This window comes from Lithobates pipiens, unplaced genomic scaffold, assembly GCF_037356315.1.
Source record: "Lithobates pipiens isolate NorthernLeopardFrog02 unplaced genomic scaffold, aLitPip1_a1.2 Scaffold_16, whole genome shotgun sequence".
NCBI classification, from domain to species: domain Eukaryota; kingdom Metazoa; phylum Chordata; class Amphibia; order Anura; family Ranidae; genus Lithobates; species Lithobates pipiens.
Window position 1 is genome coordinate 200984154 of NW_027507748.1, and position 72089 is coordinate 201056242.

The window sequence follows — 72089 nt, forward strand, 5'->3', positions numbered from 1 at the left end:
TCGCACTTACTCCATATAGCGAGCTTCTCTTCCCCCCTGTTCCCCAGTGTCTCCTCCCTCCTCCTCCTGTCGGCCGATCGGATCTCATCTTCATTCGGCCAATCGAGTGACGGGTCTCATGGCCTGCTTCCTGATTGCCCGGGAGGACAACTGGGTGGGCTTGGAGCGCAATGCTCTGCACCCCAACATCACCTTTTTTTTTAAGCCTATTAGAGCCTCCAGCTCTAATCATGGGAATCCATTCTTTCAGGGCCCTGTATGTGGATCAGGGGGCCGGGCACATAGATAGGGAGGGCGGTACCCATGAGCGCAGAGACAGTCTTCCACTGTCTACGATCCTACAGTACAACACTGCCCACCTATCCTAATTATCACGTCAGCCCCTCCCCCTCTTCTCCTTCTACCTACCCTCCCCTCTATCCCCCCTCCCTGTGCCCTCTAACCCTCCTATCCCCCCTTCCCCCCCATTATTTCCATCACCCCTCACTTTCTCTTCTCTCCTCCCTCCCCCCTCCTCTCTCTCCCCCTCCCTCTCTTTATCATTCCCCCTATGTCTTCTCTCCTCCCTCCCCATTTTCTTCCCCTCTGTCCTTTCTGCCTCCCTCCCCCTGTCCACTCTCTCCTCTCCTCTCCCCCTCCCTCTCTTATCTCCCCCCTCCCTCTCTCCGCTCTCCTCTCCCCCTCTCCTCTCCCCTCTCCTCCCCCCCTCCTCTCTCTTCTCCCCCCCTCCTCTCTCTCTATCTATACCCTCCCCCTCCCCTCCATCTGTCCACACTCTCCTCTACCCCCTCCTTCCTCTCTCCCTTCCCTCCCTCTCTTTGTCCCCCCCATTCTCTCTTTGCCCTTTCTCACTCCCTCCCCCTCTCTTTCCTTCCCCTTTGTCCTCCCCCACCTTCTCTCTATCCTCTCGCCCTCCCTCTGTCCGCTCTCTTCTCCCCCCTCTCTCTATCCTGTCCCCCCTCTCTCTCTCTCTCCTCTCCCCCTTCCCTCTCTGTCCTCTCTCCCTCCCTTTCCTGCCCCCTCGCTCTCCCCCGTCCTTTCTCCCCATTCCCTCACTATGTTCTCTCTCCCCCTCCTTTTGTCTTCTTTTCCCTACCCATATCCTCTCTACACCCCTTCCTCTGTCCTCTCCCCCCTCCCTCCTCCTCCTCCTCCAGGGTCATGTACTGTGTAAAGACCACTGCCCTCTACACCAGAAGCCTGGGGTCTCATGGGCACTATGAACAGTGAGATCCAGAGGAGTGGCCAGGATACTTAGAGTTAGTTCAACTTTTAATTTTTTGGGAAAAGGTGAACTTGCCCTTTAAGCCGTCCAAACTATCTCAGGGCATAAAAAAGGCCCTATAGGTGTTTCATTCCTGTTACCTACCTGGGGGAACATTCAGGAGACATGAGCCCCCAAAAACTCTATCATATACAGATCTAGACTAGCCAGAGGAAGTGGTAAGGCTCCAAAGGTTGTTATTGGCTTATCACTTTGATGGATGGCCTCCTTTACCAGTAGGGTGGAGAGGGCAGGCCCAAGCATTCTACAACAGTGGCTGGTAAAGATTTGCATAATGTCACCGCTCCAGGCTTTACCATCCATTGCCAAGCGCTCTCTCCTCTCCCCTGCAGCCACTAATGACTGACACGGGGGATCATGTGACCAGACCAGAGCTAAAAGTCCATGGGTTAGGGGGGCGTAAATTACTTGCCTTGCCCCAGGCGCTGACAACCCATGCTATGCCACTGGTGGAGAGAGCCCAGCATTGGGAAGAAGGATGGCGCTGCCACCTTGAGCTGTCAATGTTATCTTTGTGCCACTCACAAATGGTGGTCTGCTGACAAGACACACCCAGCTGAGAGCAGAGCACAGCCTGGGAAAGGGAAGGACGGTCTGAGTGAGCTCGCCGGTGTGATATGATCCAATACCATACTGGAATCCTTGAGGACTGGCCATGGATGGATTGCCATCAGTTAATTTTACACTGTACATTGCAATGTAGTATTACATTTTTATTGCTTTAATTATTCTTCCCTTTATGGGCGTGAGTGGGGCCTCATGTCTAAGGCCTCACAAAGCCTAGAGCCGCCTCTGGGTGTAGTTTAGAGATGGGCAGAACAACCCCGAAAAAAGTTAATTTTAGGTCACTTGATTTTTATTCACTGTTTTTCATGGAAGATCTCTATAGAGCTATTGTGGACCAAAGCAATTTGCATGCTGGTCAATTCATCCGCTAATCCCCAGTTGACCCTTGCCAGAGATTGGAAACCTATTACGGTTTCCGAATTTAAGACCTTTCTGGGTACATAAGAGATTTCAGTGAGAACCTCTACTCCCTCAATAACTATCCCCAAGGTGGTACTTGTTTCATCAGTAACTTTGTGGATAACAAAAATATTCAGGATCAAGGTAAATAGGTCTTCTTGGATCTGTGAGGCATCCTCATCATCCAGGTCCTGTAGAGACAAAAAACAGTGTAATAAGATAAAGACCAGAAAAGAATGTCACAGAGGACATAACAAGGTCTTTTAGGTGCACCAGCAATTTTATAGATTTATTTAATAAAATCCCAAAGTCAGTTAAACAAATAATTATTACATTCTTACAACATATAATTTCTTTGATATATATTTATATATATAAATATTTAGAAAAATGCATCCACTTCTGTGAATTCAGAGGGATTTAAATCTTGGGTACAACTGCCATTTTCAACAGAAAGGTTAACCACTTACAGACTGCCCGCCGCAGTTTTACGTTGGTACTTTGAAGAGAAATATGGTTGTTATGGCAGAAGCTAGTTGTCATAATTCTGGTATACTCAGTCCGCTTTCAGATAAAATCTGAGGGTCTGGTATGGATTTTAAGGGGAACCCTGCACAAAAATAAAAAAAAGGCGCAGGGGTCCCCCCAAAATCCATACCAGACTCTTATCCGAGCACACAACCTAGCCACAGGAAAAGAGGGGGGATGAGAGAGGGCCCCCTCCTTAACCTTACCAGGCCACATGGCCTCAACATGGGGAAGATGCTTTGGGGTAGCCCCCCCAAAGCACCTTGTCCCCATGTTGTTGGGTACAAGGGCCTCATCCGCACAACCCTTGTCCGGTGGATGTGACCGGGGGGGCTTATCGGAATCTGTAAGCCCCATTTAACAAGGGGACCCCCAGATCCTGGCCTCTTCCCCATGTGAATTGGTAACGGGTACATTGTACCCCTACCATTTCACAATAAATAGTGTCAAAAATGGTAAAAAAGACAAGAGACAGCTTGGAACAAGTCCTTTATTAAAAAATAAAAAAATAAAAATGTCCCGTGATGTAAATCAGCCCTGCCCCCTCTGACACCATGGGGAAGCCATGGGGAAGCCCCTGTGATGTCAGAGGGGGCGGGGTCACCCATTTACGCCACCGGGTGGCCCGCCCTCAGCTATATAAGAACTGTCACCCAGAAGAAGCGTCATTCGGTGGGAGCCTCCCATGGTGGTGGAACGGTTGCGGCTTTTATTTTTATTTTATCTTTCGGTCCGTCGGGCGGCATGAACTTACATTGTGGGATATTTATATATATATTTTTTAATAAAGGACTTGTCCCAAGCTGTCGCTTGTCTTTTTTACCATTCTTGACACATTTTTTTGTGAAATGGTAGGGGTAAAACGTACCTTTTACCAATTCACATAGAGGGGAGGCCGGATCTGGGGGTCCCCTTGTTAACGGGGGCTACCAGATTCCAATAAGCCCCTCACCCTCATACCCCACAACCACCGGGCAAAGGTTATGGGGATGAGGCCCTTGTCCTCCTCAACATGGGGACAATGTACTTTGGGGGGCTAGCCCAAAGTACTCTCCTGATGTTGAGGGCATGTGGCCTGGTACGGTTTAGGAGGGGGGACGAGAAAGCGTACTTTTCCTGTAGCCTGCCAGGTTGCGTGCTCGGATAAGGGTCTGGTATGGATTTTGGGGGGCCCCTACACCATTTTTTTACATTTTGGTGCAGGGTTTCCCTTAAAATCCATACCAGTTTGGTGTAGATTCTTGGTGGGCCAATACGCATTTTGATTTTGGCTCAGGGTTGCCCTTAATTTACACACCAGACTCAAAGGGCCTGATAATGGCCTGGGGGGGACCCATGCCCTTTTTTTCAATGAGTTTTATCAATATTGCTGAGACCCAACAATTCATTATAGCCTCGATCAGTTTTAAATGACAATTTTTCTTTTAGAAATGTAATTTTGCTGCGGTACACTTTCAATAAAGGGTAGAGGGTTATGAGTAAGTTCAAGTACTTTAGACTGCAAAAAATACTGGAAGTCCTTATAGAAAATCCAGTGAATAAAAACTGTTTCACAGCTGGATTTAACAACCCCCGCATAGACCTCCTCTCACTAGGCCTAGCAGCCGGTAGGGTGTTCAACAAAGTCTCTGCCACAGACTTGTGATGTACACTTGAGCGTTACTGAGGCCGATCAGCCGATCCGGCAATACCATATGTGTTTTGATCCAGGTTGCGTCCTTCAACTAAGCGTCCAAGCTCCTTCAGAGAAGCCAGGCTTATGCACGGCCTTCTCCTGAAGAGTCCTCCCCTGGGGCTCCTCAGTTGCTGGGCCTCTCCCTTCAGATGAGACGGCACCGGACCACCCTTGAATCAGTAAGCCCCGAAATCCAGTCAGGCCTGACCCTGTAGTTGGGTTGCCTCGGGCCAGCCGGCCCCGAGACTTGGGATGCATGGTTCCACACCCCAGGCCAGGAGGGCCATGGGGCTGGGTCAGGAGGACCGCCAGAACCGAACAGACAGAAAATAAAGATGGAACCCCGAACCACATGGCGTCGGTACCTTAAATACCACCCCCCAGAATACACAGCAGGAGAACACTCCCACTGGGCTGGTTCCGAGAGAACAGTGGCATTCAATGCACCCAGCTAGTGATGGCTGTGACAGTGACACCTGCAGTCAAGGAGAACCCAGTGCAACCCAGCTGGACTGGTACTGAAACCAGAAATATTTAGAAATAGCCCCAAAACCCAATTGTGGTTTCAGGCAAATTAACTTTAGAAAAAAACATAGCGCCTACTCTTCAGATGCCAGCGCTACATACTCCCCCCTCTCATTTAGACAATGTCATCATCGTCTGGGGAAGGAAAAAACAAAGTCAAGTATCTGAACTTGAAATTTGGGATTAAGGATGGAAAGGAAAAGGAAAATATTGAACATGTATTACATTAAACAGTTGACATAAAACAAGTCACATAATACACAAACCCCAATACCTGACTATCTACACCACCCACTCTCCGGTAGCTTGATAGGCGATCTCGGTGATTCCTGAAAAGAAAATACACAAAACAACAAAACACATACTATGTGTACAATTATAATAGGCAAAGTCCCATCCCAACATAGGGGAACTCCAAACCATATTCTGTAGCCACCCGCTTATTCAGCAGCCGCTGGGATCGTGCGAGCCTAGGCAGAGCTCGGGCACTTCCATCCCCGGGAGGCAGACAAGAATTTAGTGATTTACGTAACATAGAAAAATACATTCTCTTGGACTTTGACAAACTGACATTTTTGGGTAAAGTCAAGTCAATGGTTGTAGGGGTTCCTGCCCGAGGCGATGCACCCCCCGAATTCAAAGCCAACCAGCCAGATACATTGCAGGTTGCAGCCACATCATCTGCATTGGCCCAAAACATTTCCTAGGACAAAGTCTGCAACAGCTCGTCACCCCCTGACAAATCAGAGAATCTATTTCTGAGTCCCGCAACACCTCTGCTGGCAAATGTTTACATAAAGTCCCACTCATTACAACTTTCTCAGAGCTCTCACCCGTATCTGCAGTGGATTCCCTGGGAGCGATCGCTTTACCCCAATCCGATCCAGGCAAATTCTGAGTTAGACCTCTACCATGGACGCAGGAGGCTTTCACATACCCCATCCTCCTCTGAGCAGGCGTAGGGATTGTGGTAATGGTGGATGAAGCAGTGTCCATGATGTCCGGAGTGGCTCCTCCGGTGACGGTGGTGACAGCATCTCCCTCCGGGAGACTTGTTATAGTGGTCGGTATACAAGATGCAGGCCTAGCCACAGGAGCATATACAGCAGACTCCTCGGTGGCGATGCCTGTGGCCCAGTCCATACGGTATGCACGAGGCGGCCATGGTGGGTTGCTCCACTTTAAGTAGGCACTCTCCACATTTCAGGCATCGGAAAAACGGCCGGAGACTAGCGACCAGTCCCTCACACTTGTTGCAGAGCATTCCCAGTACATCTCCCGTCGTATACGGTACAAAACGCCCTTGCGGTTTCAGGCGAATTCCTGCAACTGTGAGTAAAGTCCCAGGCAGTCTCACACTTGTGGGGTTTCCCACTGAAGGCATCCTGGGTCCCATGATGGACGATGTTCCTGGCATCCGGAACATTTTTTTTCTCCTTAGCACAGAAAAAACAGACTCTTTTCCTCTTTCTCCTACGACACACTCACGCGGTGCCTCGTGCAGGAAAAGAAACAGGCAAGACTCCTCCCACTGGTTCCTCCGGCCACGCAACTCGCAGGGTTTTTCCAACTCCGCCCACAGTCTGTGCACCAGGCAGTGGCCGTCAATCACTCCTTGCAAATATGGCGCAGTCCAAAAAAAAAACCCTCTTCCGTATAAATTCCACACAGACAATTCTCTTTAGTTGCGAGAGGTAACGCCAAATCCCGGACTCGAGCACCCACATGTAGCACTGACCCCCGAAGGAGCTGCTGGTTTTATTGGGCTTACCATTACCTCCTTGTTTGCTTCTCCATCTAGGGATTCCTGTGATAGATGGCCCAAAGAATGTGGAAACTGACACTGAATCTTCTTTTGGATTATTTATTTGGAACAGAAACAGAGTCTTTCAATAAAGGGTAGAGGGTTATGAGTAAGTTCAGGTACTTTAGACTGCAAAAAATATTGGAAGTCCTTATAGAAAATCCAGTGAATGAAAACTGTTTCACAGCTGGATTTAACAACCCCCGCATAGACCTCCTCTCACTAGGCCTAGCAGCCGGTAGAGTGTTCAACAAAGTCTCTGCCACAGACTTGTGATGTACACTTAAGCATTACTGAGGGACGTAGATAAATTTAAAGAGCTAACATACGGTACCAGGTTCTCTCAGCCGATCCGGTGATACCATATGTGTTTTGATCCAGGTTGCGTCCTTCAACTAAGCCTCCAGGCTGCTTCAGAGAAGCCAGCCTTATGCACAGCCTTCTCCTGAAGAGTCCTCCCCTGGGGCTCCTCAGTTGCTGGGCCAGCCAGCCTGAGACTCTTAATGCATGGTTCCACACCCCAGGCCAGGAGGCCAATGGGGCTGGGTCAGGAGGAACACCAGAACTGATTACCGTATATACTCGAGTATAGGCCGACCCGAATATAAGCCGAGGCCCCCAATTTACCCCCAAAAAACTGGAAAACTTATTGACTCGTGTATAAGCCGAGGGTGAGACATGGCTGTCCATCCCTGTGTGTCCGTCCATCCCTGTGTGTGTGTCCGTCCATCCATCCCTGTGTGTGTGTCCATCCATCCCTGTGTGTGTGTCCGTCCATCCATCCCTGTGTGTGTATCCATCCATCCATCCATCCATCCCTGTGTGTGTGTGTGTGTGTGTGTGTATCCATCCATCCATCCCTGTGTGTGTGTGTGTGTGTGTGTGTGTATCCATCCATCCATCCATCCATCCCTGTGTGTGTGTGTGTGTGTCCATCCATCCATCCATCCCTGTGTGTGTGTCCGTGCAGCCTTGTGTGTGTGTCCAGCCTACCTGTGTCCCGAGCCTCCGTCCCGAGCCGCCGTCGTCCCGAGCCTCCTCCGTCCCGAGCCTCCTCCGTCCCGTGCCTCCTCCGTCCCGTGCCTCCTCCGTCCCGTGCCTCCTCCGTCCCGTGTCGTGCCGATGGATCGCCGCTCCAGGATCGCCGCTCTTCTCGGCGGCCATTCTACAATTCAAAAGCCGCGCCTCCGCCTCCGCCTGTGATAGGCGGAACACTCAATTTCCCAGCAGCCTGTGTTCCGCCTATCACGGACATCGTCTCATCCTCGTCCGTAGTACGAGGATGAGCGGATGTCCGTGATAGGCGGAACACTGACTGCTGGGAAATTCAGTGTTCCGCCTATCACAGGCGGAGGCGGAGAAGGAGGCGCGGCTTTTGAATTTTAATGTCCGCCGTCTGTCTGCTCGATACACTGATCGAGCAGTCAGACAGCGGTGACTCGAGTATAAGCCGAGGGGGCACTTTCAGCCTCAAAAAAGAGGCTGAAAATCTCGGCTTATACTCGAGTATATACGGTAGACAGAAAATAAAGATGGAACCCCAAACCACGTGGCGTCGGTACCTTAATTACCACCCCCCAGAATGCAAAACAGGAGAACACTCCCACTGGGCTGGTTTCGAGAGAACAGTGGAATTCAATTCACCCAGCTATACTGCATTTCTACTCTTGGCGGCGGTGACAGTGACACCTGCAGTCAAGGAGAACCCAGTGCAACCCAGCTGGACTGGTACTGAAACCAAACATTTTGAGAAATAGCCCCAAAACCCAACTGTGGTTTCAGGCAAATTAACTTTAGAAAAAAAACATAGCGCCTGCTCGTCAGGAGCCAGCACTACACATATAAAACAATACCTGTTGCTGCCGCGCTAAATAAATAGTGATATAACATATGAAATGAAATAAAGTGACAATAATCAGTATATAGGATTTCAATATAAGTCCATACAGAAATAAAGTGATATATTGTTGCAACATGCATCCAAAGATAGTAAGCGACTATCCTCATGCGCCTTCCACTGTATAGATACAAGATGTGCCCTTACCAGAGAGCTAGACTCCACATTATAGGAGTCTAATCATGCATAGAATCACACATCATGAAGGATCCATTCACTTGAAGTAGAGAAGGATAGCGTTACGGCCACAAACCGGTGCTGGTTTATCACAGATAGCTAGACTCCACGTTATAGGAGTCTAATCCCACATGGAATCACACATCAAATGAAAAGCCAAGCCTTGGTTTGGACCAGAGGGAGAGATCTGATAGATGTTTAATCATTTTTGAAGCAATCACCGATATACAGATCAAGTTGGGAGGGACATTGGGGACAATAACATCTTGTGTCTCTTCTAGCTCCTCCACTTGCACATACACAACATCTCTTTTGGCATCTTCTTCCAGATTCTGTGGTGGGAATGTTATAAGGAAAATGTTGCTCATGAAGTTGACTCACACTATCAGAGCGAATGCTTCCTGGGGTGGGTCCTTGCTGGTAAATAAGGGCAGTGACAATGTTTTCAATATATTTGAGGTAGGTGATGGGTTGGTTTTCGGGGGATTTTTGATGGCAGACAAATGAATTGAACACGGCCATATGAAACAGATGAAATGCACCTTTTTTATACCAATAATTGGACTTGCGGGTTGACAAATATGGTTGTAGCATCTGATCATTTAAATCCACCCCCCACCCCCCTATACAGATTGTAGTCATGAACACATTCAGGCTTTACGATGGGCCATGTCTTCTCTGAACTTCCACCAAGGTGTCATTATGAATGATAGTCATCATGTGAACATCCTTCTTGTCCCGCCACTTTATGGCCAACACCTCCTCATTCCTCATGAATGTGGCTTCCCCCTTTGTAACCGTTTTGATAGTAAATTCTGTGGAAGTCCTTCCTATTTTTTTGGAAGGTACCGCAGCCCAGGGTTTTTTCATGATACAGGTGACTGAAAAGGGGCAAGCTGCTGTAGTAATTATCTACATATAAGTGGTAACCTTTTTTAAACAGGGGGTATGCAAGGTCCCCCACAATTTTACCACTGGTTCCTATATATGTGGGGCACTCACGGGGATGGAGCTGTGAGTCTTTGCCTCATAAATGCGAAAGCCGCACATGATCCAGTGGCTTGATCAAATAATTTAGTCAATTTCAACCCATACTTGTCTCTCTTACTTGGGATATACTGCTTGAACTGCAGCCGGCCAGTAAAGTGGATAAGGGATTCATCTACACAAATATTTTGGTCGGAGATAAACACTTCAGAAAATCGTTTGGTAAAATAATTTATTAGGGAGCGAAGCTTATATAATTTTTCATGGTTGGGATGATCTTGGGGAGGGCACTGTGAATTGTCATTGAAATGTAGGAAACGCATAATCATATCATACCGTGTCCTGGACATGACAGAAGAATATATGGGCATGTGGTGGATGGGGTGGGTGGACCAGTAGGCATGCATTTTGTTTTTCTTTGTAAGCCCCAAAGAAAAAAAAAAAGTAAAAGTAAAAGTAAGGCCCAAAAACAATTTAACCACCTCAGCCCTGGACTATTTTGCTGGTCAAAGACCAGACCATTTTTTGCGATTCGGCACTGCGCCGCTTTAACTGACAATTGCGCGGTCATGCGACATGGCTCCCAAACAAAATTGGTGTCTTTTTTTCCCCATAAATAGAGCTTTCTTTTGGTGATATTTGATCACCCCTGCGGTTTTTATTTTTTGCGCTATAAACAAAAATAGAGCGACAATTTTGAAAAAAACGCATTATTTTTTACTTTTTGTTATAATAAATATCCCCAAAAATATATATATATATACAATTTTTCCCTCAGTTTAGGCCGATACATATTCTTCTTCATATTTTTGGTAAAAAAAATTGCAATAAGCGATTATTGATTGGTTTGCGCAAAAGTTATAGCGTTTACAAAATAGGGGATAGTTTTATGGCATTTTTATTAATAATTTTCTTTTACTAGTAATGGCGTCAGTCAGCGATTTTTATTGTGACTGCGACATTATGGAAGACACATCGGACATTTTTGACACATTTTTGGGACCATTGTCATTTATACAGCAATCACTGCTGTATAAATGCAGTGATTCCTCTGTAAATGACACTGGCAGTGAAGGGGTTAACCAGTGGGTGGCAGTGTAGGGGTTAAGTGTTCCTAGGGGTGTGTTACTAACTGTGGGGGGCTGGGCTTTCATTTAGGGAACACTGATCTCTGCTCCAATCACATGGAGCAGAGATCAGCGTCACTAGTTGCTAGGCAGAATGGGGAAATGCTGTTTACAACGGCATTTCTCCGTTCAGCCGCCCCGTGAGACCTGATCAAGGTCCTGATCCCCTTACTCTTTTAGGAGGGGCGGTTTCCTCCAGTGACTCAGACTCCAATCCACTACCCTCCACTGGCTCGTATTCCAAACCAGAATCGGATAATGAGAGCTCCCCGCTGCTCTTATTATCCAACATGGTAAGAATGTTATATGCCTCCTCAGCTGTATAAACTCTTCTAGACATGATAGCGGTACTTTTTGTGGGCCTGTGTGACCGAACTGGTGGTGCTACTGACAGCTCATTGATGGCGGGCATTTGTGATGGTACTGACAGGTTACTGATGGCTTGAGTGAAGGTACTTATGGCGGGACTGTGCAATGGTAGTGATGGTGGCCTTTGTGACAGATGGGCTGTGACAGATGGGCTGTCAGATCCAGATGGTACTGATGGCGCTACTGATGGCGGTACTGATAGCGGTACAGTTAGTGGTACTGATGGTGGCCTGTGTGACAAATGGGCTGTCAGATCCAGATGGTACCGATGGTGGTGCTGATGGCGGTGGCTGTGCTGATGGCGGTACCGATGGCGGTGCTGATGATGGGCTGTGACAGATCCAGATCGGCTGTGACAGATTCTGTTGGGCTGTGACAGATTCTGTTGGGCTGTGACAGATCTCTCCTTCTCTCTCCTTACACGATCGGTGTGTTAGGCAAGAGAAGGAGAAATCCGTGGAAACTGACACAATGTTTATACATTTGATTGAACACAGTCGATCATGTCAGTAAACAGCCATTTCATTGACTGTTTACCCTGATCGGGATAGGGCCAAGTCCAGGGGACATGCACCATCTTCTGATCGGCACTTTGCCACTGTCATTTTGTAATAGGGTGGGCGGCAAGTGGTTAATATGCTCAATAGCTCTGATGGAGAATGTCCTAATTGTTTGTCCCCACATGGGCACGTGATGAGATAAACTACATTTTTAGTAATTAAATGTTAATTTGGATACGTTTTACTAGTGACGGTGGAGGAAAATGAACATGTTTTATTCCTCCTACTTTTATTAATTCAGCACACCGCAAACCTTTTGTAAGGTTGACCAGTTCCGGACCAGCATTTTTACTGCGGCAGGTTGGCTTGGCTGGGCAAAGCGACGCTACCTTACACTCTATCGGATTCGCTTAGAGAATTCGCTTTAAGAACCGATCAGTCCCCAGGCCCAGGCCAATGATTTCTGGCCTGGACCCGGTGATCGGTTCTGGCGAATGAAATCCTTCCCCTGCCTTTGTAAGTGTAAACACAGGCAGAGGAAGTGATGTCATCTCCCCTCGTGGAATTCTTTTCCTTCCAGAGAGAGGAGAGAAGACATCTCAGAGTAAGTTGCACCAACACTACACTGACACAGTACACATAGGCATTTCACTTCCCCATTGCCCCCCCCCCCCCAGTTAACTCCTTCACTCCCTGTCACTGTGTCACCCAGTGTCACCCAGTGCAGTGTTTATATTTGTGACACTAATCGGCATTAGGGTACTTAGTAGTAGCCCCAGATAGGTCTAGGGACCCTCCTAACCCCTCCTAATAAAGGTTTAACCCCTTGATCACCCCTGTCACCAGTGATCACTGTATACAGTGATCACTGTATTAGTGTCATGGGTGACGCTGGTTAGTTAGTTATTTTTTGTAGCGTCAGGGCACCTAATAAACCTAATAAAGAGTTCCTTTTTGTATTTACAAGTGGAATTATTTCTGATCAGCCCATACATTTCCTGGTCTCCGAGGATCCTGGACATCTCCTGAAGATAGTTGGCCTTGTCCAAAATGACTATGCCATCCCCTTTATCGGCCAGACGAATGATAAGATTTTTGTTCTCACTAAGTCTTTTTAAGCCTATGTCAAAGACTGGGTTAGGGGGAAGGTCGCCTTAAATTCAATTTGTCTAGATCACTAAGGACAAGTTCCCTAAAAATATTAATTAAGGGAGATAGAACTCCTGGGGGGGTTAAAAATGGAGGCATTAGAAAGGCCAGAATGTTTTATATGTCTTACCTCAGTGGCCATTTTGACAGGAATGGGGTTGGACAGGATATACCTTTGTATGTTAATTTTATGGATAAATTTATGGACATTTGTGAAGGTGTTGAAACGATTCATCTGTTTAGGTGGTACAAATTTTAAACCTTTATCTAACACTAAGATTTCCTCCGGGGTTAGAATGGTTCCACTCAAATTAAGGATGCCTTTCCCTTTTATGTCCTTCTCCTTTTTCTTTCGTAATTGTTTCCCCCCTCTAGTGCCTCTACTTGTTCGAGACACCTTTTTCTTCCACCCATTCTGTAAAGGGAAGTCCTGGTTGTAATTGTAAGGGGGTTCATTATATGTGTCTCTATCGTGAGTCATATAGAGATAAGAACCATGTCATCCCTTAAAGGGGACTATCTATTAGATGTAGATACATATCTATCATGTAGATACATATCTATCATGAGGAGTTCCACATGCATCCCTAGGGTACTGGTTGTATGGTCTCTCAAAAGGGGTAGAGGGGGACAGTGGAGGGGGGACAATGACCTCACCCCACCAACCTGATTACCTCCTCTTCCCCTAGTCAGGCATGTGGGACGGCCTCCACTATGTAAATGGTGATCTTTCTGAGATGGATTCCAATAGGAAGAATAATTTGATGCATATTGATTATAATCCTTAGGGTTGTGTCCATAAGGTTTAGTTTGATTATTTCCAGGAGTTCTTTGATAGTTAGACCTAGAAGGTTGTGATCCTCTTTCTGGGAATCTCCCTTCCCTATAAATAGATCTACGTACTGTATCTGTTAAGAAACTCCAAAACTTTAAACCAGCCTCGTTATAATACTTGAACCAAGACTTAAGTTCATATTCGCCTTTGTTTCAGATTGACTTCCAAATGAAGGCTTCGAGGTACCATCTGTTCTCCTCTGTACTCCTCTAAATAAGCCACATCCCATTTGATGTGCAATTCAGAAATAATCAGGTTTTTAAGCCTGAGAAATAATCCTTCTAATTGAGAATTGGTCTATACTTAAAAATGATTGCGCTTAGGGTCCCATACTTCCTGATAGACCAGGGGTTATACTTAGGGGGTTACCCTCTTTGCAGGCTAGTGTGGCACCCAATGTATTAGACTATCCCAAATGGGCAACTTTTTTCCAACAGTTATTGGTCTTTTAACCTTGAAAAAGGTATGTGGTGTGCCAAGTCAATACAAGTGGGAGGAGTAAAACATGCTCGTTTTCCTCCGCCATCACTGGTAAAACATACCCAATGAAACATTTCATTACTTGCCATACTAAAAACATAGTTTATCTCAACACATGCCCATGTGCTAAACAAATACGTGGTATGAACCATTAGGACATTCTCCATCAGAGCTAATGAGCATATTAATAATATTTGAAAAATTAGAAACATACAGTCCCCAAACACTTTGCACGGTGTCACAACAGAGACCCTATGAGTACCTATTTTGTGGCAATAGATAAGTACACACCACCTTGGAGAGGAGGGTCCCTCAAAAGGGGTATTTCTCAGATGGAGGTCAGATGGATTTATGAGTTAAAATCCTACACCCCTTTTGGTATGAATGTCGATTGGGAAATCTACGCATTAATTAATAATACTTGATGTCCCTTTTGGTATTAGGTGCAGTTGGTCTTTTTACTGACAGTTTGATTATTGCTGTATGTGGTATTATTCATTTACTTCTTATTTAGTGTTTTGTGTTGGCCCTTTGTGGAAAGAGGACAGCATCATATATATATTTTTTAATAAAGATTTTTTATTAGCGACCCTCCTTGTTTTATTTAAATTGTTTATTTATAACAGGAAAGAGGCCCATATGGACCAACATAATACAGAATAATGTACAGGGCAATATATTGTCACATAAAATGAATTTGTGATACAATCAGAGGTTGGGGCTTTATGCTGTGTTATGTTTATTCACTCATCCGCTGTGGGCCCTCGTAGAGCCTGGCCCTCAGCCAAGTATATGAATATATTTCACAGCTGCCAGGTTTTGGAGAATTTCTCTTGTCTGTGTTGTGCTGTGTGGATGAGGTCTTCCATTTTTTGATTTCCTCTACTTTTTAGAGCCATAAAGCAATGGTTGGTGGAAGTGGGGATTTCCAGTGTAATGGGATACAGGCTTTGGCTGCATCTAACAGGTGACGGATCACAGATTTCTTGTATATTTTTGTGGGTATGTTTGACGCATGTAGGAGAAAGAAAGCTGGGTCTTCTGTAATGTTATGGTCTGTGAATTGTTGTACCATCTCCCGGACTATTCGCCAGAAGTTTGCTAGTTTAGGGCATGACCAAAAAATAGTCATCCCGGGATATCTGAGAGTGGGCAGACTGGTTGGATCTTCCCGTGGTCAGGCCCGAGCGGGATCTTTAGCAACCAGTTTGGTACTTGGACCGTTTCAGCTTCCAAAAAAGTAAAGAATGCTGGGAGGTCTGCCGGTGTACGCAGTGTGAAGGAGGCTTGGTCAGTGCGGAATATAACCGCCAAGGGGTATCCCCATCTGTATGTGCAGCCGTGTCGCCTTGCCACTTCCAGCACCGGTTTTAGTATGGCACGGCGTTGCAGTGTGGCTCTGGAAATATCTGGGGGGATCTGGTTGAGTGCTCCATCAAAATCAATGTCACCATGTTATGAGGCTCTCCGTAGAATGACCTTCTTTTGAGCATAGCGGTGTAGGCGGCACAATAAGTTGCGGGGTCTTGCGAGGTCCATAGGTTTTGGGCCTAAGGTACGATGTACTCAGTCTATTCCAAGTGTAGGTGCTGGGGTCTCCATAATCCTGTGGAACAAGGCCGTAATGGTCTCCGCCAGGTCCTCAGGGCCTGTTGCTTCTGGGAGTCCCCGTAACCGCAAGTTGTTACGGCGGCTATGGTCCACCATTTCTTCTAGGTGGAGCTGCATCTCCTGGGTCTCCATTATGTGTGAGTCGTGTGCCCGTTCTAGTGCTAGCATTCGGGTTTCCAGTGAGGCAGTCAAAGTCTCTCTGGTGTTCACACGATTGGTAATTGTGTGGAGCTCTGATCTTACCTCCTGGATGTCCTTGCTGTGCGCCTCTTCTACTCGCTGGATCAGGGCCTCTATGTCTGCCCTCGTGTGGAGGGCCTCATCCAGGCGACTTTGGCTTTGTGAAGGGCCAGCCATCTCTGATCTGAATGGGATGGTTGGGGTCTGATGAGAGTGCAGGGGTGTTTGCCTCTGACATGGTGAAGTCTAACTCCATGAAGGCTACACGTGGAGCGGCCACAATGGTGCCTGGTGACGGACCTTGCCTGTCTGAAAAAGTGCTGAATCCCGGATTGAGAGGTCTGATTTTGGGTCCCTCGGGTCGCCGATCTTGTCCTGTAGCTTTTAGGAGTGCTCATGCTGTGCCCACATGAGGTGAAAAAAACTGTCTATTGGCCGGGTCAGGTTAGGCCGGGAGCTCCTCCAGTGCATGCCTTTACCTGGCCATTGCTAAGCCATGTCCCGACCCTCCTTTTTTTAATATACTTTCATATCCTACTTTTTTGTATCTGGCTTTCACAGGTTTATATTGCTAGTTTATGTTTGCCTCTGTCACTCCATTTTTTGTTGGTGGCTGTCATGTGTGTGGTGCGGGATGGCATGTCTCTGTGCCTTTTGGCTTCATACATGTTAGCTCCGGGGTGACGCCTTTCCTCTGATTCAGATCGAGGCTTGGTTTCCCTTTTATTTTTGTTTCAGCCATGTTGGTTTGGAAAGGAAGTTTGGTCTCTCCCTCTGATCCAAACCGAGGCTTGGCTTTTCATTTGACTCCCACGGCCATGTCAATTCGAAAGGGAGGCTTGGCTAATCCATTTGATAAAGGGGTTTTGCTTCCTGTATAGCGGCCATTTTACTTCCTCTTTTTCAGAAAGAGGCTTGGCTATCTTCTTTCAAACTGTGGTGGCCATTCCGAGTAAACGACTTTGTTTTGAACAGCTGTGCTCTTTCCGTCATGGACCCTAAAAAAGCGTGTTTTTTGGCATAGACTCCATGCCCCCGATGATGTCATGTATGATGAAACTAGTAGGGCGGAGTTTATGTCCAGCTATACCATGCTACCTTGATCTACAGATTTTTTATGAAGGAACCTTTTATCCATTTGTTACATTGTATTGGACCTGTGGTCCCTTTTAATGGAATTTTTCAATAAAACCACCCTGGTTTTATGCTATGTGGTGACCTTTTGCCTTTTTTACATAAACCTCCATGGGGAAGAGTGACAAACCAGCACCAGTGGCCGTGACGCTATCCTTCTCTACCTTTGGTGGATGGATCCTTCATGATGTGTGATTCCTTGCGTGATTAGACTCCTACAACATAGAGTCTAACTATATGGTAAGGGCACAGTCATGGTTATGCAGTGATCTTCCTGTGTTTGCTTACCTCCCCTCATGTGTTCAGACTAAGAGGCCAGCCACTTCCACCTGGTGGTTTTTATAACCTCTCCTCTAAGCATGGCTCCACCCCAGGCCCTATTAGGGAGCCCTATATTAACCTGTGCACTGCAGGCCATCAGTGCTGATCAACTATTGTGTATTCCTTTGTGTGTTCAGCTTCCTGCTTCCTGCCGTGTGCTCTTCTGTTGTTCCGTTACCGACTTTGGCGTGTCTTTGACTATCCCTGTTTGCCTGTGATCCTGACCTTTTGGGGTGTCCCTGTCTATTTCTGTCTGCTTGTGGCCCCGACCTTGGCTTTGTCCCTCACCATCTCTATCCTCCTGTTGCCTACTGTGGGTGTGAGCTGGGGGACCCTGGGGGTCGCGACCTGGAGCCAGTTGCAGCCAAGTCCATCCTCACCACTCGAGGCTCTGGTGAACACCTGCTGGCTCTTAGACTCCGCGCCCCAGGGAATCTTACGCTCTAACCCCGGTGGGACCTGTCTCCCGTCCGCAGCAGTCAGCCGTAGGGTCCACAACCTTGCGGTGCACTCCTGATCCCTACGGTGTGCATCTGTCACCTTGCCTCAAGGTGACCTGACAGGCACATCTTGTATCAATAGGTTGAAAGCCGCACTTGGGTGTATGGTCGCTCACTATCTTTGGACAAGTGTTGCAACAATATATCACTTTATTTCTGTATGGAAATTGTAATGGAAATTTGTAATTCTGTATATAATTGTATTCTATTTTATATGTATTACACACTGCCCTCACTGTGCACACGGCACTAATAATGTTTTCAGTACATGTTTTGCTTTCTTTTGAGTCCTGATTAGAATTAGCCTGCCTATGCAATGCCCTTTGTTAACATAAACATACAATTGTAATATTAATGTGATACCTACGTAATCATTTGTATAAAAACCTTCAAATGAGTCATAATAAAGGAGAATGGTTATTTGGGAAGATGCTGAGCGTATCTTTTGTCTGTTCCCTACTGCAGTAGTTATTATTAATTTGGAACCACTAATCAATATGAGGATAGGAGTTGCCTATCTATAAAATATCTATTTCAGGTGGCGAGCTTTGCCGAGGAGGGTTCCCAAGTGACCCTGAGTATCCAAAACGAGAGGCTTGAGAAGATCCGTGAATTTCTGATAATCAGCCGGCTGAGGTAAGCCTTCACAGGTATATGTAGTACATCTGCTAGATAAAGTAGTTTAGAGGCAAGAGGGTATAGGCACATGTAGAGAAGACTGGCCAGTCATTATGGGCATTAAATTAAGTAAGGGAATGAAGGGTAAGAGACCATCAAAAATGCCCAGCGCAAGAGGAGCGCTATATATGAACCAAAGGTTCGCTTCCACCTATACTGAGCCCCTAGATTAATGGTTAAAGTGGACAGGGATTCACAATGGGTAACTGGGTTACCACCAAAGTCCACAGGGGAAGTATGATATTAAAATACATTGGATGCAAACAATATCAGAACAAAATAAGGAAAGCATTAGTTAAGCAAGGAAATATTAAAAGCGTTAAAAGAAGGTGAGAGAATGATATGAATGTGTTGTGTACAAATGGGAAAAATGAAAGTGATTTTAGAGAGATATTGGTGTATGTTTGTGAATGTAGTGCTAAAAAAGTGGTGTAGTAGAAAGTGAAATATATAACCCTAAAAAGAAATGGAACAAATAAAGTCCAAATCATGAGTGTGTAAATTAGTCCTTAGAGTCCACGTAGGACACAAAAATGTGGTGTTTCACACGGTGTATGAACCAATAAATAATCCCGGAGACATCTCACATCAGTGACATCTAGTTAGGTAAAAAAGATAGGTACTCTTACCGGAACCACTGTACCTGTGTATGTACACTAGGTCATGCATGCGTGTATGAATCGATGAATCCCCGCAAGTCTATCCTCCACTGAAAGGGCTGTGGGTCCTCTGGTCGATGGATGAGTGGTCTGTCCACGAAGTTCCAATTCATCAAGGATCCAGATGAGATAGAAAGGAAGGAAAGACTCCAACCAAAAATTCGGTAATGAACGAGGCCAAACTCATAAAGGGGATCATATATGAGACAAGAAAGAAAAACAGCTTCCCATAGATGTAGATGAAAATATAAAGGTAGCTGTTTATTGGCATAAAATCAGCATATACAAATAAAAAGGTTCGGATAAAAACGTGATCACATAATGAAAAAAGGCAATACAGGGAACTTGACAACCTCGTCCTACCTCGGGTGGTACAATCACCATGATCAATATGATTACAACACATATAGATACGATCAGGCCCCAAGAACACCGATATATACTCAAAATCGATTCCTTCCGCTACAAGGAAGGGGCCAGAGGACACCATATGAAAATACACATGGTTACGTAGATAGGGAGGAGGATTATTATATTCATTCTCCTTATAGGTACAATCAAAGCCAACCTGGACCCTCCTATCAGTCAGGTTTTCCCGGGTCAACACAAGAATACCTGGGAAGTCCCGGAAGAAGAGAAGGACCAGAGGCGGGTGGAGGATCCAAAGCAAAAAGGAAAAGGACCTGACTTGCCCAGGTATTTTCAATCTGAGTACAGTTACTCTGACTCAGGAAGAAAAAATGGTGCTAGATAAGGGACTGAAATATGTTCCCCCCAAGACATTAAATAAATTTGCCACTTGTATTGATGTTCAAAAGTTTATCTGCAAATTAAATATTCAAAGACACTTTTTGACCTTTCCTTCCAACACAGCCCCTAGTGTAGGGGATGGATATACACATACTGGCTTTTCAAACCCATCTTTGTTTAACCCCCCAGGGACCATTGCCCCAGCTATTAGTGTATTTTGCAATTTAGTACTTAAAGACCTTGAAAAATTACCACCTAAATAGACTTATCTCGATCCTAATTTCAAGAAAGGATTGGAATCTTTGTGCGAGCAGATTTGATTATACGCCCAGCGGATAAAGGCGGAGCTATAGTCATACTTGATAAGGTGAAATATGTAGCTAAGATGGATGAGATTCTGAGTGACTTGGACACTTACACTCCCATCCATTCTGACCCCACTACTAATTATAAGAGAGCCTTATCAGATCTGGTTAATGAAGGCTATGCTTTGGGGATACTTGATAAGAAAGAACAGAGTTTGTTAATTCCACTTGCACCCCGCATTCCAGCTATATATTATCTTCCCAAAGTTCACAAGAACCCCACTGACCCACCTGGATGACCTATAATTAGTGGGATCGATTCTGTTACATCCCGTATTGGAAAATATGTTGATTTTCACCTTCAACCATTGGTACGTCGCATGCCTTCATTTTTGAAGACACGGGTGATACCATTAGGTTGCTACAATCTTTTGAATATGTCGAAGGTACGCTACTGGTCACAGCAGATGTATCTGCATTGTATACTTGCATCCCCCATGAGTTAGGATTTCAGGTGGTGGAGTATTATTTATCTAAAGATACTTCACTTCTTCTGTTACAACGTAATTTTATCATGGAGCTCCTTAGATTTGCTACTCAGCATAATTATTTTTGGTTTCAGAACAAATTTTTCTTACAGACTACCGGTGTAGCCATGGGGGCTAAGTTCACCCCCAGTTTGGCTAACCTTTTTATGGCCAAATGGGAGGAGGATGTCGTCTATGCTCTTCAGAGACCTGAATTGGTCCTATGGCCGAGGTATATAGACGACATCCTCCTCCTATGGAAAGGCGATCTGACATCTCTTGATCAATTTATGTCTCTGCTCAATATGAATAATAGAGGCATACACCTTAGTTATGAGGCTAGCCTCACTTCCATTCATTTTTTGGATTTGGAGACCCACGTCGTAGAGAAACAATTTGAATTTAAAACATACTTCAAACCTATCGACTGGAATGGTTACCTTCCGGCCAATAGCTGTCATCATCCACAGTGGGTGAAGTTGGTCTCTCGGAGTCAGTTTCTTCGATTAAGAAGGAGCTGTACCCGACTGGAAGACTTCCATGCACAGTCAATTACCTTAAAAAATAGATTTTTGGAAAAAGGTTATCAGCCCGCTCTATTGGATATGGAGATAGAGGGGATTTCTGGGTTAGATAGAGACAATTTGTTACAACCTGTACCCAAGAAGGATCCTGGAGATAAAGGTAGATGGTCCTTTTTTACTTCCTATTCGATCCAATCTAGAACAATTAAAAACATCATCCAAAAACATTGGGGAGTACTTCACAGTGATAGACTTTTGAGTGCTAATATTCCTACTAAGGCTGGGGTTATCTTTAGGGGAGCACACTCCATACAAGGTAGAATAGCACCTAATGTTATAGATCCACCCAAACGCACACCTTTCTTCCAGGAATGTAAGGGGTACTATCCGTGCCGTAGGTGTAATGTCTGCCTCAATAACATCTGTGGCAGACGTAAGAGTGAGTCTTTTACATCTACAACTACACATTGTTCATACCAAAAAGAACATTTTACAACATGTGCTACTAAGTTTGCAGTTTACATGTTGACTTGTCCATGTGGCAAACAGTATGTGGGACACACAATTAGAGCATTCTCTATTCGAGCTAATGAACATTTGACCAATATTAAAACCGATAAGACGAATCACAGTGTCCCTCGACACTACTTGGAACATTATAACCGAGATCCCAAGGGAACACAGTTTGTCATCATTGACAGATTTGTTCCCCATTGGAGAGGTGAATCTCGGTTACATGGTGTTTCCCATCTAGAAACTTGATGGATTTATCATTTAAAAATGTACTCACCGTTTGGCTTAAAAGTTGAGTGGGACATCAATTCATTTATCAATAAAGCTTAGGTCACCATAAAAAAATGTTTGTGCTTGAAAACCAATCTGAGATTTATATGTAAATATATTTTGCTGAGGGCTTCTAATGGGGATGCGGAGATCTGGTGTGCACATGGTACAACTTTTCTCTGTGTGTAGTTTTTAATGTATAGGAATCCTGGTTCCAATTGGACCTAACATTGGGTGTATTTTTTATTTTTTGTCTAATCATATTTTTGACGTGAGACTCTATTAGTGATGTCATCTCATTTTTGAGATGCTAGTGAGATAGTGGAGGTAATTCAGATGAGAGGCTTGAAATCCACTATACTGTCTACTACACTACACTGACCACTACACTATACTGTCCACTACACTACACTAACCACTATACTATACTATCCACTACACTATACTGTCCACTACACTACAATAACCACTATACTGATCAAAATACTGACTACTATACTACACTGTACACTACACTACACTGACCAATACTGTCCTGCCTACAGTCTTCCTATACTGATACTACATATATGGCACCTCTCTCTCTCTCCCCCCAGTCTGTGTCCATCCATTAGTCACCTTCTTGTCCTGCATCAATCCAGACTCCGGAGCATAGGAAGAGGAGGAGAAGACTGCAGACCTGGCGGCTCACACTTTCCAGTGCTTGTCTCCCCTGCGCTCCGGCTGCCATGTTTAGTGTTTCCGGGTGCCCTGTGATTGGGCGTATGGGGATCATGTGCGGAGGCAGGACTTTAGAAGCAACCGCGATCATGGACAGGCCAGCCCCATGCCGCACATGACCCCCATATGCACAATCACAGGGCTCCGGACACTGAACATGGCTGCTGGAGTGCAGGGGACACAGGAGATTATAATTAGGAGGACTAGAGACTTCCGGTTTCGGCGCCACATGGATTGACTGCTCTGCCTTCCAGCTCCTGCAGCACGATCGCAAAACAGCCTATTAATCCCACTGCGCGGCCGTGCAGTCACACAGCCTCCCCCTGCCCATGGACCGGTTTGTGGAGAAAACCAGAGCCCGCACTCACACGGCTCGGACGGCGTCCGCAGCCCAGCCGCAAATTTAGACCCCTGCTTCGGCCTACATGGAGCCATCCACAGAACCAAGCACGGTGGCCATGGAGGTAAGCTGTGACTCTGCCTGTCCTCTCCCTCCACAATCCTCAGCCTCACACCATGCCTCCCCATCACAGGGCATTGCCTCCACACAGCCAGCTGGGGACAACACCACTGAGCGCTGTGGCTGCTCTCTTGTCACCCATGATAGCAGCATCTGTGGAAAAGGCCGTGAATGCTGGCATGAAACAACTAAAGGCCCAAATAGGGGAACACACTACCAGATTAAATGACTTATGGAAGAGGAGCTTTACCAGGCTCAGGACACGGAGCAATCTCAGGACAGGACAAATCAGTACATCTTACAGAAACTCGACGATTTGGAAAATAGGGTCAGACGGAGCAACCTACGATTCGTAGGCATCTCCGACATGCTACAAACCTCCACTTTGACTGACTTGTGCACTGTGCATATCCCAGAAGCACTCGGCCTCCCAGGTCCCTGCACGGTAGAAAGGGCCCATCGCATGGGATCTGCTGTACCTGAACGCAAATCCCCTAGGTCTATAATCGCAAAATATCTCAACTAATCTGACAAGGCCCTTATCCTGCAAAAGTTCAGGCAAACCCGCTCCCTTCAAATTGATGGAATTAGGGTCCTGGTATTCGCTGATTATTCCATTGAGGTCTCAAAGAAAAGATAAGCATTCCAGGAAGTATGCACGGAACTTTTCAAACAACTCAAGTTTACCCTGGCCTTCTCGGCTGTTCTCTGCCTCAAGGTTCCGAATGGCGATCAACTCTCTTTCCAAGATCCCTCTGAGGCGGAGGCTTTCCTTCATTCTCTTCAGGCGGGCACGCATCTCCACACCCCATCTAAAGCCACCCCGCTCAACTGCTCCCTGGATCAAGGGAGCCCACAAAAAGACTCTCCAAAACGCTTCAGGCCTTCCGCACTGGACTATCACCACCGAGTCACTCCTCGCTGAGGAGACGACAGACATCTCTGTCCTTGTCCACTTTACGACTTTGGAGCTCTCTCCCACCAGTACTTCACTAGATCCTTAAAAATCGTCCACAGGGCATATATACCCTTCCTCACATTCAAGACCGACCAGCACAGTGCCAAATGCCCCCAGTGTCTACAACACAAGCTTTCCTTGGCCCACCGTTTTTGGTCATGCTTTTATATCTCCACATTTTGGGATCGAGTCTTATCCTACATTTTCGAGATAACATTGCTAAAATTACCAAAGGACCCCCTCCTCCTCATCTTTGGCTATTGGGACCCTCTACTGCTACCGTGGTCTCTTAACATGAGCCCCGTGCCCATGAAATACTCAATAGCCCGCCCAGCACACTCGGACTGGTCATTGATATGCCTGCTTATCGCTAGGAGAACCATCCTAAAGAATTGGACTTCATCTCTTTGCCCCACTGTCACTCAAATCCAAAGAGAGCTCCTCTGTCTCCTATATAGGGACCGCTTCAATGCAAACTTCCATGACGCAAGATCGAAAGCTCGCTTCTATGCTTTGGGGCAACCCTTCATGTTCTCAACACTTCCTCCAGAAGACATAGCCAATATTGGCCAATTCACCTTCTCATACTATGCTACGCACCCAACAGACCTAGGGGTCTCCAACACCCCATCTATGGACTAACCTATCACCAGCAACCAAGCCCGGGGCCACAGCACCCCCAAACCCCCCACACTACATTACTGTGGACTGATTATTGTCACTTTATTTAATTTCATATGTTATATAACTATTTATTTAACATGGCTTGTTATTTTATAAATGTTTACAATGCGCATGTGAGAGAGACATATCTCTTAAATTACTTGTTTAAAAAAGTATTGTCTTCAAAAAGTTTCAATGACTCCAAATATTAACTTAGACTATACTCCTTGAAACTTAGTTGAGCTGTCCTATAGAGTTTACTACCACTTCAATTGCTTTGCCTGTTTGTGTTTCTGTCAGATCATTACAGTTTAGCTCTCACCTGCAGAGCACTAGACTCAGTGATACAGGGCTTGTGGAAAATGTTGTTTTTTCACTGGAGGTGTCAGTTATTTTACAACAGACAGAGTTTATGCATTAAACCTGTGTCATGCCACATGCCTCATATTTCAATACAAACAGAAGCTGCTCACATGGAAATGTGAAGATTTACTATAGGCTGTGAATACAGGCCAACAAATGCCACCGAGAATCTACATTATCAATTTTGCAATTATGATGAAGAAATAATACATTTTATAAACTTCAGGTGGAGATGTAAAGTCGGTTAGGCCTTAAGGAAGGAGCCTTACCAGAATCAATGAGTCATGCTCATATAGTTTTAATTTATAAGTACCCAAAATGTCTATCTTTTTGTGCTTCATACAGGCCTATGGCTCTTTTGAATGTAGACTTTAAGATTTTGACAAAGCTCATCACCAGACGATTACAAGCAGATGACCTCTTATTATTTTTGAATGATGCTGGACCCTCTTTCCAAGGGGCTTTAAAGATATTGCACTCTTTTTCAACAGTCACAGAGTTGAAGGTAAATTAACTAAATCCTTGCTGTTCCCAATAGATATGGAGGCCTGTAGTACAGCTTTGAATGATATTCCATTACAGTGGGTGAAGAATTTAAAAAACATAGGAGTTGTAATTTCCTGCCAAGCTTCTTAATTTATTTCCCTGAATTTGACTCAGATTCTGGGAGATATTGGGTCAAAATTGAAAGTATGGACGTCTCTATCATTGTCTTTATTGAGATGTATTAATCTTTTAAAAATGAAAATTATACCAAAATGTATGTATCTATTTAGACACCCTCCCCAGTGGCTTCCTATGTCCTTTTTTTACAAGATTAACCCAACTTTTTTCATCTTTTTTATGGGGATCGAAGAACCCCAGATTCAAATTAAGCACCCTGATGCACCCCTGTGAACAGGGAGGACTAGCCTTTCCAGATTTATACAAATACTTTTTAGCCACTCATTTGGTTACGGCCACATGGTGGCTGAAACCTGATATATATAACACCTCCACTCGGCTGGAAGTAGCAGTAGTAGGTTCTATGGATGCTCTCAAGGCTCTTTTATTTAGGGGCCGTAGGGCACCATACCAATTAATTGCTTCAATGATCTTTACTATTATATTATACTAGCTTGGGAGGCTGGTCTTAGATGTGAGCAATATGTTAAGGGTGCAATTTCTCCAAGTGCCCCTCTATGGTTTAATCCTACTCTTCCTCAATTCTTTAAAGCACCAGAGCCTATTGCATTGACTAAATATAATATTAAATTACTTTCTCAAGTAATTACTGATTGGAAATGATCTACTTTCTCTACACTTACTTTGACTTTTAACGTTCCGAGTGCCCATGTATTTAGAGATTTCCAGCTTCTTCATACTTTTCATGCACAGTTTCCACAGGATAATTTAATGATTAGACAATCCACTTTAGAATCAGTGGGTGATAGATGGAATTAATGCTTATATTCTTTCCCCTTTTTCTTTTCTTTTATGGCTTGGTTTGGTATTTAACTGGATAAATGGGATGGTTTTAATTTAAGCTTTGATAAAACATATAGAAGGGAAGGGGAAAAAAGGGAAAAAAGGGAAAAAAAAGGGAAAAGGAAAAGAGAGAAAAACAATAAAATGTTTTTGTTTTTGGATTAATAGTTGTTATATTGGATTTTGAAACCGTATTAATATATTTTAGGTTCAATGTGTATGACAATGCCATATGACGAAATGTATGTTGAGGCTGTCCCTAGTCAAGTGTTTACCTCTGGATACTTCTGGTTTCTAGGTGGTGGAACGCACGCCAATCCAGCACGTTTCCTTCAGTGCCGAGGCAAGGCACCATCTAAAGTAAGAAGCCATTTGGCTGTTCTGTTTTTAACTTCATATTTTATTAAACGGAATTAAACTATGGTCCTGTCCTTTTTCATTTTTTTCTGACTAACTACGAGGAAGATTGTTCCCCAGGCCTGTCCTATTGACTCCAGAATCCTAAATCAAACCAAGCTTTACCTGACCTGTCTTTTTAATTAAAGGGGTCATGGTGATTTGGTAAGTAAGTTACTTACCTTTATCCACCGAGTGTGTTCAGCCATAAATCATCCCCCACGGTGATGGTGTAAAGATCTGAATCATGCCACATCTTTTATGGACTTTTTTTGTGATATTACCGATCCAAATTGCTGCTTATAATTATAGTTCTTGAAGATTGTATATGCACTTTGATGATTTATCAAGTACTTTATTATTATTTTTGATTGCACAGCACTATTGCAGTTTATGTTTATGCTATTTAACCATAGTATATAATGTATATTTATTTAGCGCCCTCTTATTCTATATACAACCCTCAATATGTATGATGTCTTGATGTGTTTTGTTATTTGTTTTGTTTATTAAGAAATTTAATAAAAAGATTTATAAAAAATAAATAAAAAATTATATATTAGATTCCAGGTCATAAATACAGTTATGACGTTAGTGTCTACTGACCCAACAAATTAGAAGTAAGAATTGTTTTAAGATACCAATCATTGTTATGAAAGACATATAAATTGTGACTATATCTGCATAAAAATATACATATAGCATATGTTTATCCAAGATAAATAAGTATTCATAGGATTTACAAGAATTATACATTTGTCCATATAGATAATCATTTTATGTGTATTGTATATTGCATCGGTTACCAGAGTCCTTAAATAATATATATATATTCATCAGCACCAATATAAAAAGACACACTTATGAAAATTGAACATATTATTTAACAGATAGTTCAAAACATGTTTTTCTGCCCTCAGACATATTACCTGAATTCACAAAAGTCAATCATTAGATTTTTTTTAACCAATGGAAAAGAAGTCATACCTTTTGGGCTGAGCTTATTATAATGTTTATGATCTCATTGTCTAACATGGTATTTAGGATAAGGATAGATGCCATGAAAGACACTCAATCACACACTGACTCAGACACGCAGACACACACTGCACTCATCAACTCATACCTCTACATTCATGAACATCCTGGACACCTTATGCTTTGAAACTCGGAGGTTGCAAGAAGTAATTCCTTTTTAAGAGTAGCCATCTTGAAAGCCATGGCAGCCATTCTAAAAACTCCAGTAACCAGCAACAGACCAGTAGCTATTCTGGCATGGGTAATTATGTTGGGTTGATGTTTTTTTTCACAAGAAAATGTTGTGTTGATTTGTACCTTATATACATTTGTGTTATCTTAAATATTTACTTATTGATTATTATACAGTTGAATAACTATTTCCCTTGAATCAGTAACCACCTTGTAGATTTTCTTTAAAGATTCAATTTTCAATATTTTTTATTTGCATAGTTTCCATCATATTGACATAACAAACGTCTAATTTTATTTCACGTTGTTAACCACATACTTACCTGCATTATAGTAACAGTTGAAATTGTGAAAAACAGACGTTCTGTCTTATTGTCATTTTTACAAGGTTATTGATTCTACAGGGAAGTTTACCATTGCTGTGCCATTTCAAAGGTACTACACTCCAATTTAGCATGTGTTTCAATTGATATTTAGGCTGGGTTCACACTGCTGCGGGGGGAGATCCGGATGTGATTCGCACCGCAAATCACATCCGATCTCCGTAGTGATGCGAGTTCAGCCATACAGATAGTATGGCTGAATTCGCAGCGCTCCCGCAGCAAACTCGCACGGGACCCTTTTTTTGGTCCGCAACAGAATCGGATCGCATGGGTGTTCACACCATGCGATTCGATTCCTGTGCGAGTCTGCAGATCGCACTGCGATATGCGGACGGATCTGGGGGTGTCATTAACATAACATTGACACTCCCAGCCATCCGCATAGGGCAGTGTGAACTGCCGGCGGGAGGTGTGCGATGCGGGAAAACGCCGCGGATTTGCGGCGTTCCCGCATCGCAGCGGTGTGAACCCGGCCTTAAGCTTTTATGTAGCACAATATTTCCATTTTTATTTAACATTTGTTTTGTCAACCAATCTATATATAACTATTTTGTATGGTTATATGTCTAGGAAGTTTATTATTGCTGTCTTATTTCAAAGGTGCAACACTCCCATTAGTCGATGTTTCAATTGAGATTCTTAATTTTATGTAGTACAATATGTATTTTTAATTTTATGTAATGTTTGTTTTTGTCAACCAATATATATAGATAACTATTTTGTATGAATATATGTCTGGTGAATAAATCTCATATTTTTAGTCCGTGTTCATATTTGATTGACTCTGTATCTTAATAAATGATTGTTTAAAAATTATTCAATCATAAATACCATGCAGGAAAATGATCCTCATAAGCACGACAATGCCTACCATATTCAGGTAAAAACACAAAGTGCTGGTAGAAGGTTTTATAATTCCTTTAGGCTGGATTCACACAAGTGCGAATTGAATGTGGGTTTACTCGCATCCAATTCACATGTCAGGAGACTGTGACTGTCTCTCCATGGAGCCGGTTCACACATCTCTGGAGCGGCTCAAATTGCACAAGGGTCCTGTGTGTTTTCTGGACCGTTTCAGTTCCGAATTCAGCCCAAAATTCAGGATGAAATCGGAAGTGAAATGATGAATGGAGATGCGTTGGACCCCCTGCTGTGAGCCGCTTCATTCCTCAGTGTGAACCCAGCCTCAAAACATAACTCCAGAAAGCAACTAACTGATTTAGCCATGTTCCCTCCGCCTCAGGTCAATGTACACAAAATACATTTGTTAAAATGATCCTGTGCCTATGGGCTTAACTTGCTAAAGGAAAATAGACTGTTCACTTTTGCAAAGGAATTTCACTTTGCAGGGAAATTTTTCCACAGCTTAGCGAATGAGGTGAAGTGAAACAAAAATACTGTTGTTTTGATTTAGATCTTTTTTTTTTTTTTTTTTGCATATACTGTATATTTGTGTCCAGACAATGGAGTATTTACCACATGTATGGTAGCTTTTCCTTACAAAGTGAATAGCTCATTTGCCTTTAGTAAATTATCTGCCATGCATAATAAAGTGTTTACATATTCTGAAAAAGCAGTAAAAGCACATTAAAGCAAGCCCACATTCACCTCTGTTTCTCTTAATGGCTGGGAAAAATTCCTTTTCAATGTTCATTGAAATATTAGCTATTCTTCTATTACAACAGAATCTTGACAGCCTGTCAGAGTTCTAATGTAAACAATTAGTAGGTGTTTCTAAGCGGCTTGTTAACCACTTGCCGCCAGCCCACAGTGCATTTACTATGAGTGAGCGGCAGCTGGAGGCTAGGCGACATACCTGTATGTCGCCGCTTGCTTCATGGTTTCCGGGCGAGCATGAGCCCCCCCCTGCTGACCTGTGCTGTGATTGGCCACAGCATGAGTTTGTCAGCAGGTTGCCACCAATCATTTTGGATGCATACCTGCTTATCGGCTGTGGCCAACCACAGCCCTTAAACTATCCATTATTATATATGTGCTCCAACTCAAGAGACTCTGAGAATTATAGAGTTAGGACTGCAGTACACTGGGGTGCCATGACATGGCCGCTGCAGCTTATGCATGTAATTGCAAATATGTGCAAAGTAAACCCCTTGGTTTTAATGTTAACTGTTAGACAAGGTCGATTCAGTTTGTTGCAGGTTGGGTGAAAAGTGAGCTGGGAATTTTTTTCTGTTGTTTTTTCACATGTGTTTCTTGCTGTAAAGGCCAGTTATAGGTTGGGGGGGTTCCATCTGTTTGCACTGTTGGTAATTGGTGAGGGGATGTACTGGATACCTTCCTCTGCCATTGTGCTATTGCTGGGTGTCCAGTGCACCCCTGTACCTTTAACCACTTGCTTACTGGGCACTTAAACACCCTTCCGGCCCAGACCAATTTTCAGCTTTCGGTGCTCTTTGAATGACAATTACTCAGTCATGCAACACTGTACCCAAATTAATTTTTTGTCCTTTTTTTCCCACAAATAGAGCTTTCTTTTGGTGGTATTTGATCACCTCTGGGGTTTTTATTTTTTGCGCTATAAATGAAAAAAGACTGAAAATTTTGAAAAACAACGCATATTTCTTTGTTTCTGTGACAAAATTATGCAAATTATAAATTTTTCTTCATAAATTGTGGCCACAATTTATACTGCTACATATCTTTGGGAAAAATAACCCAAATTAGTGGATATTATTTGGTCTTTGTGAAAGTTAGAGAGTCTACAAGTTGTGGTGCGAATCATACAAAATTGATCACATCTGATGTACTGATGTACTGGTGATCTCATTTCTTGCGACCCGAATAAGTCAGGAAAGTACAAATACCCCCCAAATGACCCCTTTTTGGAAAGTAGACATTCCAAGGTATTTAGTAAGAGGCATAGTGAGCTTTTTGTTGTTGTCATTTTTTTCCCCACAATTCTTTGCAAAATTACGATTTTTTATTTTTTTTTCCACAAAATTGTCAATGTAATAGGTTATTTCTCTCACATGGCATGTGTATACCACAAATGACACCCCCAAAAAAATCTGCTACTCCTTCTGAGTATTACAATACCACATGTGTGGGACTTTTTTACAGCCTGGCCACATAGAGAGGCCCAACATGCAGGGAGCACCGTCACATGTTCTAGGAGCATAAATTACACATCTAACTTGTTGACTACCTATTACACTTTTGAAGGCCCTGGAGCACCAGGATAATGACACATGACACTGATGACAGATGGCACTGATACGTGGCACTGATGACACTTATACGTGGCACTGATGACACGTGGCACTGATGACAGATGGCACTAATATGTGGCACTGATGACAGATTGCACTTATACGTGGCACTGATGACACGTGGCACTAATATGTGGCACTGATGACAGATGGCACTAATACATGGCACTGATGACAGATGGCACTAATACGTGGCACTAATACGTGGCACCGATGACAGATGGCACTAATTTTTTTTACTTACGGCCACTGCAGCCGTTCATCTGTCCGTTCTCACACACTGTCTGTGTGAGTAGGGAGAGCGGCACTGAGAGATGATCTCATATGTTTACATATGAGATCATCTCTCATTGGATAGGCCGATTGCGCTGTAAACCGCCGCTGTGATTGGCCATTTACAGCGATCTGTGACTGGCCACGTCACTTGTCACCAAATGCGGAATGTCACTTGCCACATCACCTGCCACACATTACAGATTGTCACTTGCCACGTTACCTGCCACACATTGCAGGTTGTCACTTGCCACGTCATCTGCCACACATTACGGATTGTCACTTGACATGTCACCTGCCACACATTGCGGATTGTCACTTGCCATGTCACCTGCCACACATTGTGGATTGCCACTTGCCACATAGCCTGCTACACATTACAGATTGTCACATGCCACATCACCTGCCACACATTGTGGATTGTCATTTGCCACGTAATATAAAAATAAATGGTTCGACTCACTATAATGCAGAATCAGTGGGAGCCCTGAGGGTGTCACTTGCCATGTCACCGGCCACCAAATGCGCATTGTCACTTGCCACGTCACTTGTCACCAAATGCGGATTGTCACTTGCCACGTCACTTGCCACCAAATGCGGAATGTCACTTGCCACGTCACCTGCCATACATTACAGATTGTCACTTGCCATGTCACCTGCCACACATTGCGGATTGCCACTTGCCACGTCGCCTGCCACACATTACAGATTGTCACTTGCCACGTTACCTGCCACACATTGCAGGTTGTCACTTGCCACGTCATCTGCCACACATTACGGATTGTCACTTGACATGTCACCTGCCACACATTGCGGATTGTCACTTGCCATGTCACCTGCCACACATTGTGGATTGCCACTTGCCACATAGCCTGCTACACATTACAGATTGTCACATGCCACATCACCTGCCACACATTGTGGATTGTCATTTGCCACGTAATATAAAAATAAATGGTTCGACTCACTATAATGCAGAATCAGTGGGAGCCCTGAGGGTGTCACTTGCCATGTCACCGGCCACCAAATGCGGATTGTCACTTGCCACGTCACTTGTCACCAAATGCGGATTGTCACTTGCCACGTCACTTGCCACCAAATGCGGAATGTCACTTGCCACGTCACCTGCCATACATTACAGATTGTCACTTGCCATGTCACCTGCCACACATTGCGGATTGCCACTTGCCACGTCGCCTGCCACACATTACAGATTGGCACTTGCCACATCACCTGCCACACATTGTGGATTGTCACTTGCCATGTTGCCTGCCACACATTATGGATTGTCACTTGCCACATCACCTGGCACACATTGCGGATTGTCACTTGCCACGTTACCTGCCACACATTGCGGGTTGTCACTTGCCACGTCACCTGCCACACATTACGGATTGTCACTTGCCACGTCACCTGTCACACATTGCGGATTGTCACTTGCCATGTCACCTGCCACACATTGTGGATTGTCACTTGCCACGTCACCTGCCACAGATTGTGGATTGCCACTTGCCACATCGCCTGCCACACATTACAGAGTGTCACTTGCCACATCACTTGCCACACATTGCGGATTGTCACTTGCCACGTCGCCTGCCACATATTATGGATTGTCACTTGCCACGTCACCTGCCACACATTGCGGATTGTCACTTGCCACGTCACCTGCCACACACTGTGGATTGTCACTTGCCATGTCGCCTGCCACACATTACAGAATGTCACTTGCCACATCGCCTGCCACACATTGCAGATTGTCACTTGTCACGTCACCTGCCCCAAATTGGGGATTGTCACTTGTCACATCACCTGCCACATATTACGGATTGTCATTTGCCACGCCACCTGTCACACATTGCAGATTGTGACTTGCCACGTCACCTGCCACACATTGCGGATTGTCACTTGCCACATCACCTGCCACACATTACAGAATGCCACTTGCCACGTTACCTGCCACACATTGTGGATTGTTACTTGCCAGGTCGCCTGTCACACATTGTGGATTGTCACCTACTGTGTCACTTTTCTGCTAAGGTGTTCTTTTGCTGTGTCCCAGAGTGAAGTTAGACAGCAGAGAGATGATGTAATCATCAGTGAGGGCGGAACTGGAGGGATGCAGGGCAGTGAGAGATAATGTCATCTCCCTTCTCCCCTGCCCGCTGGCTTCCTGATTGGCCAGCAGCCCTCAGACACTAAGCCGCCCAGCTGCTCCCTTCACCTGTCCACTCACAAACACCAGCACTCAGCGCAGTCACCCGCGGAACCAGTTGCGGAACCAGCCGCGCTGTCACCCGCGGAACCGGCCACGCTGACACCCGCAGAACTGGACGCAGAACCGGCTGCACTGTCACCCGCCGGCCGTATTCATCCGCAATTCTTGGAGGGGCAATTGCCCCGTTGCCCCCCCTGGATCCGCCCCCGGAAACATACATGTTAGGTACACAATTAACCCCTTGATTGTCTTCCTGATCAGGGGCGTGCCTAGAACATTTGGCACCCGGGTGGATCCTAAATCTGGCACCCCCCTCCCCCCCAGTTTAAAATGTAAAAACAAAAATAAATGCACAAAAATTTGTCATTGTAAAACTATGAATTTGGCTTACCATAAAAGTGGACTATAGGCCTTACGCTGGGCTGCAGGGCTGGTGCAAGCATTATTTTTCTACGCAGGTGAAAGTGCTGTTTGCATTATAGTTGCTCCACAAATATTGCATGATGTTCCACCACAAATATTACATTATGCTCCACCACTAATATTACATTATGCTCCACCACTATTATCCCTTTCATGACTAAGCCTATTTCTGACATTTGGTGTTTACAGTTTAAGTTACAAGTTAAAATCAAGTTAAAATGCCTATTTTTTGCTAAATATATTTATATTTTTAAGCAGAGAATCTAGAAAATAATTGATTATCGATTGTTGCAATATTTTATGTCACAGGGTATTTGTGCAGTGGTGTTTTAGACACAATTTTTGGGGAAAGGGGACACTTTCATGAATTAAAAAAAAAAAACTGTATAGTTATCGCATATTGTATAATGTGAAAGATGATGTTACGCTGAGTAAATAGATACCAAACATGTCACGTTTTATAATTGTACACACTCGTGCAATACCGACAAACTTTGGTACCTAAAACTCTCCATAGGTGGCATTTTAATTTTTTTTTTACTGTTACCAGGTTAGAGTTACAGAGGAGATCTAATGCTTTAATTATTGCTCTCGCTCTGACAATCACAGCGATACCTCACATGTGTGATTTGAACACCCGTACTTCCGTATGCATTTTCTTTACTGGGTGAGCTCGCGGTGACAGGGCCGTTTGAAAAAAAAATATTTTTCTTATTTATTTTTATATTATTAAATTGTGTTTTTTTTTTTTTTAATTTGATCACTTTTATTACTGTCACAAGAAATGTAAACATCCCTTGTGACAGTAATAGGTGGTGACAGGTACTCTTTATGGAGGGATCAGGGGTCTAAAAGATCCCAAATCCCTCCTTTGTACTTCAAAGTATTCAGATCACCGAAAACGGTGTATCTGAATACTGTATATTTTTTTAAATCCGGTGCCATTTTCAGCCGAGTAAACAGGAAGTGACGTTGTGACGTTGCTTCCGTGTTTACATCAAGGAGACTGGAATTTTCCGGCTTTGTTCACGTCTGTCACTAGCTGCCAGAAGAGCCAGTTCGTCGATCATCATCCCGTTCCACCTGGAGGCCCGGGAAGAGCGGCGGGAGGCAGCGGGAGGGGGGTAATGTCTTAGCCGCATTGATTGTTATGCTTGGAAAGCCGATCGCCCACTCTAAACAACGGTACCAGGATGATGCCGGCAGCTGCGGGCATCATCCTGGTATAACCCCCGAAAGCTCAGTATGTACATCAGTGGGAATGGGTCAATACATTATGCTCCACTACTATTATTACATTATGCTCCACCACTAATATTACATGATGCTCCACCACTAATATTACATTATGCTCCACCACTAATATTACAGCAAGCTCCACCACTTCTATTACATTATTCTCCACCACTAATATTACATTATGCTCCGCCACTAATATTACATTATGCTCAACCACTAATTTTACGCTATGCTCCACCACTAATATTACATTGTGCTCCACCATTAATATTACATTATGCTCCACCACTATTATTACATTATGCTCCACCACTAATATTTCATGATGCTCCACCACTAATATTACATTATGCTCCACTATTACATTATGCTCCACCACTAATATTACAACATGCTCCACTACTATTATTATTTTTTTTAATTTAATTGTTTTTTATTGAAAAAGAAATTTGGTTTATACATGCATAAAACATAATTTTCAGTACATAAAGCAGGTGTTCATTTCAACCAAAAATACAGATTTTTACTTCAAAAATATTGCTTAGCGCCAAAGGCGCAACCATACCTAACAATCTAGTTATCTCTAACACACCTGCCAAGCTATCCCCTCCCCCCCCCCCTTATCCCTGTTCTTCGAACACGCGCTGCTAAATCCAGTCAAGCCTATTCGGCTAGCCGGTAACGGAGTGGCAAATCCCTTCAGGGACAGAAATAAGGAGCTTCCAGGAGACTCCTAGACCACGCCAGGCCTGAGCCGAATGGGTGCACCCTAAATCCTATCCTCCGCTATCTCATCTAGGGGGTAACCAATGTCTCTCAACCATGGATTCCATAGCAACCTGAATTTTTTTAAGTTATTTTGTCTAATATACATTGCCCGTTCGCACCAAATTATAGAATTTATGGCATTTATCCATGCTTGCAGTACTGGAGGGTTTTTTGCCTGCCAGTTCATCGCGATTAGGCGTCTGGCCTGATACAGGCATCTTAATATAGATATTTTTATTACAGCGGAGATTCTATCCCTTTCCATAATCCCTAATAGACAAGTCCTAGCTTCAGGTTCCAAGGTGGTATTAAAGATCCTATTAATTCTATGTACAATTTCTATCCAGTACCGGTATAATTTTGGGCATTTCCATACCATATGAAGCAGGTCCCCTGGTGCTCCACATCTAGGGCACTCACCGTTAGACTTTCTACTTATCCTCCACATTTTTTTAGGGGTGTAGTATGCCCTATATAGAAAGAGCTTGTGGGACATGCGCTGCGATGGGGAGATGGACACCAGGTTCCCCTGTGCTAGGATCTCATCCCATTGTTCCTGCTCAATTAATCCCAGGTCATCCTCCCATCCCCTCCTGCTCTTATCCGGTCCCTCTCCATTCAGAACTTTGTCTTTAAGTTTTGTATATAGGCTAGAAATCTGGCCCTTTGTTTGTCTTTGCTCGAGGAATCCCTGAAACAGGGGATTCTTCGTCCTCTCGATAACGAGTGTGCCGTACTGTGCCTGTATCCCATGCCTCACTTGCAAATATATATAGAATGTTTTATTGGAAATACCGAACTCCTGGCGAAGATTTTCAAAAGATTTCATAGTGTTCCCCTGGTAGAGATGCACCAGTCTCCTAATCCCCCTCCTCTCCCTCTCCTATACTATTTAATTCGGCCAATTCTCCATTGTTCCATAGGGGGGTATACTCAGTTACCCCCTCATAGCCCAAGAGTTGCTTAGCTATCTGCCATACTTTCCTCGCCAAAACATTAGTAGGGCATTTATAAGCAAATGAGTTGGCCTCCAGAACTTCAGCTAGGGTTTTATGGTATGCATTATTAATCATCAATTTGTGATTCGGGCAACCACCCCCCTCCAGTCCAGCCCCAGTTAAATGCTGGAGCTGGGCTGATAAAAAGTATGTTCTTGGATGTGGTATCGCTACTCCTCCCTTTTCCACAGGGAGCTGCAGTGTCCGCAGCCGAATCCGGGGCTGTCTCTTTTTCCATATTAATTCTCGAATTAATCCCTCCAGTCTGTTAAACCATTTCTGGTTAATCCAGACTGGGGAGTTGTGGAGGATGTATAAGATCTGTGGCTGCCAAATCATTTTTACTAAATTGCAGCGACCCGCCACAGACAGGGGAAGGCGACACCAACTATTGACCTTCTGCTTCAGCTTTGCCAGTAATGGTACCAGATTCTCCTCGACATACCGGTCTACGTCTCTAGGAATCCAAACACCCAAGTATTTCAGCTTAGGTACCACTTCTAGTCCCACAACTATAGGCGATGTTTGATCTTCAGACTCCGACAGTGGCATAAGGGCTGATTTACTCCAATTAATGACCAAACCTGATTGTTGCCCAAATTCCTCCATCAGCCGTACTACACTGTTCAAAGTGGAGCGCACATCGCCAATAAAAAACAAGACATCGTCTGCGAATAAAGCCAACTTCTCCTCCTCCAGTCCGCGCCGGAATCCCTGGATGTCGAAGCGTGATCTCGCCATCACAGCCAGGGGTTCTATAGCCAGCACAAACAAGAGGGGAGACAGCGGGCATCCCTGCCTCGTACCCCTTTCTAGATAAAACATATCAGAAAATAGGGTCCCCATTTTAATCTTGGCCCTGGGTCCCCTATATAGTAGTTTTACCCACTGGATAAATAGGGGGCCAAAGCCGAAGCGTTCCAGTACGCCCCAGAGATAGTCCCACTCCAGGCTGTCGAAAGCCTTAGTAGCATCTAAAGCTAATATGGCACCTGGGTTGTCATTATCTCTAGGTATTTGTAAATTTAGAAAGACCCTCCTAATATTAGTATTAGTTGTTCTGCCCGGGATAAACCCGGACTGGTCTGGATGTATTAATTTGTGAATGTAGCTATTTAACCGGGTTGCTAGGGCCTTGGCTAGGATTTTTATATCTGAACATAACAGAGATATCGGCCGATACGACGAGACCTCTTGTTGGTCCTTCCCTTCTTTAAGAATTAAAATGATATTAGCCTCCAGCATTGAAGCGGGGAGCTCCCCCGCCTCCAGTGCATGGTTTAGCGTTTCCAGTAGTGCCGGCATCAGCTGTTCGCTATATCGTTTATAAATTTCCACTGGAAGCCCATCAGGGCCAGGAGATTTATAATTGGGCATACTGTTCATCGCGCTTTTTAGTTCTTCCAAAGTAAGTGGTAAGTCTAGATTCAATTTATCCTGGTCTGAAAGCACAGGAATAGCTGTTTGATGCAAAAAATTAGTGGTCAAGCCTTCGCAATTCTGTATAGTTGATTTATATAAGGTTCTATAATAATCACCCAGTACCTTCATAACCTCGGGGGGCCTAGAGACAAGGTCGCCCTTCTGTGTTTTAATTGCCTGTATTCCTATGGGGGGGCCATTGGTTCGAACCAATAAGGAAAGAACTCGACCCACCTTCTCCCCTTCGCCAAAATAATATTGACGTTGGAAAATACGTTGGTTTTCTACCCTTTTTAGAAGTGCCATTTTGTATATCTGTTGGTTATCCTCCCAAATCTGTTGTTTCCCCGGCGATGGATTTTCCACAAACTCTCTCTCAGCCTGGATAACATCCTTTCGAATTTTCCCCTCTTGATCTCGAGATTCCCGTTTTGTTATTGCAATTTTCTGTATGAGTATTCCTCTAAGAAAGGCTTTTAGAGAATCCCAAACCATTCCAGGTGCCGCTGTCCCTCTGTTAGTCTGGAGAAATTCCCCTATTCGATCCCCTAAAAGGTTAGGTCTATCAATCAGTTCCAACCAAGCGGGGTTTATTCTCCACTCTCTCAGTGGGACGCACTCTCCCGTGTTCAAAGTTATAGCCAAAGGGGAATGGTCTGAGATCCCGCGTACCCCCGTATTCTATATCTGCCACCACTCCAACTGCCTCATTGTTCCCCAAACCCATATCTATTCTCGATAGCGTCTGGTGGGTACTAGAAAAACAGGAATACTGTCTATCCTGAGGATGTCGCATGCGCCAGATATCTCTTAAACCAACTTCCAGTAGAAGTTCATATAATCGGCCTGTTCTATTCCCAGTTGGACAAGGGAATCTATCCAATCGCTTATCTATAACTTCATTAAAATCACCGGCAATTATCCACGGGACGCCCATTTTACCCAAACTGAACATGAGAAATTTATCCATGACCTCTAATTTAAAAGGAGGGGGTATATAGATATTCGCTAAAACGTATTCTTGCCCAGCCACCAGGCAGTGCAAGAAAACGAATCTCCCCTCCTCATCTATCTGGGACTCTTTACATAAAAATTCTGTACCCTTCCATACTAACACACTCACGCCGCGGGAATACGATGAGTAAAAGGAATGATAATATGCCTGGAATTTCCAGTCATGAAGCAAAGGGGCCGTGGTTGGGGTTAGATGGGTTTCCTGCAAAAAAAGAAGACCTGGTCCCCTTCCTTCCATCTCCAACATCACAGACCCCCGCTTCTTAGGGTCTCCCAAGCCCCTCACGTTCCACAAAGTTATATTCCACCTACCCATCGGCTCCAATAATATTCCTCCTACCCATCAGCTCCAATGATTGATATACCCATGGAGGGGAGAGGATAAGGGGGGAGGGAACCGCTTCCTCTCCCTGTCGCCTCTCCCCATCTCAACCTGTCCCCCATTACCGCCCCGTTCCTCGCAGCACGTGTTCGAAGACTCCCCTCCCTCCCTCCCCCCACCCGACCCTGCCCATCAGAGCCACCCTTAGGGGTCTCAATTGTAGCCGGTATAATCATACCACATATATATATATATATATCCCCTCGCCCCGACCCTCCCCCCCAAATCCCACTCACCCAACTCAACAAAAAAAACCTCATTACCACTACTAGTGTGTAGACTATTTTTTTCGCCATACGGCATCGCAGTGTTCTGTGGTCTATAATACCATACCCCAACTTTAGTCAATTTGTTATATCATTTTACCCACCTCGCCCAAGCAGCGAGCAGCAACCTTATAACTCCCCATTCCTTCACCAAGATGGGTTCACAAATAAAATTATTTCCGATAATATACATACACAAGTTTACATTCTCCCATACAACCCCCCCCAACCCCCTCACCCCCACCTTCCCACCGCTCCTATAACCATATCTTGTTCACAATATAGGTCACCCTATAGTGTTCAATTACTCATAGTGCATTAACCCTAATCACTAGTCTAATCGTTGTATCCCTCTGCCACCAAAAAAAAAAAAAAAAAAAGTCCCTCCCTCAAGTCCCATCCACCCAACTCATCCATAAAACCTAATTTACCACTTCTAATGTGAAATTGTATAGACTATTAATTCACCTTGTGATATCACTGTACTCTATAATCCATCGTGTTTTACCCCATTCCTAATCAATTTATTGTATCATTTTCCCCGTCTCACCCAAGCAACGAACTGTAACATTAGAGCTCCCCAGTCCTTCACCGAGATAAATACATAAGCAAGGTTATTTCCAGTAATATGCATACAAAGGTTTACGTTCCCCCTTACAACCCCCCCTACCCCCACACCCCCATCTTCCCACCTCTCCTATAGGTATTTGTTAATACACAATATGAATCCCCCCATAGTATTCAGTTGCCCGTGATACATTTACCCCAATCATAGACTATGCATTGTAACCATATACATCTACCCCCCTATTAAAGATTAAAAACACACAAAAAACAAACAAACAAAAAAAAACAAAGGGGCTAGTACAGGCCGACTCTAGGCATCATTAAAGGGCCTCCTTGTGATCCTCCAACCAATTCAGGACCTCCTGCGGGGAGTTAAAAAAAATGGTTGAGCCCAAAGCAGACACTCGGAGTCGGGCTGGATACAATAGGGCATACATTATCTTATGCTTTTGCAGGGTGCGTTTGACAGGAATAAACTCCGCTCTCTGTCTCTGCAAGTCCGGTGAAAAATCTGGATAAAATGACACCCTAATCCCCTTATAGGAGATGTCTCCCAAACCCCTAACCCTCCGCATCAAAATAATACGATCATTATAATTGATAAATTTCAATATCATTGGCCTGCAGCGTCCCTCTGATAAGTGAGATCTAAGAGGAACTCTGTAGGCTCTTTCGATGCTAGAGGTCGAGGAGAAGGAGACATCTCCCAATAATTCCTTGAACCAGTTTTCCAAAAAAATTATGGGGTCAGGACCCTCGCTTCCCTCTGGCAGGCCAATTAGTCGCACATTATTCCTGCGGTTCTTATTGTCCATGTCATCAATTTTGGATGCCTGTGCGACAATTTGTTTCTGAAGTGTAGCTAATTTTTCCTGCAGGGGGGATACTTCGTCTTCCACCGTACTTAACCTTCCCTCTAGAGCGTCTATTCTATCAATGGTGTTACTTAATAGTTGGCTCATAGCATGCAGTTCATTTTGAATATTTCTCAATTGGCTGTCCAGCCCAGAAATTGAATTCTTGCAAACATTAACCGCCAGCAGTATCTCTCGTAAAGTCGGTTCACCACCCCCCCCGGGTTTTTGGGCCGTCCTGCTTTCCTCCTGGGATAGCTCACCCACCCCACCTCCTGGCAATGGGGTACCAGGATCCAATGGAGGGTGACCTGCACTCCTTCTGTCCCCCAATGACCCCTGCATCTTAGATTGGCCTGACGGATGGTGTTGGACTTTCCTAACTGGGGAGGTTGCATGTGCAAAACGCTCAAGTTTCGAAGCCACTGAGGCTTGATTTAATTTTTCTTTGGCAGCACGCGTTTTTTGGTTCCCCTCTCCATGGGATATATCCTCTACCGCTCTTTTGCTAAGCATGGTAAGGTCCACGTGGAAAAGTCACTAAGCCAGCAGAGGATAATAATATAGCAATTTAAATCGCTTAAATCAAATCTCCCCAACGAAAGACCCAGTTTTTGATTCAAAAGAGCCTGGAGGGGGGGCAGCCAATTCACCAGACGCACAGTGCGGGAGTCCCACGTTAATTGTGTTTGTGGGGTGAGCTCGCTTTAGCCAGCGGTTATCAAAAGCAAAACAGATAGGGAGAAGCAAACATTCCAACCAAGCAGGGGTAACCAGTACACTATCTATTGCCAAGCAAGCCACAGTCTCCACCACACAGGTTCTATCTTCCGTCCCGCTAGGTTATATAGCGTTTCTCACCACACCACGACCAGGATTTATCCTCAATGAAGCAGGCAAATGTCTCCGGGAGGTTTGCGTCCGTCCGAAACGATCGCAGGGCTCTCTCCGCGTGTCCTCGTGCGGCATCCGAGGGTTCGTCTATCTTCGGATCTCCGACCGGGTTCTCGCGATAGCGAAGCCTTCCGGCGGAGCCCTCCTCGGATACTTTCGGCAATCTCCGTCAGTGCTGGGCGGCAGTCGTGGGAGTACACGCTCTGGGTCGGGCGTTCGTTACGGAGCTCCGATAGAGGGAGTCAGGAAACAGCAGCTGTAGCCACCAGCAGATTACGTTCCTCTCATCGCAGGGCGGAGGTAGGGAGCTCGGACACACTCACACTCCTTCTCACTCGCTCACGCCCATCTCAATCCGGCCACACTGATCCTGCCGCTCCACTACTATTATTACATTATGCTCCACCACTAATATTACATTATGCTCCACCACTAATATTACAGCAAGCTCCACCACTTCTATTACATTATGCTCCACCACTAATATTACATTATGCTCCGCCACTAATATTACATTATGCTCCACAACTAATATTACATTATGCTCCACCACTAATATTACAGCAAGCTCCACCACTTCTATTACATTATGCTCCACCACTAATATCACAGCAAGCTCCACCACTTCTATTACATTATGCTCCACCACTAATATCACAGCAAGCTCCACCACTTCTATTACATTATGCTCCACCACTAATATTACATTATGCTCCGCCACTAATATTACATTATGCTCCACCACTAATATTACAGCAAGCTCCACCACTTCTATTACATTATGCTCCACCACTTCTATTACATTATGCTCCGCCACTAATATTACATTATGCTCCACCACTAATATTAGATTATGCTCAGCCACTAATTTTACATTACGCTCCGCCACTATTATTACATTATGCTCCACCACTAATATTTCATGATGCTCGGCCACTAATATTACATGATGCTCCACCACTATTATTACATTATGCTCCACTATTACATTATGCTCCATCACTAATATTACATGATGTTATTCCACAAATATTACATGATGCTCCACCACTAATATTACATTATGCTCCACCACAAATATTAAATGATGCTCCACCACAAATATTACATTATGCTCCACCCCAAATATTACATTATGCTCCACCACTAATATTACAGCAAACTCCACCACTTCTATTACATTATGCTCCACCACTAATATTACATTATGCTCCACCACTAATATTACATTATGCTCAACCACAAATTTTACGTTATGCTCCACCACTAATATTACATGACGCTCCACTACTATTATTACATTATTCTCCACCACTAATATTACATGATGCTCCACCACTAATATTACATTATGCTCCACCACTAATATTACAGCAAGCTCCACCACTTCTATTACATTATTCTCCACCACTAATATTACATTATGCTCCACCACTAATATTTCATTATGCTCCACCACTAATATTACAGCAAGCTGCACCACTACTATTACATTATTCTCCACCACTAATATTACATTATGCTCCGCCACTAATATTACATGATGCTCCACCACTAATATTACATTATGCTCAACCACTAATTTTACGCTATGCTCCACCAGTAATATTACATTGTGCTCCACCATTAATATTACATTATGCGCCACCACTATTATTACATTATGCTCCACCACTAATATTTCATGATGCTCCGCCACTAATATAACCTGATACTCCCCCACTATTATTACATTATGCTCCACTATTACATTATGCTCCACCACTAATATTACAATATGCTCCACTACTATTATTACATTATGCTCCACCACTAATATTACATTATGCTCCACCACTAATATTACAGCAAGCTCCACCACTTCTATTAAATTATGCTCCACCACTAATATTACATTATGCTCCGCCACTAATATTACATGATGCTCCACCACTAATATTACATTATGCTCCACCACTAATATTACATTATGCTCAACCACAAATTTTACGTTATGCTCCGCCACTATTATTACATTATGCTCCACCACTAATATTTCATGATGCTCCGCCACTAATATTACATGATGCTCCACCACTATTATTACATTATGCTCCACTATTGCATTATGCTCCATCACTAATATTACATGATGTTATTCCACAAATATTACATGATGCTCCACCACTAATATTACATTATGCTCCACCACAAATATTAAATGATGCTCCACCACAAATATTACATTATGCTCCACCCCAAATATTACATGATGCTCCACCACTAATATTACATGATGCTCCACCACTAATATTACATTATGCTCCACCACTAATATTACAGCAAACTCCACCACTTCTATTACATTATGCTCCACCACTAATATTACATTATGCTCCACCACTAATATTACATTATGCTCAACCACTAATTTTACGTTATGCTCCGCCACTAATATTACATGATGCTCCGCCACTAATATTACATGATGCTCCACCACTATTATTATATTATGCTCAACCACTAATTTTACGTTATGCTTCACCACTAATATTACATTATGCTCCACCACTATTATTACATTATTCTCCACCACTAATATTTCCTGATGCTCCGCCACTAATATTACATGATGCTCCGCCACTAATATTACATGATGCTCCACCACTATTATTATATTATGCTCAACCACTAATTTTACGTTATGCTTCACCACTAATATTACATTATGCTCCACCACTATTATTACATTATTCTCCACCACTAATATTTCCTGATGCTCCGCCACTAATATTACATGATGCTCCGCCACTAATATTACATGATGCTCCACCACTATTATTATATTATGCTCCACTATTACATTATGCTCCACCACTAATATTACAACATGCTCCACTACTATTATTACATTATGCTCCACCACTAATATTACATTATGCTCCACCACTAATATTACATTATGCTCCACCACTAATATTAACCACTTTCAGACCGGACCATTTTGCTGGTAAATGACCAGAGGTCTTTTTACACTTTGGCACTGCGCTGCTTTAACTGGTAATTGCGCGGTCATGCAATGTTGTACCCAAACAAAATTTGCGTCCTTTTCTTCCCACAAATAGAGCTTTCTTTTGATGGTATTTGATTGCCTCTGCAATTTTATTTTTTGCGATATAAACGTAAAAAGACCGCAAATTTTGAAAAAAAATGATATTTTCTACTTTTTGTTATTAGAAAAATCCAATAAACTCAATTTTAGTCATACATTTAGGCCAAAATGTATTCAGCCACATGTCTTTGGTAAAAAAAAAGTCAATAATTGTATATTTATTGGTTTGCGCAAAAGTTGTCACATCTACAAACTAAGGTACGTTTTCTGGAATTTACGCAGCTTTTAGTTTACGACTGCCTATCTCATTTCTTGAGGTGCTAAAATGGCAGGGCAGTACAAAACCCCCCCAAATGACCCCATTTTGGAAAGTAGACCCCCTAAGGAAATTGATAAGAGGCATGTTGAGCCCATTGAATATTTTATTTTTTTGCCTCAAGCGATTGAATAATGACAAAAAAAAAATTTTTTTTTTTTTTACACAAAGTTGTCACTAAATGATATATTGCTCACACATGCTATGGGCGTATGTGAAATGACACCCCAAAATAAATTCTGCTGCTTCTCCTGAGTACGGGGATACCACATATGTGGGACTTTTTGGGAGCCTAGCCGCGTACGGGGCCCCGAAAACCAAGCACCGCCTTCAGGCTTTCTAAGGGCGTAAATTTTTGAGTTCACTTCTCACTACCTATTACAGTTTTGAAGGCCATAAAATGCCAAGATGGCACAAAACCCCCACAAATGACCCCATTTTAGAAAGTAGACACCCCAAGCTATTTGCTGAGAGGCATGTTGAGTTCATGGAATATTTTATATTTTGCCACAAGTTGCGGGAAAATTACAAACTTTTTTTTTTTTTTTCACAAAGTTGTCACTAAATGATATATTGCTCACACATGCCATGGGCATATGTGAAATGACACCCCAAAATAAATTCTGCTGCTTCTCCTGAGTACGGGGATACCACATATGTGGGACTTTTTGGGAGCCTAGCCGCGTACGGGGCCCCGAAAACCAAGCACCGCCTTCAGGCTTTCTAAGGGCGTAAATTTTTGAGTTCACTTCTCACTACCTATTACAGTTTTGAAGGCCATAAAATGCCAAGATGGCACAAAACCCCAACAAATGACCCCATTTTAGAAAGTAGACACCCCAAGCTATTTGCTGAGAGGCATGTTGAGTCCATGGAATATTTTATATTTTGCCACAAGTTGCGGGAAAATTACAAACTTTTTTTTGTTTTTTTTCACAAAGTTGTCACTAAATGATATATTGCTCACGCATGCCATGGGCATATGTGAAATGACACCCCAAAATAAATTCTGCTGCTTCTCCTGAGTACGGGGATACCACATATGTGGGACTTTTTGGGAGCCTAGTCGCGTACGGGGCCCCGAAAACCAAGCACCGCCTTCAGGCTTTCTAAGGGCGTTACAGTTTTGAAGGCCATAAAATGCCAAGATGGCACAAACCCCCCCCAAATGACCCCATTTTGGAAAGTAGACACCCCTAAATTTAGGGGTACACTAGTGAGACTAGGTAATAAATGGCGGGTGCCCTGAAACTATAAAAAAATAACTAACCAACCAGCGTCACCTGTAACAGTTATATGGTGATCACTGGTGAAAGGGTTAACTAGGGGGCAATCAGGGGGCTTTATGCACTAGTATATGGGGGTCCCTGGCGCTATAAAAAGCTGCGGCGAACCTAAATACCTACCTGCCTAACTAGCGTCACCTGTGACACTAATACAGCGATCAGAAAAACGATCGCTTATTAGGCTGGGTTCACACTGGAGCGATGCGGGAACGCCACGAATGCGCGGCGGGTTCCCGCATCGCATGCCTCCCGGCGGCAGTTCACACTGCCCTATGCGAACTGCTGGGAGTGTCAGTGAAATGTTACTGACACCCCCAGATCAGTTCGCATATCGCAGTGCGATCTGCAAACTCGGATCGCATGGTGTGAACACCCATGCGATCCGATTCTGCTGCGGGCCAAAAAAAGGGTCCCGTGCGAATTTGCGGCGGGTGCGGCGAATGGCTGAACTCGAATCGCACAGAGATCGGATGTGATTTGCACTGCAGTGCGGTGCGAATCACATCCGTTCTCAAACCGCTGCAATGTGAACCCAGCCTTAGTGACACTGGCGACGGGGGGTGATCACGGGGTTAAACCTTTATTGGGGGGGTTAGGGGGGTACCTTAGAACTAAAGGGGGCTAACCCTAACTGCCCTAACAGTTATTAGTCACAAATGACACTCGCCGGGTGATCAGGGGGTTAAACCTTTATTAGGTAATAAATGGCGGGTGCCCTGAAACTATAAAAAAATAACTAACCAACCAGCGTCACCTGTAACAGTTATATGGTGATCACAGGTGAAAGGGTTAACTAGGGGGCAATCAGGGGGCTTTATGCGGTAGTATATGGGGGTCCCTGGCGCTATAAAAAGCTGCGGCGAACCTAAATACCTACCTGCCTAACTAGCGTCACCTGTGACACTAATACGGCGATCAGAAAAATGATCGCTTATTAGGCTGGGTTCACACTGGAGCGATGCGGAAACGCCGCAAATCCGCGGCGGGTTTCCGCATCGCATGCCTCCCGGCGGCAGTTCACACTGCCCTATGCGAACTGCTGGGAGTGTCAGTGAAATGTTACTGACACCCCCAGATCAGTTCGCATATCGCAGTGCGATCTGCAAACTCGGATCGCATGGTGTGAACACCCATGCGATCCGATTCTGCTGCGGGCCAAAAAAAGGGTCCCGTGCGAATTTGCGGCGGGTGCGGCGGGTGTGGCGGGTGCGGCGAATGGCTGAACTCGAATCGCACAGAGATCGGATGTGATTTGCACTGCAGTGCGGTGCGAATCACATTCGTTCTCATAAACCGCTGCAATGTGAACCCAGCCTTAGTGACACTGGCGACGGGGGGTGATCACGGGGTTAAACCTTTATTGGGGGGGTTAGGGGGGTACATTAGAACTAAAGGGGGCTAACTCTAACTGCCCTAACAGTTATTACAGTCACAAATGACACCAATGCAAAAAAAAAAAAAAAAAAAATTACATTGGTGTCACTGTGACTGGGGGGCAGGGGTAATTGGGGGGGTGATCGGGGGGTAAAGGGGGGGTGTGAGTGTGCCTGGCATGTTCTACTGTGTGTGTAGAGTGTTGGTGCAACTCACCGATCCGCTCTCCTCCGTGTCGGAACGAAAAATACCGACACGGAGGAGAGAATACATCACTTCCTCTCCTGTGTTTACATTACAGGAGAGGAAGTGATGTCACGGGGGATTTCCATTCGTCGAGAGCGATCGCGAGGGGGTGGCCATGAATGAATGGCCGCCCCCTCATCCCGGATCGCTCTCGAAGGAATGCCGACCGCCGCAGGCACCGGGGGGGGGCCCGATCGGGCCCCCCACCCGCGGGCAGGCAGGGACTTATATATACGCCCATATGCCTGCCCGTGCCATTCTGCCGACGTATATCGTCGTGCGGCGGTTGGCAAGTGGTTAAATGATGTTCCACCACAAATAGCACAGCAGGTCTCCAAACTCACCAGCACATCTTTGTACTCCCCAGAATGGTTTTGTTACCCGCAGGAGACCTCTACACCCCCCTCCCCCAGCCTGCATCTGCACCCCCAGCACACTTCCGTACCCCCTGGTACACCTCTGTCCCCCAGAATCCTTTGTATGCTTAAGTAAGTCTCCATAAGTGCCAGCACCCCTCTGCACATGTCTGCAACCCCTCCCCCACACACAAACAAAACTCTGCACTGCCGCACAAATGATTAGCAGCTCTGTGATGACTGCTTTAGTGGCCAAGCAACTCACTGTACACAAGCCATTGCCTGTCCCGGTCAGACACCCCTGCCTCTTCACTGTAAGATGTGAACTGCTGGCTGGAGGTGTAAAAGGAGATGCCGAGTGCCACAGAGCTTCTCCCCACACCACTTTATAGTAGGCTGGAGTCCCCTCCAGGCTGTCTGCCTCTGCTTGCCTCCCTACACATCACTCGGCTACACCGAGAGAAGGACCAGAGCTGCTAGCTTGCTCCATTGGGACTACTAATGAAAAATATTTTTTTACTGCACCCCCCTCAATGTGTGGCACCCAGGTGGACCGCCCCCCCCCCCCATTGGTATGCCACTGTTCCTGATCACTCCTGTCACCCAGCCAGTGCTGTATAGTGCAAGTGTACAGTGTTATCACTTTATTAGTGCCACTAACGAAGTCAGTGTCAGTTAGTTTCCCTCCCAGCTAGTGTCATTTAGCACCAGATTTCCCCCCCACACTATCACAGTCACACTTTAAGTCACTGATCACCATCATTACTAGTATAGTGTCTGTGCGGACCAGTATCTTGATCGTAATCAAAACAATACTAGTGTCCCCAAAAGTATAGTGTCACCCAAAATCACAGTGCTAGCAGGGTCAGCCCTTGATCACTGACAGAACTTCCACCATGTGGCAAAATATATTTTGGCCTAAATTTATGTAGAAATGATTGGATATGTTTTACAACAAAAAGTAGAAATTTCTTTTTTTTTCTTCAACATTTCGGTATTTTTTTGTTTATATAATAAAAAATAAAAAAAACTAGTGGCAATCAAATACAACCAAAAGAAAAGCTCTATTTGTGTTAAAAAAAATTATTAAAATGTAATTTGCGTACAGCGCTGCATGACCAAGCAATTGCCTGTAAAAGTAGTGCAGTGCTGAATAGCAAAAACTGATCTGGTCATGATGTGGGGAAAACTTTTTGGTGGTCAAGTGGTTAAATATGTTCTATAGCCAAGCAGTCAGTCCTCTAGTCTTTAGGGGCACTGTGCACATTGAGTGCGTTCCCAGGAGGAGGAGGAGGAGGTACACACTTCTGGGCTAAGGGGGAGAGGGAAGCCAAACACTAAGATGCTGCTCTAAACCTGTTCACCCCCTTCATTACCACGTACCTCATCTAATGTGGCATCCACATTTAAAATATCTATCATCCAGATCTATTCTCTATGTCTTTTACTTTTAAGATTATTTTTTTTTTAAATACAGCACTACTATTTGTTACTCCTCCCTCCTAAATTATTGAACCCTCTATATAATTATTCTGAACATGCAGTCTCTTTATCATATTGGAACTACTGGGGAAACTAAAACTCCCTTTAGCAATCAGTATTGGATAAGATGTGCAGACAAAATAGATTTTATTTGCAGTTAATAAAACATTTCCAACATTCACACTGCATAGTATAACCAGACATCCTTAAATGAGTATTGTTGTAGGAGCAGGTTATGTGAAATAATAAAACAATTACTTAGGTTGGTTCCAGAAGAACCAGTTTTGGCAATATTTCAAGATGGCTTAAAGTGGAGTTGCACCAAAATGTCAAACCTCTGCTTATCTGCTTCCCTCCCCCCCCCCCCCCTTCCGATGCCACATTTGGCACCTCGCAGGGGGAAGGGGGGAACGGACAGCACCCCTACTCCTTCCTCTGCCGCCGGGCCAGTTAGAATGCACAGCACGCTTCGTGCATGCACAGTAGGGAACCCGCAGTAAAGTTGAAAGGCTGGTGGAAAATTGTCTGGGGTGCCGCTAGAACCCTGGACAGGTAAGTGTCCTAATAATAAAAGTCAGTAGCTACAGTATTTTTAGCTGCTGAGCTGACTTTTTTCGTGAATTTTTTCGTGGGGGGCCTGCTTTAATAAACTTCAATTATATTGCAGCGATCTAAATACAAAATAATCATTGACTACAGATAAAATGAAAATATATTGGTCAAAATGAATCCCCAGTTAGTACTATCTGTCTGTTGCTTGTACAAATTCACAACTATTATGTCCGTATACTTTCCTATCATTTCTGTTGATTGGCTGTAAGATCTCCCTTGATTTTCCCTTGATAACTGTCACACAAAAATTGGAAGTGCAATACTTTCTTTGCTTTGTCTCACGTAAAATGAATGATAAAATGCGTGGTGGTAGAGAATTCAAGCATACTCAGGAATACCTGTGACTGACCCCATGCTTAGGCCGCGTACACACGCGGGGACTGTCTGCCGAAACTAAGTTCGTCAAACAGTCCGCTCAAACTTTTGAATGAACGAACACGCCCACACACGGCACTTTTTGAGCGGACAAATACGGCAAACTTTGTTCGTCGTACTAAGTCCGCGCAACTTTTGAAATGAACGGACTCGCCCACACACGAGGCAACAGTCCGCTCATTTCGAGCGCGTGTGCAGGTAGGCGGGGCCCGCGACGGAGACGTCGCGGGCTCCGCCGCCTGGAATGTACTTAAAGGGGAACCCCAACGCCGAAAAAAAATCGGCGTGGGGGTCCCCCCAAAGTCCACAACAGACCCTTGTCCGAGCACGCTACCCGGCCGGCCAGGAAAGGGGGGCGAGCGAGCGCGCCCCCCCTCCCGAGCCGTACCAGGCCGCGTGCCCTCAACATGGGGGGTGCCTTGGGGAAGGGGGGGCCGCGCGGCCCCCCACCCCAAAGCACCTTGTCCCCATGTTGATGAGGACAAGGGCCTCTTCCCGACAACCCTGGCCGTTGGTTGTCGGGGTCTACGGGCGGGGGGCTTATTGGAATCCGGGAGCCCCCTTTAATAAGGGGGCCCCCGGATACCGGCCCCCCACCCTATGTGAATGAGTATGGGGTACAATGTACCCCTACCCATTCACCTGTAAAATAAAAGTACCCAAAAAAAAAACACAACACACGAGATAAAATATTTTATTGCACAGCTCCGGGGGTCTTCCGTCTTCGGGGGTCTTCTCGCCGGACTCCTCCGCTATCTTCTTGTAGCTCTTTTGCTAGCGGAGGAGTCCGGCTTTCTTCCTCCCCGCCGCCGGCCTCTTCTCCCGACTTCGGGGGTCTTGTCCCCCTCTTCGGTTCTTCTGCCGGGCCACCGCGCCTTCTTATAGCTCTTTTACAGGCGGTGGCCCGGTCTTCTGTCGCCGCTGTCGCCTTCCGGTCGCCTTCCGTTCTTCTTCTTGTTCTTCTTCTTCTTCTTCTCCAGGAGATGTTGACACGTCGCTCTCTCCGGCCGGAATGCCAGAGCCGCGCTGCGCGGCCACTTATATAGTGACAATGGGGCGGTGTCACATGGTATATGTCACATGGGTTGGTCACATGGGTTGATGTCACATGGGGACTATGACATCGTAAGGGGGCGGGGTCACCATGTGACCAACCCATGTGACATATACCATGTGACACCGCCCCATTGTCACTATATAAGTGGCCGCACAGCGCGGCTCTGGCATTCCGGCCGGAGAGAGCGACGTGTCAACATCTCCTGGAGAAGAAGAAGAAGAAGAAGAACAAGAAGAAGAACGGAAGGCGACCGGAAGGCGACAGCAGCGACAGAAGACCGGGCCACCGCCTGTAAAAGAGCTATAAGAAGGCGCGGTGGCCCGGCAGAAGAACCGAAGAGGGGGACAAGACCCCCGAAGTCGGGAGAAGAGGCCGGCGGCGGGGAGGAAGAAAGCCGGACTCCTCCGCTAGCAAAAGAGCTACAAGAAGATAGCGGAGGAGTCCGGCGAGAAGACCCCCGAAGACGGAAGACCCCCGGAGCTGTGCAATAAAATATTTTATCTCGTGTGTTGTGTTTTTTTTTTGGGTACTTTTATTTTACAGGTGAATGGGTAGGGGTACATTGTACCCCATACTCATTCACATAGGGTGGGGGGCCGCTTATTAAAGGGGGCTCCCGGATTCCGATAAGCCCCCCGCCCGCAGACCCCGACAACCAACGGCCAGGGTTGTCGGGAAGAGGCCCTTGTCCTCATCAACATGGGGACAAGGTGCTTTGGGGTGGGGGGGCCGCGCGGCCCCCCCTTCCCCAAGGCACCCCCCATGTTGAGGGCACGCGGCCTGGTACGGCTCAGGAGGGGGGGTGCGCTCGCTCGCCCCCCTTTCCTGGCCGGCCGGGTAGTGTGCTCGGACAAGGGTCTGTTGTGGACTTTGGGGGGACCCCCACGCCGATTTTTTTCGGCGTTGGGGTTCCCCTTTAAGTCCATACAAGGCGGCGGGGCCCGCGACGTCTCCTTCGCGGGCCCCGCCTACCTGGAGACGCGCTCGAAATGAGCAGACTTTCCTCCGAGCGGGAACAGTTTGCTCATTTCGAAAGTGGCCTACACACGGGCGGACTGTCCGCTCAAACCAAGTTTCAGCGGACAGTTTTTCGGAATTTCCGAAAAACTTTGTTCGTCAAACTGTCCGCTGAAACTGTCCGCTGAAGCCCCACACACGAGCGGACTGTCCGCTGAAACACTGTTCAGCGGACAAAGTTGAGCGAACAGTCCGCCCGTGTGTACGCGGCCTTAGTGTTATTTTCTTTGTGTATTCTTCTATCTCCTTAAAGTGGATCTTGCACTGAAATATCAAGGTCTGTTTATGTAGTGTATTACCCTTCTCCTTGCTAAAATGCTGCATTGAACTTCAAAAAATAACAAAAAACAAAAGTTAAACAAAGTACTTTATATTCCCTCGACTTCCGCCAACAGCACTCAGGCGAGTTGAATTCATCATGCTTCCCGCATCACTGTGTAGTGGCTTCCCAAAAGACTTGATATTGATTCTACAGAGTCAAATATTTATTAATTATATTCACCCTTTTTTTTTATTTACTTTGGTGGTATCAAAGCAATATAACAAAACACTACCAATGGTATTTAACAGACCAAAAAAGAGACCATTTAAAACATTAAGTGTTATGCCGCATATACACGATCGGATTTTCCAACAACAAAACTGTAAATATTTTTCCGAAGGATGTTGGCTCAAACTTGTCTTGCATACACACGGTCACACAAATGTTGTCGGAATTCTGAACGGCAAGAACGCAGTGATGTACAACACGTACGGTGGGACTATAAAAAGAAAGTCGAATAGCCAGTGTGCCCCCTTTGGGCTCCTTCTGCTAATCTCATGTTTATCTCCTGTTAGTAGAAGTTTGGTGAGAGATGATTTGCGCTTTCAAGCCTCGTGCTTTTCAGTTTGTTTCTGCTTATCAGTTTGTGGTTGTGGGTTCATATCTGTTCTTCAGTGCATGTTGTCAGTTCATCCCCGTCTTTCAGTGTGTACTATTTAATAGTTCACTTCTGTTTTTCAGTGTATTCTTGTCTGCTCGTTTCTGATTTTCAGTGTGTTCTGTCAGTTCTTTCTGAGCAGCCGACCGTTTTCAAGCCATGTTGCGGGTACGTTCTCGTTGTAGAGTTTGTGCTGTGCTTGGGCTTAGTGTTGGAGCTCTTGCTTTTACCCAAGTCCAGTCCATGAACAGGGCGAGAAGGAGTTCATGGACCAAGAATTGGTTGCTCCAGCATGACCAGTTCTCGCACCCGACTTTGTTGCGGGAGATCCAGGAGAATAATCCTGATGATTTCAGGAATTATCTCCGGGTGACGGCCCCCGTTTTTCACCATCTGTTGGCTTTGCTGTCCCCTTATATTACGAAATAGGACACCTGCATACGGCAAGCCATCACTCTCGAGCAGAGGCTCATCGCCACCTTGCAGGACTTGGCGACGGGGAGAAATCTCCAGGATATTAAGTTCATGACTGGAATCTCCGCTCAGGCTCTTGGAATCTTTATTCCAGAGACCTGTTCTGCCATAATTCAGGTCCTGCAGAAGGACTACATTAAGCAAAGTTGTATCCTTTAACATCACATTCTATGTATTTAATGTTTGCTAATGTATTGTATTTATTTCTCCATTCCATAATTACCATGATTGCAATATGCTGTGAATGTTCTCTTTGTCCTCATGCATGCTCTAAGCTTTTACTGCTCCTTTTTTGTCCTTCATGCATATTTGCCTTCATTAACCTCCCCAGCATGCTATCCTGGGCCCATACACACCTAGCCTAGTCACTTAACAATGTTTTTTGTCAGCTACATTTTAGTGCTTACCCTAAACGTCCCCTAAAATGTATCCAAATGTTATTGTTGGCCTTAAATTCAGGCAGAGTGCAAGAGGCTTTTTTTGGGGGGTCCCAAACTCATTTGGAACTCCCGTTAAGTCAGACGATAACAATACTCTTTTGTGTTCATATTTATGGATGAATTCATCAAAGAATGTAGTGCCTGCCTGAATACTTTCAAATGGTACTGTTTAAAGTTTTGTTCTCCTGTTATCTTGATTTGTAATTGCAGAATGTAAAAATGTGCTTCAGTTTGTACAGTATTCATATTTTTGTATTATGACACTTCTTACCTGTCCAGTGGGCTACCAATAGTGTAAGTAAGGAGGGGCTGGCCAAAGTAATCCACATTATTTATGCATTCATCTCTCAATGAAGTGGAGACGGTTACCTGTCCAAAAAATCCCCCCCCTCCCACTAAAATATTTACAATGGGCCATTAGAGGGAGTGAGGAATCTGATAAGTGGACCTTATTATACTTTTGTCTTTAAATACTTTTTTCAATAAATGTTATACTTATGTTTGCCAAAAATGTTTGTGTCTAATCTGCTTGCAATGCTATGTGCAAAAGTACAATTTTTTTTCTTGTTTGACTTCAAACCCACAGGAATGGCAGACTGTGGCCTCCCGGTTTGCCCAGCAGTGGGACTTCCCCAAACTGTGGTGGGGCAATAGATGGGAAACACGTATAGCGTTGTTGGCAGTGGTGTAGGCGACGTATGAGTTTTTGTATGTGGACGTGGGGAAAAATGGCCAGATGTCAGATGGGGGGGGGGGGACATCTCCCAGATGGAGTTTTACAGATGGCTCCAGAATGGCAGCTTGAAGTTGCTACCTCCAGAAGATAACGTGGCGGGACTCCCATTCGCCTTCATAACGAATTAAGCATTTGTACTGGGGGACCATCTTCTGCAGCCATTCCCGATGAGGACTCTCACCCCAGACCAGAGGGTTTTTAAATATCGGTTGGCTAGAGCTAGAAGTGTGGTAGAGAATGCCTTTGGAATAATGGCCAGCTGGTTCTGCCTATTCCTCACAGCTATTAATATGGCGGAATATAAACTCAATCATATAATTCTATGCTGCTGCATTTTACATAACTTTTTGCACAAACATGCAGCAAACTATGTGGGCTCAGTTGGGACTGAAGCCGGCTTACTGGATCCAACAACTTTGAGGGCTCTTGAACCTGGCCGTCCTAGCTTGCCCCCCAAAGCGCCAACGAAGTACACCAAAAGTATTTAGAGTACTTTGCGGGTAGGGGGGCCATTGATATGCCAGAGAATGTCTAAACATGTTTTAAACACTTTTTCTATTATAAACTGAAATCATATTTCATTTGATTTACTGCTTGTGTTTCTTTTAGCTGTCTCCTAGGTTCTCCAATGGCCTTTTTTTGCCAATTTTCTTCAATAGTGCAAACGTATCTTACCGTATATACTCGAGTATAGGCCGACCCGAATATAAGCCGAGGCCCCCAATTTACCCCCAAAAAAACTGGCAAACTTATTGACTCGTGTATAAGCCGAGGGTAAGACATGCCTGTCCATCCCTGTGTGTGTGTCCGTCCATCCCTGTGTGTCCGTCCATCCCTGTGTGTCCGTCCATCCCTGTGTGTCCGTCCATCCATCCCTGTGTGTGTGTGTGTCCATCCATCCATCCATCCCTGTGTGTGTGTGTCTCCATCCATCCATCCATCCATCCCTGTGTGTGTGTGTCTCCATCCATCCATCCATCCCTGTGTGTGTGTGTATCCATCCGTGTGTGTGTGTGTGTGTGTGTGTGTGTGTGTGTGTGTGTGTGTGTGTGTGTGTGTGTCCAGCCTACCTGTGTCCCGAGCCTTTGTCCCGAGCCTCCGTCCCGTGCCGAGCCTCCTTGCCTCCGTGCCTCGCCGCCGTGCCTTGCCTCCGTCCCGTCCCGTCCCGTGCCGTGCCTTGCCTTGCCTCCGTCCCGTGCCCTCTTCGTTCGTCGGCGCCTCGGCGGCCATTGTAAAATTCAAAAGCTGCGCCGCCGCCTTCGCCTGTGATAGGCGGAACACTGAATTTCCCAGCAGCCTGTGTTCCGCCTATCACGTACATCGTATCATCCTCGTCCGTAGTACGAGGATGATACGATGTCCGTGATAGGCGGAACACAGGCTGCTGGGAAATTCAGTGTTCCGCCTATCACAGGCGAAGGCGGAGCCGGAGGCGCGGCTTTTGAACTATAGAATGGCCGCTGTCTGTCTGCTCGACACGCTGATCGAGCGGGCAGACAGCGATGACTCGAGTATAAGCCGAGGGGGGCACTTTCAGCCTCAAAAAAGAGGCTGAAAATCTCGGCTTATACTCGAGTATATACGGTATTTGATACATGAGGTGATAATCTCTTCTTCAGCTAACTATTAGTTTGTGCTATGGGTCTGCTACACACACACACACACAATGTTTTTGTTGTTAATGTATGTAATGTATTAATGATAAAAATTTGCATCCTTTTCAGCTCCGTGAATTAATTGCTTTGAGTCCCTAAAATGGCCTGATTGGGGCAAATTTTAAAACACTGTGGGGGTTATTTACTAAAGGCAAATCCACTTTGCACTCCAAGTGCACATAGAGTGCAAAATGGATTTGCCTTTAGTAAATACTCCTACTGTCACTGTAACTACACCAACTTAATTAAAAAACTAGTATTGAGCATTGAAAGAAGAAGCCACATATTGTTGAGTATAAAACATTTTACTCCAAGCACATTCACATGTGCGTTATAAAAGTTTTTTTTAACAAACTTTGATAAAGCGAAGGCCATATGAGACATTAGTATGTCAAAATTGGGTTGTCTTGCCTTCATCAGATGGGGTGATGTCACCCCTGAAAAAGCCAAATTTTGAAGATGCTCACAAATGGGGAGTCAAAATGTGGATTTCCCTCCTGATCCCAGGCCTAATGTCAACATGTGCTAGCTCCCATCATGGGGGATCAATGGACAAGTTTAGGGGGTGCAATACCTTCCTTTCATCTACGTTAGTTTGTAGGAAGGGGTTCCAAGCCTTTTCAAAGCTGGAATAATTACCTTTTTTGTTAAAGTTTCACACATGGAGAGAGCGCTATTATCTATTGGAGCATCTGCGTGGGACACCCTAAAAAGGTTGTTCTGGCGTGCAACAGTGCTCCTGCGTCCAGATGTGTAAACAGCTGCTGAGTGGCCTCTCCTTACACTGAATCAAGTTTGCATTTCATTCTAGTTACTCATCTAGGCAACAATGTACTAAACTTCTTTTAATACAAATAGGCATGAACAAATGTAGTTAACCTGCATCTGCCAAAAACATTGTACTAGTGGGCGAACGGATGATATTTACTATGAACCATTACTAAGCCCACGAACCTGAAACATGCCATTTTAAACTGTAAAACAGTAAAGAAAAGCATATGGAGCAGCACTAAAGTAATAATAATAAGAGGAACACACAACAAATACTTACTTTTTTGCAGCACTTTTTTTATGCTTCTGTACTGATCATGCTCCCTCAATTTCAGGTCTGATCAGTGTTTTCTCAATTGCTCTTTGGATCGTCCTACCCAAAATTCCTGTGCAGATTGTCCTCCTTGTTGCTGCTCTCTGCATGCACCTGCTGTCTCTCCGCCATGTGCTCTCCCACTGCGCAGAAAGAGAAGGGGCGGGGAATACACTAGAAAGAAGGTCAGGGGCAGAGTTTCACACATGCGCAGTGGATATAAAGCACAACACGCATTCGTTGTCTGTATGATCTGTGAGTGGAGGACGGAGTAGCATAAACGCCGATCGTGCAAACGAAGGTACAATTTTAAATCAGGGCATCAGAGGTTAGTGGCCTATACTGCTTATAGATTGAGGCCTATATTGGGACAAGATTAGGAGAGTTTAGCCTGACATTAGGGTTTGTCTTGTGTTGTGTCTTGCAGAAAAAATTGATAAATTGACTGACCCTGACATCCTGACAACCTTTATAGATAAGTACAGGGAGCTGCCATGTCTCTGGCAAGTCAAAAACAGAGAATACTCCAACAAGCTAAAGAGGAAGGTAGTGCTGGAGCAACTGTTGGAATTAGTGAAGCCGGTGACTCCCAAGGCAGACATCCCCTATTTGAAGGCCAAAAATGGTGGCCTGAGGAGCACATGCAAGAAGGTCCAGGATTCCCAAATATCTGGAGCAGCAGTAGATGGCATATATTTCCCCAGGCTGTGGTACTATGACAGACTGCGGTTTTTGTCAGACCAGAGTGAACCCAGGCCATCGCTATCAACACTTCCTTCCACACTTCCTTCCACATCAGAGGAGGCTTCAGAAGTCCAACCTGGGCCTTCCACCCAGGAAGAAGATGTGGAGGAGACCAGCTTGAGTCAGGTATAGCATTGTTCAACATATTTTTTGTCAAAAATGTAATGATGTTAACTAGATGCTATTATTGATCACTAATTCCTGATTTAACAAAGTGGTTTACATATCAATAGACAGTAGTAGCCAAAATGTTTGGGACAGGAATGAAAAATGCTGAGGTCAGAATGATAGTCTTTTCTATTTGTTAACATTCAATTTGCAACAGTCATGAGCTCAACATTGTGTGTGATTGATGACCAAAAACCTAAAACTATGTACCATTTTCATACACAGGAAAGTCTCAGCCAGGAGGAGGCGATGGAAAGCAGACTGACATAATTCAAGGTTTCTCCCCTCCACCTTCCAGCAAAAGGACCAGGAAGGTGAGGAACATGGAGGAGTCAGCGACTTCTTTGATTCGGCAGGCTACTGCGGTCCTCACAACCACCCCTAGTGTCCACGAGACCTTTGGCTGTATGACAGCCAGTAAAATGGAAGGAATGGAGGAGGGCCAATGTCTCATCTGTGAGGAGGTAATTCCTCAGGCTCTGAACAAGGGGGTGAGGGGCCAACTCACCAATAAATACCACGTGTGTGATTTGGACCATACTCCTCTCCACCACCTCCAGCAACACCACCAACAACACAGCCACCCAACCCACCACAGCAACTTGAAAGGAAGCATGGAAGGAAGTGTTGAGAGTGATGGCCTGGGTTTGGTGTGGTCTGGCAAAAGACGCAGGCTGTTGTAAGACAACAGCTTTGGGACATATACAGTATGTCATCTGCTGCTGCTCCCGATCTCTCTGAGTTCTGGACTGGATTGTGCTCCCTATTAAATGCACTCCTCATGTTACCAATTTTGACAGTCAAACAATTTATGTTTGCCCTGGGGTACAAAGGCTTCAACAACTCCAACTATTTCTCCAGCATTGCCTTCCTCTTTATTTTGTTAGGACCCCTTAAAAATTTTAAATTTTTGTTTTGACAAATACTTGGCTATGTGCTTTACTTCAAAAAGGACTGTTTGTTTGTGAGTAGGCAAGTACATTTAAAAATACAATGTTAAAATTAACAAGGGACACCAACACCAACCAACCTCTTTGAGGTTAAAAAATCTATGATAATAATGGTGTTGTGGTAACTTGACACACAAAACGACAACAACTATTATTGAGATCACTATAAAAAAAAAATTCTGGAAAAAAAAAGATCACTATAAAAAATTAAAATAAAGATTATTCTGGAGATCTTGAGAAGAAAAACAAACAAAAACAAATATTATGCAGGAGATCACGAAAAATAATAAAAAATACGTTTGTCAAAACTCTGTGAATATCAGCAGCAAAGCAACTTTCTTTATTCTAGCATTATAAAGAAGAAGAGAATGCGCTGCACTGAAAGATTAAAAAATTTGCAGAGTGATGAATGTGAAATCTCCATTATGAATCTATGAATCTGTATCTAGTTTTACAAGACCGAGCGCTTCCGTCTCGTACTTGATTCTGAGCATGCGTGGACTTTTGTGCGTCGGACTTATGTACACGCAATCGGACTTTCCAACAACAAAATCTTGTTGTCGAAAAATTTGAGAACCTGCTCTCATACATTTGTGTGCAGAAATTCCGACTGCAAATGTTCAATGGAGCATACACACGGTCAGACTTTCCGTCAACAAGCTCACATCGAACATTTCCCGTCGGAAATTCAAATCGTATGTATGGGGCATTAGGGTTTACATACACTTTAACTAGATTTGGTAATATTATGCACATTAGTGCAGTGTGTGATCAACATGAGTTAAAGTAGGCTTGGCAGGGCAGCAGCTGTCAGACATTTGGTTATCTCTCAACTCCAAGTTTCAGAGTTTAATGTCACCCTCAGACACAGCAAAATAAAATGATTGTAAAGGCTGTTTTTTTTCTGACAATAACAAACATGTTATACTTATCTGATCTGTGCAATGATATTGCACAGAGCACCCGCTTATCTCTGCTTCTGGTCTCACCCACTGGCGCTCTCTCTCTGCTCATGCTCTCCTCTGAGTGCCCTCACAGCAAGCCAGCCAATATGGGGCACTCATGTGGGTGTACTCCCAAGATGGGTTATGTGCGTCCATAGATACAGACTGAGCTCCCTCCTCGCATGATTTGACTGCTCTCAGTGAAGCTTGTGAGAGAAGGATTGACTGATGCATTAAAGTATAAAAACCTTTTGCCTTTTGAACCACTTTCAACTAAATAAAGGAGCAAATGTAAATTCTTTGCAGGTAAGGACTGAATTTGCAGATTCCTACATAAGCCGAAACACTTTCGAGGATAATTTTTCTATATAGAGGACATCAGCTAGATAGCTTTGTTACATTTCATTATTAACACTGGATACCAAATTTTACCTTTTTAAAGTGGAATATTTTCACTTAATTAACTCAACTGCTATACAAATATAACTTTTAAATCAGTTACAGTTCTACCTCTGTTCAAACAAATTGATATACAGTAAGGTCCTTTTTTTATCTCATTGATGCCCCTTTTACACTTTCTTTTTTTTTTTTTTTTTTTTGGGAGGGGGGATATGAAGAAATAATTGTTTTTGTTCTTAGCTGGGTGTTTCAATTGCATTTCATTTTTCTACCCTTTGTAGGTTCTCTGCAACTGTAGGAAATGCAGGGGCCAGCGCTTGCCATGTAACTCCTTTTAAAAATTCTTGACATTCAAGATAGGACAGGACTAGATGTTTTCAATGGTTCTGTTAAAGAGTGAAGATTTTACTTACCAAAGGTCGAGTAGATAAGAGTTGGCAGAATAAAATTTTTGGATGCATATTAATGCTGATTTACTAAAGGAACTAAAAATGTTCACACAATAAATCCACTTCAGTTATCCATTAATGCAGGGATCGACAAACACCTGGCCCATCACCGCTAAATGACTGGTCCGTCAGTGCACGTGATGAATTCATGCGGTCATTTTAAGTAAGAGCAGAAAATAAGTGCAGAGTAAGTAAGAGCAGAGTAGGGATCAGGAAGCTGAATGAGAACATGGGAGAGACACACAGCAACACTGATAAGACAGCGGAGCTTCTGGAGTTAACTTTTCAGGTGATTGGTTGGCCCTAGCAACCAATCACCAGCTTGTTATTATGAAAAATTAACTCCAGAAGCTCCTGCTGTCTTATCCTGCTGCATGGGGCAAGGTAGGAAAGGGAAGAGCTGCTGGGGGGCTGTGTAATATGCAGGAGGTGTGTGTAGGGGGGCTTTGTAATATGCGGGAGGGGGCTGTGTAATATGCAGGGTCGCTGTATACTGTAAAGGGGTCAAGAGGTACGGGGGCTGTATAATGTAAAGGGGTCAAGAGGTAAGGGGACTGTATAATGTAAAGGGGTCCAGAGGTGCAGGCTGTGTACTGTAAAGGGGTCCAGAGGTGCGGTGGTTGTGTAATGTAAAGGAGTCCAGAGGTGCCGGGGGCTGTGTAATGTAAAGGGAACCAGAGGTGCAGGGCTGTGTAATGTAAAGGGGTCCAGAGGTGCGGGCATTGTGTAATGTAAAGGGGTCCAGAGGTGCAAGGGGCTGTGCAATGTAAAGGTGTCCTGAGGTGCAGGAGACTGTGTAATGTAAAGGGGTCCAGAGGTGCAGGGGGATGTGTAATGTAAAGGGGTTCAGAAGTGCAGGGGGCTGTGTAATGTAAAGGGGTTCAGAGGTGCAGGGGGCTGTGTAATGTAAAGGGGTTCAGAGGTGCATGGGTTGTGTAATGTAAAGGGGTCCAGAGATGCATGGCTGTGTAATGTAAAGAGGTCAAGAGGTGTTTTGCTGTGTAATGTAAGGGAAGGGGGCTGGGTGGGGGACCCTGCAGCAATGCCAGAGTCTCGAGGGAGTGAACCTGCATGCTCCTTCAGGGTGAACTGGCAATTAGTGTATTAGTGAAGCACCTTAAAGTTAGGTAAAACTGTTCTGTTATTATTACTATGTTAGGATTATTATTATCTTCATTTATTAGCAGGTGAATGCGACCCTCCATGCATTCACATACATTGAATCTTAATTGCCCTTAAGTGCAAAAAGGTTGCTTACCACTTGCATTAACGTGAAATTAAGCAAATTTCTGTTTACATATTTAATCTGCACAAGATTAGGTATTGAAAGTGAACAGAATGCGCTTTTAACACAAATAGTTAATAGAAGTAAAACAACGTATTTTGTTAGTATTCTCAACTCATGTAGTAAATCAGACTCATTGCGTATTTTTATGTGGTGTATAGTGTTTGGTAGGTAAAGGTATAGGAAAATAAAACCACACAGGTGGTTGTTATGCCCACAGCATTGAGTTTTCTTATATAATAATTTGTGGTTTGCATGTTGTCTTGGGCTCCACCTTGTGTCCAAGGTGCACTACCTTATATTAGTACATGGACTGTTTTGGTAGTGTTTGACCCCTATAGGGCAGGAGTGCTCAACCCATGGCCCCCGTCCTCAAACCAGGTAAGCATATGCCCATCAAGGGGTTGCTGACCTGCTATCCCAGAGCATTAGAGTGCATTGAGTTGGCACTGAGAAGGGAGGAAGGCTGCAGAGGGAACAGGAGCCATATTCTCTGTAGCACCAGCTCTTGTCCCAGGCAGAGTAATACCAAGTGCACTTCACCTGGGACCTTTCTAGCAGCCTGGGGAGCAATTCCAGCAGAAGCTGGAAGAGAAAAAGGAGGTTACTGGCAGGGTTGGGCTTCGCCCTCCCTTCTCAGAGCTGGCTGCTCAACTGTCAGCTAATTGCCAGCTCCTATCTCCCCACAGTTACTCAGCTGTTGAAGATATCCTGCTCGTCAGTTCTACCTACTAAAGTCGTCCAGCCCAGAGGATCTCTGCCTTCGCCTTAGTCAACATCACAGAGACACTCTCCTGCATTCCTGTTAAAAGACTTGCTTTGTTAACATCCCTTCTGGCTTCAGATCCTGCTTGCTGTTTTACTACGGTCATCTCTGGCTCTCTGACGTTTGGCTTGTTTAACTATCCGTTCTGTTTCCTGAACTCTGGCTATTTTTTTACTACGTTTTGTTCTATTTACTTTTATTATTAAACAAGTGTGATTTAACTGTACTTCTGTCTCAGTCTGATTTCATGATTTCTGACAGTTGTAGGTGAAGGCCATAATGCAGTCAATCTACATGTTAGTAATATTTTTTCCAGACTGGATGAGCAAGATCACTGCATGGATCAGTTTGCCATGGCATTACAAACACTCCTGAGTCACATGGCTCACCTGCAATCTCCCACCGTGGCTGCCCTGGTACAACCTGAGTTGCAAGCCATCCCTGCTGCTGCGCCAGTCTCTGTGTAGGCAACAACCTGGTTTAGATATACTTTGAGATGCTGCCCCAGGCATTTCCCACGGACAGAAGGAAAGTAGGTTTTGTGATATCTTTACTTTCTGAGAGAGCCTTGGCCTGGGCAAACCCTCTATGGTAGCCGCAAAAACCTGTTGTCTTGAGTTACCCTGAGTTTGTGGCCTCCTTCAAAAGGGTATTTGACGTTCCTGCACACTCTGCTTCTGCTGCCAAGTGCCTCATGTCCATCAGAGTATGAGAACTGTTGCGGACTACGCCATTGAATTCCATACTCTGGCAGCAGAGGTTGCTTGGAACAATGACGCCCTCGTGGCTGCTTTTTCTCATGGTCTCTCGGATTCCATCAAGGAATGGCAGCCCGGGATATACTCACTAAGCTAGGGAAGTTGATCATGTTTGCCATCCTCATTGACCTCAGACTCAGAGAAAGACTCTCTTTTAAGGAGCACTTGTGGAAGCCTCCTGTAAGTTTGCCTCTGGGCTTTGTAGTCCCACCCGTCAGTGTAGCCAGCACAGCATTAAAAAATGCAAATAGTCAAAGAAAAAACAAACTCCAGCGCTCTGAAAAATTGATCGATTGCAATCCAAAGTGATGCATAAATAAAACTTGCTACCAGTCAAATGAATGAATAATGCTGTTTTATCCATAGGATTAATAAAAGTCAAAGAAAAATATAACAATCAAATTAAAAACCAGTAGGAGCAGCAGAGTATCGACTCGGCTTGGTTATTCTCCCTGGAGCGGACACAATCACACAGGCTGCCTAGTTTATTCCTCCATATAGCCACGAAAATCACTCCAGAGCTAGCGGTTCCAGCTAGCAGCCAGCACGCTCCCCTTCTGGGACCCGGAATTCCTCTCCACTCCTCCAGATGCTGATTGGTGTTATACCACACCAGGGCCATAGATAATTTTTTTCCTGGGGGAGTTCAGGTCTTTCAAACTTAAAGTCATCATTTACACTTTAATGTTGGGGGGGGGGGGGGGGTACGGTAAAAACATGTAAGAGCAGAGTGGGGCCATGAGACTCTGCAATGCAGTGCAGAACATATTATCCCCATTCAACTGAATAGAACGCAATGCATGCAGTTGTGGTGCGGTAGTGTACTCATTAGTACAGCAAGCTTTTCCTAAGTTCCCTAGGTTTATTTTTCCTTCAGCCCACTGGGTTGAACTAAAAAAAAACTTACTGTGTGAACCAGCCTTTAGATCTCATTCATATGTTCTAAATGGCCATGGAATGGCAAATATATGATGAATAGCTACAGCCAGGATCCCAGATGTTCCAATTTTTGTCAGCTGCTTAGCCTGTTCACCTGAGTGATGGGCTGAAAAGAGCCATTGCTGTTAACATGTATCTGCAGTTCTGCACATCCAGTGGTCCCCATGTTTAAGCCCCGGGGGACAAAGCAAAACACATTGTTTGCCTACCACCTTTTGGTAGACAAACAGCAGCAAAGTTTATTTAAACTTTTAAGGAAAATGGTTGCTGTATATATTTATACACATTTCTTTACATGAATCAATATTGGTATGTATATTGGACATGCTCGGATGTAATAATGTTGGCTTCACCTTGAAAAATGTCTGTTTAAAACTGCTCTTAGTTTTTTTTAGACTATATCTATAAATTCTCTGCTAAAATACGCCACTGAAGAAAGGAAGTTTTCCTGAACTATGTCAGGCTAATGGAGGAAATTTATATAATTACATATTCATATTTGAACCTGTATCATGTGTCTTTGCACAGATGTTTTGTATAGATTATTATCATGTTTTTTACATACGCTTTTTTAAGCATTTTTCCAAATAAATAATATTTTTATGACATAGATTTTGTATGTTCACCTTAAAAGCCCCACTGTTGTCCCTTTCTAGGGTCTTTCTATAAATGATTTCGGGATGTTGGCAACATTTTTGAGAAGTTTCTCCTCTGTGGTTGACCATTATATATTTAATAAATAGGGTAGAAAATAACCATCCCCCCACTTTTTGAACCACATACATATCCATTAAGCTTTTAAAACTTTATAGTATATGCTATATATATATATATATATATACCGTATATACTCGAGTATAAGCCGAGATTTTCAGCCCTTTTTTTTAGGCTGAAAGTGCCCCCCTCGGCTTATACTCGAGTCACCGCCGTCTGCCTACCTGATCAGGCATGTCATGTAGACAGACGGTGGCCAGCGTGTCATAAAAACATACAGCAGCCATCCCAGTATTTAAACTCAATTTCCCAGCAGTCAGTTTTCAGCCTATCACGGACATCCCCTCATCCTCATACCTCAGACGAGGATGAGGGGATGTCCGTGATAGGCTGAAAACTGACTGCTGGGAAATTGAGTGTTCTGCCTATCACAGACGAAGAGGAGGCGCGGCTTTTGAATACTGGAATGGCCGCCGTATGTTTTTATGACACGCTGATCGGTGGCTGCAGATGGGCACACGGAGGCATGCACAGGACACAAAGGATGAAGATTAGAACAGGTAGGCTGCAATGGACACAGGGAGGTATACACAGGACACAGTGAGGTAGGCAGATCTGCACAAGACACAGGGAGGCATGCAATAGACACAGTGAGACATGCAGCTGCAGATGGGCATTGTTGACCCTCTTTGCCACTTACAGTAGCTGCTGCATTTCCCACCCCCGGCTTATACTCGAGTCAATAAGTTTTCCCAGTGTTTTGTGGTAAATTAGGGGCCTCGGCTTATATTCGGATCGGCCTATACTCGAGTATATACGGTATATATATATATATATATATATATATATATATATATATATATTTTTTCTGTTTAAAAGTTTTTATACGTTTTTTCAGGATGTTTCAAGGTAAAGAATGGGACAATCCTATGGCAGGGTTCTCTCAGGATTACAGTAAAAAATTACTTTCTCAATCAGGGGCCCTTCCTTTTTGTCCCCTCCCACTTGGCGAAGATGGGCGTGGTTTCATGGAAATAGTGGGCGTGGCTCTAAGGTGGTGTGGTTAGAGTCTGAGATGAACGAGGGATGGAAGGAGAGGGAGAGAGGGATGGAGGGACAGCAGGCCCGGATCCTACACAACAATAGAAATATGTGTATTCTACAAAGTTTAACAATCAGCAGATAAAGATATTTCAAACACCTGGTGTTAGCACTTCAATCATCCCAGCACCATGGTTGTTATGGTGTCAGGATGATTGAAGCGCATTATTTCTATTATAACATTGTAATATAAAATTAAATCATTCAACTCACCATAATGCAGAATCAGTGGGAACCCTAAGTGTGTCACTAGGCATGTCGCCTGCCACCAGTTGCCATCAGGTGTCCCCTGTGGAGTCTGTCCTTACATCAGGTGCCCCCAGTGGAGTCCCTCCTTACATGCAGCCTGTGTTCCACCAAATGCAGCCTGTATCACCATCAATTGCATCATCATGTGTCACCATCAATTGCAACAGCATGTGTCACCACCAAATTGCAGCAGCATGTGCCACCTTCAAATTGCAGCAGCACGTGTCACCATAAAATTTCAGCAGCATGTGTAATCATCAATTGCAGCAGCATGTGTCCCACCAAATTTCAGCAGCATGCGTCCCACCAAATTGCAGCAGCCTCACATCAAACCCCCCCTTACTTACCTTGCAGTGTATTGTCTCTCCAGCAATGTCTCCTGTAGAGAGGTCCGTCCTCTCATACTTCCTGGTTCCTCTCTCCTGGGCGCAATTGGAGAGAGAAAACAGGAAGTGACATCATCTCAGATGTCAATCAAACCACCTGGCCGTAGTAATATATACTACGAATGGGTGGAAGCTACTCAGCACTTCACAAAGCGCTGCAAGGTGGGCTAAATGCCCACAAATGAAGCGCCACGTCTGCAATCTCGTGATTGCATAGACGTGGCGCTTCCCATAGGTGCACTGTGTCCGGCGTCAGCCCGCCCCTGATCCAGGAGGATATTAAACCTCTTGGATTACGAATTCAGATCTTTCCTATGTTAGAAGAGGTTGATTCCTCTTTTAAAATCAATTGGGGGAGGAATCTACAGCTTTGTACTAAGACTATGATGACATTATTAAGTGAGAATAAAAAAAAACGCATTGCTATTTTTGATAAAGAAATTGATGCTACTTATGCTAAACTACTTCCTTTGAAGGATTTGCCCATCTATAAAGAACATGAGGGAAAAATTTAAATCCAACACAATCAGAAATCTCAGGAGAAATTAGCAATAAAAGATTAAAAATTCTGGTGAGATAAAAGAGCCTTCCAGGAAGGAAAGGCTTATAAATGGCATCAAACCAACTTAACATAATGCTCCCAAAAAGGTAATTTAGGTCAAAACTCAAGGGAATCAGGGTCCAATTCATCACTAAATTCCTATGCTTCATCTTCTTCCCAAAATAGTCATAAGAATTGGAAACAAAAAAAAAAAAAAAAAAAAAGACCATCATCTGGCGAAGTTCCTTCTCTACACAAGGAAAGAAGGAAAGAATCACAGATTCTATTTCCACTCAACACCTATCCACTCTTTCATCTACTAGTAAAGGTAATTCACCTGGTGTTAATCAATTTCCCACCACAGGACTTTCTGGTAGACATGTGTAGAGTAAAATATTTCGTTTCGGAATTTAGTTTTCATCCGAAAAATGTATTTATTTAGTTACTCCCGAAATTCGTTTTTATTTATTTCGTTTTTCGTTCAAAAATTGCATTCGTCCGAAAATCCACATGAATTATGGTCGAATCTGTCTTTGAAGGCTTATGGTGTCTGTCGAATGTATAAAGAAGATTCGACTGAGCTAGTATATAGCATACTTTGTGTAAACTTTAGAACCCTATTAAAGTCTATGGGACTCCAACGTTCAAAATCTAAAGTGCTAATTTTAAAGGCTAATATGCAAGTTACTGTCCTAAAAAGTGTTTGGGGACCTGGGTCCTGCTCCAGGATACATGTATCAATGCAAAAAAAAAGTTTTAAAAATGGCTGTTTTTTTGGGAGCAGTGATTTTAATAATGATTAAAGTGAAACAATAAAAGTGTAATATTCCTTTAAATTTCATAGCTGGAGGGTGTGTATAGTATGCCTGTGAAGGGACGCATGTTTCTGGTGCTTAGAACTGTCCCTGCACAAAGTGTCATTTATGCAGGAAAAAAAGTCCTTTAAAATCACTCGCAGCTATTATGAATTGTCGGCTCTGTAATACAGAGAACACTCATTGAAAGTCATTGATAAAATAAATAAATAAATAAATAAAAAAGTGTGGGGGTCCCCCAAATTCAATGACCAGGCCCTTCAGGTCTGGTATGGATATTAAGGGGAACCCTGCGTCAAATAAAAAAAAAGAATTGCCGTGGGGTTCCCCCTAAATATCCATACCAGACCGGGTCTGGTATGGATATTAAGGGGAACCCCGCATCAAATTAAAAAAAAATTGACATGGGGTTCCCCCTAAAAATCCATACCAGACCCTTTATCCGAGCACGCAACCTGGCAGGCCGCAGGAAAAGAGGGGGGACGAGAGAGCGGCCCCCCCTCCCTCCTGAACTATACCAGGCCACATGCCCTCAACATTGGGAGGATGCTTTGGGGGTCTGTGACCCCTCAAAGCACCTTGTCCCCATGTTGATGTGGAGAAGGGCCTCATCCCCACAACCCTGGCCGGTGGTTGTGGGGGTCTGCGGGCGGGGGGCTTATCAGAATCTGGAAGCCCCCTTTAACAAAGGGGACCCCCAGATCCCGCCCCCCCTGTTTTAAATGGTAAGGGGGTACAAAAGTACCCCTATCATTTCACAAAGGAAGTGTAAAAAAATTGTTAAATAAGACAAACACACTTTTGAAAAATTCCTTTATTAAAAATAAAAAAAAGATTCACTCTTGCTATCCAGCGACAGATGATATCTCTCCAGCGATGGTTCATCTGATCCAGCGCAGCGAATCCATCCATCTTCTGTC